The sequence below is a fragment of the Corvus cornix genome, chromosome 4 (genome assembly GCF_000738735.6).
Source record: "Corvus cornix cornix isolate S_Up_H32 chromosome 4, ASM73873v5, whole genome shotgun sequence".
NCBI lineage: Eukaryota > Metazoa > Chordata > Aves > Passeriformes > Corvidae > Corvus > Corvus cornix.
The window spans coordinates 2,844,109-2,916,197 of NC_046334.1; the positions used below are offsets into that span (position 1 = coordinate 2,844,109).

At 43.2% G+C, this 72,089-nt stretch overlaps 1 protein-coding gene, 1 long non-coding RNA gene and 1 other non-coding gene across 6 annotated transcripts; 1 reads left to right on the forward strand and 2 right to left on the reverse strand.

Moving 5' to 3' along the window:
* Nucleotides 1–11,942: 11,942 nt before the first annotated feature.
* C4H17orf58 (chromosome 4 C17orf58 homolog) lies at nt 11,943–19,970 on the reverse strand. 4 transcript variants are annotated; one of them, XM_019290650.3, is made up of 5 exons: nt 19,455–19,970; nt 15,518–16,147; nt 15,332–15,412; nt 13,594–13,785; nt 11,943–13,048 (listed from the first exon to the last, which is right to left on the reverse strand). In XM_019290650.3, the coding sequence occupies exons 2-5, from the start codon at nt 16,044–16,046 to the stop codon at nt 12,861–12,863; spliced, it is 990 nt and encodes a 329-aa protein (XP_019146195.2). In that variant the 5' UTR covers nt 16,047–16,147; nt 19,455–19,970; the 3' UTR covers nt 11,943–12,860. The 4 variants fall into 4 exon arrangements, with proteins under 4 accessions (XP_019146195.2, XP_019146193.2, XP_010405669.2 ...); XM_019290648.2 differs by lacking the exon at nt 19,455–19,970 and adding an exon at nt 17,976–18,333 and having other exon boundaries at nt 13,594–13,782; XM_010407367.3 differs by lacking the exon at nt 19,455–19,970 and adding an exon at nt 17,976–18,333.
* TRNAR-CCG lies at nt 19,857–19,929 on the reverse strand. The gene has a single exon. It is a non-coding gene; the product is annotated as a tRNA-Arg (tRNA).
* Nucleotides 19,971–21,212: 1,242 nt separating the features above from the next.
* LOC120409882 lies at nt 21,213–24,697 on the forward strand. Its single transcript, XR_005601749.1, has 2 exons — nt 21,213–21,980; nt 24,351–24,697. It is a non-coding gene; the product is annotated as an uncharacterized LOC120409882 (long non-coding RNA).
* Nucleotides 24,698–72,089: the final 47,392 nt, after the last annotated feature.

A 72,089-nucleotide genomic window follows, 5' to 3' on the forward strand; every position in this document is an offset into this window, starting at 1 on the left:
GTGCGTGAATTGAAGGAGCGCAAGTCTCAGAAAGGAAGTTCTGCCAAAAAGGAAGTAGCTCCAGTTGCCCATAGCCAAACTGCCAAAAAATTATGGAAAAGATGATGACATGTCCGATCCCCTTGAAGGAACCTCTAAGATGCATGCCCAGGGAAAGAAGGATAACCAGAACTAGAGGGGCCCTGCCTCTAGCCAGGTAGAGGCCAGGGAAAACCGTGTTTTTTGGACTGTGTGGATTTGTCGGCCTGGTACATCAGAACCACAAAAATATGATGCCTTGGTTGACACTGGTGCGCAGTGTACAATAATCCCATTGCAACATGTGGGGGTAGAATCTGTTTCTATTGCTGGTGTAACAGGTGGATCACAAGATTTGACCCTGGTGGAAGCTGAGGTGAGCCTGACTGGAAATGAGTGGAAGAAACATCTCATTGTGACTGGTCCAGAGGCCCCGTGCATTTCGGGCATAGACTTCCTCTGAAGCGGGTATTTCAGAGACCCAAAGGGACTCAAGTGTGCTTTTGGAATAGCTGCTGTGGAGACAGAGGGCATTAAGCAATTGACTACCCTGCCTGGACTATCAGAGCACTCATCTGCAGTAGGCCTTCTGAAAGAGGAAGAACAAAGAGTACCTGTAGGTACAAAAATGCTGCTAGCAAGGATTTTCTTGCTATTCTCTAAGTCCGTAAGAGATTTTTCTCTCTCACAGAAGAGGTAGCAGGGAATGTAAACAACCAAGCCACCTGCAACCTTGAAAAGTCTTGTTTATGGTATAGTAGAAAAATATTTTGACAATGGATGTTTTAGGATTTTAGCCAATCACCCCCAAGGGGTGGCTGGTCCTTTGTCTAATTAGACTATGAAGAAAAAAGTCTATAAAAGAGTTTGTAAAATAATTAAATAAATCAATCTTGCTGCACAGTTCCTGCCTGCTGGATCTTCTCTCCTCCTCCTCCCTATGGCTGCGGGACACGGTGATATACTGTAGGAACCAGGCCTGCGGTAATATTTGGTGCTGCCCAACATGATCTGCACTCTCTGACGTGTCCTGCACGCTGCGAGCCAAGCCGAATTCCTCTAGAGGTACGCTGCTCCCCTTCCCCCCTGGGACCGGGAGGTCCGACAGGACTGAGAAATGGCGAACAGTGGCTCACAAACTGACGCTGTGGTACTGGTCTGGAAAGGTGTGTTTAGCATATTGCACACCTCCATTCCTGAAAACTCAGTTTGGGAATTATTAGACTGGGCTACTTTAAAAGGGATTTCCATGGACAGAGATACTGCCCTGGACTTTGCCTTATGGCAGGAACTTGGCTGTGCTGTCCGACACGAGCTCCCGACTGGGGAGCCGGCAGCGTTAGAATTATACAAAACGTGGCGTTCATTATTTATTCTGCTGACAGACCTTGACTGTGACAGCAGAGCTGGCTCGCCTATTTCGGTGATGAGTGACGGAGGAATGTCCCAGGGGGACCCCAGTGACTGGGCTGCCGGGGAAAATGATGGTGTATTCGGAAAAACACCCCCAGCTCCACAGGCGGAGCCTGCACCGGCTCACCCTGCACAGTCGCAGGACTCCGCGGCCCCCAGGGACCCCGCGCCGCCAGAGGCGGGGGGGTTGGGGCAGCAGGAGGGTGCACAGCCTGCCTTGCCGTTCAGCTCAGCGGCAGCCACGGCTTATCCAGGGCCGCAAATCAGCTTGGCAACTTGGACCCCCAGAGCGGCTCCTAGCCTGGTTGCGTATGCACCTGGATCTAACTTCTTAGCGGGTGTAGCGCCAGGCGTGCCTGCCCCTAGACTGCCTGGGTGTGGTCTGCCGCCCTCCTTGGCGCTGGACTGTTCTGCGCAGTCGCAGAACCGAGCCATAGACCTTTTAATACAGCATCTGCCTTTGCTGACAGTTACTGAACCTATTCCGAAGGATGGAGGACCTGCTCAGCTTGCTAGAGCAGCGGATGCCAGAGCAACCCTGTTGTGTGGAGCGTGCTGAGCCCACGCTGCCCTCACCACCCGCCCCACCCGCGGGAGCCGCGGCTCCGAACCAGGAAACAGTGTGGCCAGCGGTGAACCTGGAAGCAGTGCTGCCGAGGGAAAACCCGGAAGTGGTGGCGGCTGTGGAGATGCGGCCAGGGGCAGCGGCGCCGGGGCGCGGCTGCAGAGCACAGGCCAGCAGCGGCGCCAAGCGTTGCCGGGGAGCGAGAAACAGAAGCGGAAGTGGCGACCGCGCTGAACGCAGCTGCTGTGCGAGAGACAAGCGTGGCGCTGAGAGTGGCTGTAGCCCCAGAGACGGCGGCAGCAGCTTCAGTACCGGTGCGGTTGGGACCGGCCGAGACGGCATCCCGTAAAGAGGCTGCTGTCCAAACTGCAGTGCAGCCAGCTGCAGTCTGTGCTGTCTGTTCTGCCTCTAGCGAGCTTAGGCAAAGTGCCCCTCTCCATCCATTTCTGTTAATTCCCAGCACCTCAGAGTTGCCTTTGCCTGATGATTCCTCGTCAGGCAGTGAGGCAGATGAGGTTCTGGCCCCAGGTCGTCAGGCGGCTGTAGCCACACGGCGAAGAAAAATGCTGTGCCGGTCTCGCCCCTGGACCTTTCAGGACTGCATGGTAACAGTGTGTCCGACCCACTACAGTCGCTTCTTTGAGTCGGTTAAGATGCGAGCATTGGAGGAAGGTGACTGGAGGTTATTAGAAACCCTTGGAATGCCAAATAGATCTGAGGATTCTGGGGGTAACCGGGGAACCGTTACACTACATCCACAGGCTGTGTCAGAAGTTCAGGATGGTAGTGGTTCCCCAAAAGGGGAGATCCAAGCTTTCCCAGTGTATAAGGCTCTCCCAGATTCAGGGGAGCATGACAAGCATGAGGTAATTGCTTGGAAAGTTGCACAGGACCTCCAATCCAAGGTGGCACAATATGGGCTAGGTTCTGCTGAGGTTATGCAGATAATAAGGATGATAAATACAGATTTGCTTTCTCCATTTGATATCAGACACTTAGGTCAAATTCTATTTCAGCCTGTACAATTTACAGTTTTTGAGAAAACCTGGAGAAAGGTGGCCAACAAGGCTGCATTAGTGAATATGCAGCTCCCAGCTGCCGATCCTAGATGGACAGCAGGAATGGATGCTTTGATGGGGACTGGTCCCTTCTCTGATCCCAGTCTACAGGGTACCTTGCCCTCTAGCATCCTGCAGCAAGCTCAACAGGTCGGCATGGCTGCCCTGTTGAAAACCATAGAGATATCTGCACCCAGAAAGCGATATACTGAAATAGTTCAAGGCAAATCAGAGTCATTCTTCTCTTTTGTAGAGAAAGTCGCTGCTTCTCTTGAGAAGCAGGTTGAGGATGACGAGTTAAGACAGTTGTTGTTAAGGCAGTTAGTGAGAGATAACGCAAATGAAGAGTGCAGAAAAATCATAGATGCCTTACCAGGGGATCCTGAGGTAACAGACATGGTTGAAGCCTGCGCTAAGGCGGGATCTGGGAACCAGAAAAGGTCTGCTTTGGCTGCATTCCTGCAGCCTGTTCACGCATCTTCTGGTCGGGAACCAAAGCAACAAAAACAGGCAAAAAACCAGAAGCGGCCTAAGCTGAGCCAAAAAGAAAACGCACCGATCGCCCAGTGCAAGAGGTGTGGCAGGCCGGGGCATTGCTCGGACTATTGTAGATCCCTGACTCATGCCGATGGTTGGCCGTTGTCGGGAAACTTCCGCTGGGGTGCAAGGAGGGGGAATTGCTCTCTGATGCAGTCGCTCCCCCAGAGAGTGGCACAGGTACAGGTACAGGCCTACCCAGCCACCCTAGAGACAGCACCCAGGGATCAGATGGCACCCAGGGATCAGACGGGTTTGACGTCCACACTGCAGCCACAGTCATCTTAGACTCTAGTGGTATTTATAAGGTTCCCTTGGATGCATATGGACCCTTAGCCCAGGGATCCAGGGCGATGCTGGTGGGAAAACCTGACGTTGCCCATCAAGGAATCTTAGTGCACTCAGGAGTTATTGATGCTGACTTTAAAGGTCAGATTTGCGCTATGGTCTCCACGCAAAACCCCCCCGTAACTATTCCTGAAAAGACCTGCCTTGCTAAATTAGTGCCTTTTAAGTCTTGTGTCCCCAGGATAGAACAACAAACTCACAAAGATAACGGCAGTGGATCTACGGGACTTCCACAGGCCTTCTGGACTGCAGACATTTCTGACCAAAGGTCACAGATGACATGTACCCTGGTCCTGCCGAATGCCCATCCACCCCGGATTCAGCTTCGAGGTTTGATTGATACGGGTGCTGATGTAACTGTCATCTCCTTCTCTGTGTGGCCTCCCTCATGGCCTTTAGCCCCAGTGGGATCGGCCATCACAGGATTAGGAGGAACCACACAGAGCTATTTAAGTGAACAGCTTGTGGTGGTGAAGGATTCAGAGGGGCACCCAGCTACGATTAGGCCTTATGTTGCTACCACTTCCCTTAACCTTTGGGGACGGAATGTGTTGGCAGCTTGGGGCGTACAGATTGGGACAAATTTTTAGCAGGGCTCACTGTGCGTAAGGGCACACAGTATCCTACACTGCCTTTGCAGTGGTTGATTAACACACCAATCCAAGTCAGACTCTGCTCAGTTAGTTGAATTAAGGGCTGTTACCATGGCTTTTCAGCGATTCTCACAGGAACCTTTGAATTTGGTTACTGATTCTGCTTATGTAGCAGGTATCACCCAGCGCTTAGATTGTTCACTTCTGAAGGAGCTGAACAATGCGGCTCTGTTTTCACTGTTGCAAACCTTGTGGTCTGCAATTCGGGCTCGAGTGCATCCATATTACATTCTGCACATTTGAAGCCACACCAATTTACCAGGGTTTCTAACAGAAGGCAATGCCAGGGCTGACATGCTGGCCAACTGATGCCTTTTCCTGGTCTTAAAATCAAAGAGTCATACACGGTTAGAAGGGGAAAAGGGATTTTACCTTGGTATTTATTTTAAGGATCCTTAGGTGTACACGTCCAGGTCATATGCATCGAGATGCACCCTGCCGAGGCTATCTCTGAGTCTGTCTCTCTGTGTCTCTGTGTCTCCCCCCCCCCAACACTGGGTATAACATTATAGGTTTTACTAATTAGCATATCTATCAAAGATTCCCCAATGAGAGGCTCAAGTGAGCCCCCCTCCCCAAGGAACCTTCCCCTGGATGGTTCTATCTTGGTTTACAGAATATGTTCTGGAGAGGACCTTGGGGTCTGGGGCACACTGATCCCTAGCTACAAAGCTTCTAAAATGTTTAGTCTCTTAGCTTGACAAACAAGTCCAAGAATGTAGGCAAAAAGCACCAGGAATACAGAAGTTGTAAAAAGGTATAACAGGGGTATAAAAGAAAAGGCAAAAATCTTCATGGCATCAAACCCTGCGTGGATAGGGTCTCAGCCTGACAAAATTGCACAAGCCAAGGCATCACACGGTTTCTTCCATCAAAGTGCACACACCCTGCAGAAGCAGTTTCATTTAACGCCAACTGAAGTGCGCGACATTGTCAGCACTTGTGCTGACTGTCATGGACTCACTGTGCCTTTGCCAGCGGGGGTAAACCCCAGAGAGCTAAAAGCCTTGCAGATTTGGCAAACGGATGTAACTCACATCCCAGAATTTGGTCGGCTGAAATATGTGCACATGTCTATTGACACTTTCTCCTCAGCTATGTGGGCTACTGCTCACACTGGAGAGAAGGGCCGTGATGTCCTTGCCCATTGGAAATTGGCTTTCTCAGTTCTGGGCGTGCCAGCTTCTGTGAAAACCGATAATGGTCCTGCCTACGCCTCGGAGAAGATGCGGCAGTTTTTACACCTATGGGGTGTAGACCATACCTTTGGTATCCCACATTCTCCTACTGGCCAAGCCATTGTCGAACATGCTCATGATACCTTGAAGCGTGTTTTGGACAAACAGAAAAGGAGAATGCATGGAGAAACCCCACAGAGCCGACTAGCAAAAGCTTTGTATACAATTAATCACCTTACAGTACCACAAAATTCAAATAATCCTGTTATTCTGAATCATTTTCTCTCATTGCAGTCTTCAGGCGAGACACAACTGCCCCGGGCAAAAGTCTGGGTACGGAATTTACTCACTAACCAATGGGGAAGGCCGCATGAGCTTATCGTTTGGGGTCGTGGGTATGCTTGCGTTTCCACAGATACTGGGGTATGGTGGCTACCTTCAAATGCGTTCGCCCTGACCTAACGGCACCAGAGGCAGAACAGGCAACCTCCAAATGATGACCAGAACGCCAACCATCCAAATGGCGACCAGAATGTAGATCATCAGCCTAATGACTCTTCTGATGATGACCAGGATATCAACCATCAGGCAGATGGTCCTTGTACAAGCAGAGACTGGGATGGTCCTTCCACAAGCAGAGACTGAACTTTAAATTTCTTGTTATGGAGTCAGATAGTTAAAGCCTTAGGGACATATTTAGAATTAATAACTGATGTAGATTTCTATTTAGGATTAATAGTAGAGTTGTTATCTTATAAAACAAAAAGGGGGAATTGTAGGTACAAAAATGCTGCTAGCAAGGATTTTCTTGCTATTCTCTAAGTCCGTGAGAGATTTTTCTCTCTCACAGAAGAGGTAGCAGGGAATGTAAACAACCAAGCCACCTGCAACCTTGAAAAGTCTTGTTTATGGTATAGTAGAAAAATATTTTGACAATGGATGTTTTAGGATTTTAGCCAATCACCCCCAAGGGGTGGCTGGTTCCTTTGTCCAATTAGACTATGAAGAAAAAAGTCTATAAAAGAGTTTGTAAAATAATTAAATAAATCAATCTTGCTGCACAGTTCCTGCCTGCTGGATCTTCTCTCCTCCTCCTCCCTATGGCTGCGGGACACGGTGATATACCGTAGGAACCAGGCCTGCGGTAATAAGTACCCATTACCACCTCGACAGTGCATCACTGACAGTACTGGACAACTCAAGATGCTATGATTCCCATTCACAAGATGATTCATGAGCTGGAGAGCCAAGGGGTGATCAGCAAAACCCACTCACCCTTCAACAGTCCCATCTGGCCTGTGCGCAAATCTGAAGGAGAGTGGAGATTGACTGTGGACTGTTGTACCTGGAATGAAGTGACTCCACCATTGAGCGTTGCAGTGCCGGACATGTTGGAGCTCCAGTACGAGCCGGAGTCCAAAGCAGTGAAGTGGTGCGCCACTATTCACATCGCGAATGCATTTTTCTCCATTCTTCTGGCAGCAGAGTGCAGGCCTCAGTTTGCCTTCACCTGGAGGGGCGTGCAGTACACCTGGAACCAACTGCCCCAGGGGTGGAAGCACAGTCCCACCATCTGCCATGGACTGATCCAGACTGCACTAGAAAAGGGTGAGGCTCCAGAACATCTGCAGCACATTGACAACATCATTGTGTGGGGGAACACAGCAACAGAAGTATTTGAGAAAGGAGAGAAAATCATCCAGATTCTTCTGGAAGCCGATTTTGCTATCAAGAAGAGGAAAGTCAAGGGACCTGCCCGAGAGATCCAGTTCCTGGGAGTGAAATGGCAAGATGGACGGCATCAGATTCCCACTGAGGTCATCAATAAGATCACAGCAATGCCTCCACCAACCAACAAGAAGGAAATGCAAGCTTTCCTAGATGCCGCAGGCTTTTGGAGGATGCATATTCCTGAGTACAGCCAAATTGTGAGTCCTCTCTACCTGGCTACCCGCAAAAAGAACCATTTCCACTGGGGCCCTGAACAGCAACAAGCCTTTGCCTAGATTAAACAGGAGATCGCTCATGCCCAGTCAGGATAGGACCAGAGGTGAAGAACGTGCTCTACTCTGCAGCCAGGAGCCATGGTCTGTCCTGGAGCCTTTGGCAGAAGGTGTCTGGTGAGACTCGAGGCCAACCACTGGGATTCTGGAGTCGAAGCTACAGAGGGTCCAAAGCCAACTACACTCCGACAGAGAAGGAAACCTTGGCAGCCTATGAAGGAATCCAAGCCACCTCAGAGGTAATCAGCACTGAAGCACAACTCCTCCTGGCACCCTGACTGCTGGTGCTGGGGTGGATGTTCAAAGCAAAGGTTCCCTCTACCCACCACGCCACCAATGCCACATGGAGCAAATGGATTGCTCTCATCACACAGCACGCCCATATCAGAAAACTGAATCGCCCTGGGATTTTGGAAATAATTACAAATTGGCCTGAAGGTGACAACTTTGGTCTCAGTGACAAAGAAGAACAAGAACAAGTGACACATGCTGAAGAAGCTCCACCGTACAACCAACTACCATCAGAAGACACACGCTACGCTCTTTTCACCGATGGTTCTTGTCGCATCGTAGGGATGAAACAAAAGCAGCTGTATGGAGTCCCACATGATGGGTTGCAGAAGCTACTGGAGGAGAAGGTGGATCGAGCCAACTCGCTTAACTGAAAGCCGTTCAACTAGCCCTGGACACTGCTGAAAGAGAGAAGTGGCCAAAGCTCTGCCTCTACACTGATTCATGGGTGGTAGCCAATGCTCTATGGGGATGGCTGGAAAAGTGAGAAAAGGCTAATTGGCAGTGTAGGGGAAAACCTCTGCTGAAGAGCTGCTGAAGAGTGGAAAGACATCGCTGCCCGAGTAAGAAAGCTAGTTGTGAACATCCACTATGTAGATGCTCATGTCCCCAAGAGTAGGGCTAATGAGGAACACCGAAACAACAAGCAGGTAGATCAGGCTGCAAAGATAGAAGTGTCACAGATAGCCTTGGATTGGAAACATAAAGGAGAGTTGTTCCTAGCTCGATGGGCCCATGATGCCTCAGGTCATCAAGGCAGAGATGCCACCTATAGATGGGCACGAGACCAAGGGGTGGATCTAACCATGGACAGTATCTCCCAGGTTATCCATGATTGTGAGACATGCGCTGCAATCAAGCAGGCCAAGCGGGTGAAGCCCCTGTGGTATGGTGGGCGATGGTCCAAATACAAGTATGGAGAGGCCTGGCAGATTGATTACATCACACTGCCTCAAACACACCAAGGCAAGGGCTGTGTGCTCACAATGGTAGAAGCCACCACTGGATGGCTGGAGACCTACCCTGTGCCTCACGCTACTGCCCGGGACACCATCCTGGGCCTTGAAAAGCAAGTCCTTTGGGGGCATGGTACCCTTGAGAGAATTGAATCTGACAATGGGACTCATTTCAAGAATAGCCTTATCAACACCTGGGCTAGGGAATGTAGCATTGAGTGGGTGTACCATATCCCTTACCATTCACCAGCTGCAGGCAAAGGGGAACGGTGCAATGGATTGTTGAAAACCACCTTGAAGGCAGTAGGTGGGGGAACTTTTAAAAATTGGGAGCAGCATCTAGCAAAGGCCACCTAGTTAGTTAATACCCAATGTTCCACCAATAGAGCTGGTCCAGCCCAATCTGAATCCCTGTATACAGTAGACAGAGATAAGGTCCCAGTGGTGCATGTCAGAGGTCTGTTAGGAAAGACAGTTTGGATTAATTCTGCCTCGAATACAGACAAAACCATCTGTGAGGTTGTTTTTGCTCAGGGACCTGGTTGCACATGGTGGGTAATGCAGATAGATGGAACAACACGTTTTGTACTGCAGGGAGATCTGATTGTTGGGTGAAAACCATCTGTAATGTGAAATGCCTGTATACCACTGCTTGCTGAGTGTCACTGTCACTGTTTGTACATAGCTGTATATATGTATGTATTAATGTGTGTGTAGAGTTAGAATACATTAGTTTGGTCATTGAGCCAATGATGTGGCATAAGGGGTGGAATGTCTTGGGGTGACTTTATGATGTGTATCCCATCAACAGCATCAGCCATTCAAAACTACCACCACACCACAGGAACTGATGGCACAACTGATTATGAAAGCCAGAGCAGACCTCTGTACCCTTGCGGGGTGTGATTTCACATTCATTTATTTGCCATTGAAAACTGGTGTCCTGGAGCACTTGCTCCAGACGAATGAACACCTCCAGTTTGCTCTGGACAGCTACCCAGGCAAAATCTCAATTCACAATCCAAACCAGAAATTGTTCAATTCGGCAATTCACTTGGCTCCAAAAGAACTTCAAAGACGAATCCCTTTCAAAGCTCTAACAGTCTTTACAGATGGTTCAGGAAGTTCTGATAAATCTGTGATGACTTGGAAGGACCCCAGAATGCAGATGTGGGAGTCTGATGTCCAGGTAGTGGATGGTTCCCCACAGATTGCAGAACAGCCAGCCATAGTTAGAGCTTTTGAGAGGTTTGATGAACCTGTTAATTTGGTGACAGATTCAGCTTATGTAGTCGGAGTAATTGCCAGAGCAGAACACTCTTTGTTAAAGGAGGTGTCCAACCCTAAATTGTATAGCTTGCTTTCGAAGCTTGTTTGTCTATTCTTCCACCGAAAGCATCCCTTCCACGTGATGCATGTGAGGTCACACACTGATCTCCCTGGGCCTGTTGCCGAAGGGAATTGGAGGGCAGATGCTCTTGCAATGCTGGTACAAGTTCCCAATGTACCAGACACATTTGCTCAAGCAAAGCTGAACCATCAATTTTACCATCAGAATGCTCCAGCCCTTGTGAGAATGTTTAAACTGCCTAGAGACCAGGCAAGGGCAAGTGTGGCAACCTGTCCCAACTGCCAAAGCTACCAGGTGCCATTGTTGGGCTCCAGGGCTAACCCCTGAGGCCTACATAGCTGTGAAATCTGGCAGACAGATGTAACACATCCCTCAATTTGGAAGATCAAAATATGTATACGTCTCTGTGGATACATTTTCCGGAGCTGTCTTCGCACCAGCCCATGCAGGAGAAAAGGCAAAGGATGTTATGAAACATTTTCTTCTTGCTTTTTCTACCCTGGGTGTCCCTGCAGAAATAAAAACTGATAGTCCTGCTCCAGCTCCAGACCTCTCAGCCACTCGGGGCTGTGACAGATGGGGACTTGTTGCTCAGCTGCTGTGGGAACATTTCAGGAAGGGACCTTCCAAGCAAGAAGGGAAAAATAAGAGGACATGGTAACACAGGAAGAGAACATGAAAAAAATGGCTTTTCGGGCTCCCAGAGCAACATCTGCATCCCAGTGTTTTGTGTCAGTTATGGGCACTGAACTCGGGCTTGGGATGTCCTTAGCGCTGGTGTCCTGTGCTTGTCTCTTCCCAGAGACAGTCACAGGGAAATACATGTTGGGTTTGTAACCACATTTCACTGGGTTGGAGCAGGATGACAGGAATGGGGCTTGGCTGCTGCTCTGGGCAGGGGGATGCCTGGAGGAGTTGCTGTTTAGTCCCTGGACTTCCCCTGAAAACAGAAACAAAGAAACTCGAGATGCACATGTAACCCTTCCTCCTCCTGTCCCTTCCAGTCACTCCAAAGCTTTGATTCATTGCCAGAACAATCCTTCTGCCAAATCAAAACCCCCTCAGATTCTCTCAAGGAAAATTCCATCAATCCATGCTGTGCTCCATGCAAAGTTTTTCACATAGCAAAAGTGACACTGTATTTTTTAGGTAGACTCACACTGTGAGTAAATTTCTGTCCTCCAGTGAGAGCCTTTTGGGTCCCAAACACGGGATGTTTGCTCTCGGTATTTGTCTCCATATCAAAAAATACTTGATGCAGCGTGGCCTGTCCCATCCCCTGCTCCGTGGCTTTTCAGTGACACTAAATCAAGCTGCAGAAGTGTGTGATGAGTACACTGTGTAAAACTAGCTTTGTTTCAAAACAGAAAACGCTTCTATAGAAGCCACTGCTTCCTGTGGCAGGTGACATCATATCACTGCGTATGTGGGGTTTTAAGCTATACTGCATTTTTTACATTTCTTAATAGAAATATGTATCAACTCCTCAGCCAACTTGTCGCACAAGGAGATGACTTTGTGTAATATCATTACATAAGCCTTTTGGGTCTTCCAGAACCCATGAGACAGTGAAAGCAGAACCTCGTGCATTTTATTGGTTTCTTTTACAGACTTCTTATCTGCGAATACTGACTGGGAACAACAAACATCTCAATTCCACCACATTAAAGGTACTAAAATAGTGACTTTTTGATTTAAAAAGTAACTTTACCAATGTGCAAGTACAAGCTTGGCAATATTTCTCCTGGGGAATGGCATTCAGTACAGCTCTGGGACGAAATGCCCAGGCACATGCAGTGTGTGCAGCCTGTGCTCATTTCGCATTTCCTGGCACTTTCGCATTCCCTGCGCTGTCGCTTGTAAACCCAACTGGGCATTTGTGTTGTGCAGTTCTTGATTTGCTTTCAGTCAGCAACATACTCAAATCATTACACTCTATTCTGTATGCTTTTTGTGAACATCCAGCTCTGCTGGAAGAATGGTGTAATTTTCAGAAGTACCATGGACATCGTTGAAGAGACAAAAATAATACAAATGGTACTTGGTGGCTTTGGTTTCTCTGAAATCGAATGCATGTGATACTTTAGGCAGAACTGTGAAAACACAGTGAACATCCTGTGTAGATAAAGCTGTGGTATCATCTAATCTGTTCAAGGTGAAGGGTTCAAAGTGCAGTTATTGTGTACTGAGGATGAAGCTGCCAGAATTTTGCATTACAGTTACTACAGATTATTCAGGGCACACTGCAGCAGGGGAAGCTACAATAACCTGTGGCTCTGAAAGCCAATTCATGGCCAGTTAACATTCCCTAGACTGACTTCTGTGCTAAACCTCACCAGGGGTGCCTGCTCGAGGCACCCAGTGTTTGCTAAAGCACAAAAACAGGTGTTGGATCGCAGCCGGTTCCAGACGAGAGCGCTGCCCACGGCCAGGTGTGCTCTAAGTGTGGATCCCGCTGCTCCCACGTCCTGGACGGAGCCCCTGGAGCTTTATGGACACTTGGAGCGTGCTGCCCGCACCCTGAGATCCCTTTTCCTGTTGAATCTCCTGACATAGCTGCTGCTGCTCCCGACCCAGCCATCCCCTGGCCGCAGCCGCCTGCACAGGGCTGGCAGCAGCTTGGCGGGCACCTGCCGGCGCTTGTGGTAGATGTGCCCCATCACGATGTACCTGCTGCCTGCAACAACAAAAACAAAAGAAACGGGGCTGCTGAGCCATGGGGAATGGGGGGTCATTCCGAGGGCACTAGGGCTGGGAATAGAAGTGAAGTTTTGCCTGTGGAAACGTCCTGAACAGGGGGCTTCTACAGTGGCGTCCTGAGCTCTGCTGGGACCTGTGGGTGGTGCTGGCATGGAAATGATGATTTACTGTTGGGGGAAATGCTGGTATTTGATAATCTTGCACTTAGAAGGAAAACTGAACTACTTACAAAGACACCAGCTTAAACTCCTGCTTGTATTGTTTTAGGAATCCTGAAAACTTGTCATCATTTTGGAACTGGACAAAGTTAAGAAAGGGCTATGCTGGTACCTGACTTCTTAATGCAGTTGGTTTTCTTGCGAAAGTTTTGAGAAACTTGGATGGAAAAAGGCCTCCACTTTGAGTAAATACTTTTCTTCCAAATTTTCCCAACAACCCAGGCTAAGCCTAATAAAGTAGGGCAGACTAAGATTGCAGTGCATGCAGAGGAATAGCAGAATGGATTTAGCTGGAATGATTTACCAAGTTTAAGGTCTGGACATGGTTTACTGCAGTTTAAAGTATCCACAACCAGGATGTGAACTCGGAAGAAGGCAGCGTCAGGAGTGACATACAGGTGACTCATCTTGTACAATCCATCACTGTCTACCAAGAGGGTAATCCAGCGAACTCCATTCCCCAGGCTTTCCAGGTTATAAACAATTCCATTCACTGCTGTTTCAAGGGAGAGAGAAAAAAAGGAACAGATTTTACATCATGGCAATTTTCAGGGTATGTGTGAAGGCTGTCATTTAAAATGCTGTAAAGGAAGTGTCAGCAGGAATCCTTTGACTCAGGAGTGGGCAGTAGGAATTGCTTCAAATAATCACATTTGGTAAAGTGATTGCCTTAAGTTTTGCTGCTTTGCAAACCTTGTGCTTTACAGGTCCGAAATGTTTCTTAGTGAAGAAAGTGATGGGTTTAGTAACATTTTCTATCCTGATATATAAAAAGTGGGCATATTTACCTAACAAAGTAAAATTCTCAAATTTAAAACTTCCCAATGAAGTACAAAGTAAATGAAGTACCGAGCTGGTAACTCAATGCTTTGGCTTTTGAAATAAAAGGCCTTTGTCATACCAAGACAAAAGGGCACCAAGCAAGTTGTATTGGGAGCTCAGACAATCACTTCATGCTGTTCTCCCAGTCTCTGGCTCTGGCAAGTGCTGAGCTGAGTGCAGGAATGGGTAAACAGCTCCGTGCTAGTGGGGAAACTGCACCTGGTGTTACACCTGCATCAGGGGGAGAACTCTGATTCAGTCATTTATTCTTTTATCTGCACCGTAAATGTAAAGAAAGGAAAAGCTCTCTGATTGCCACTGTGGAGCCTTGGCTTATCTGTTGCTCAGACTTTTTCCTACCTGTCTTTTCAATTTAGGAGCAGAATAAGGCTGCTGTTGGTTAAGGGCTAAAACACACAGAGGTCGGGTTGCTGTGAAGCCCATGTTGGACAGGAATGCATGAGAGTGGTAAAAACCAAAGCAGGACAGCATTTGTAGAAAGCACTTCCGGAGTTCTCCATTTAGACAAAACAGATGTCTCCTAACGTGTTTATGTTCTACAAATGGAAACATCTGTTACCACTGGGCTTGTATTTTCCTTATCTCTTAAAATACTGTGAGAAAAAGTTGGTATCTGTTTCACAACTTCATAAGCACAAGGCAGGGTTTCAGTCAGAAAATGCTTATCTTTAAACAGTCTGTACAAAAATACCAGGCTGATTCCTGCCACCTTTAGTTACATCAGCGTAGACACAAGGACTAAAGACACTGAATCCTAAGGAACTTCAAGAAGAATCCTCTCTAGAAAGAGGTTTACAGAAATAAGAGTCTTATTTCTGTTTGCTTCGCCATTTTATTTTAATTTCAAACTTCAATCCCCAAAATCAAACTTGTTCTAAACAGTAAGAGATAAATAACACAGCTGCAATGTTTAATCTAAGAGTATCTAAAACAATTGGTCTTTTCAGTTCCATTGACCAGTCCCAAGGATACTCTTCCTCCAGAGGAAACAAAAAAAAGGGCTGTACTAGCCCAAAGTAGGGAAAGTGTAAGGTAAGTATGTTTATGAAGAACTGTGATGGGTCCATTTTGAATATTCGGTAATTATTTAACATACTTACTGTATCTTAATCACAGTATTTTAAAAGCAGAAGTGAAGTATCAGTGACAAGTGGACAGAAGGTGCTCTGTCCCTGTGGGTTGAGGGGGACACCACCTACCAAACTCGCTGGCACAAAAGGCCTCCACTTCATCCTGCTCCTTCCTGCACTCAGTCAGACACACCTTCTCCTTGTCACCATCTACAACAGGAACACAGACTGAGGGACAGCAATGGGCTCTTTGGGGATCTCTCATCCCATTGTGCCCCCCAGCCTTTGGGAAGTTCTGGGCAGCCTGTCCCTTACCTTTCCTGAGCACACCCAGGTACGTCGAGCTGGGTGACCAGCGGTTGGTGACCCAGGAGGGTTTGGGGATCCTTGTGAAGGGGTCAGGGTGTTTATAGGGGATTGCCTTCCCTGGTCGGTTGAAGTGGTGCAGTGTGTTAGGATCATTTGACTCCTTTGTTCCAGAGTCTGGAAAATGATAAACTTCCATCAGGGACATCATCTTTGGATGGGAAGGTGCGGCGTGGAGGGCGTGAGCCCACACGCTGTTGGCAACCTTGGCCAGCCGCCGGTCTGTGTGCTTCCTGTTGGCCTGGCCAGAGTCGGGGGGGGTGGGAGAAGCCCCCTGGGTTGGGGTCTCCAGGGGCAGGACCCCTCCGTGCTGCCAGTGCTGCTTCCTCAGCCCAGTGCTGTTTTCCAGCGAAGGCTCAACATGTTTCTTCTTGTTGGACACGAGGGAGGGGATTCCCGGGGGCTTTGGCTGCTGCAGATGGGTGGGAGGCATTCCCAGGAGCTGGCCTTCCCTGGCATTCCTGCTGGCACTGCCCATGCCCCTGGCTGGCACTTTCACCTGGCCATGAGCAGCAGCTGCTGAACTAAAAACATCTTTGCTAAGAGCCTGGCCGGGTTTCTCAGCATAGGGCAGGGATCCTACAAACAAAAAAGGAGAGAGAAAATCAGCGTTTTAAGTCTTTTATTCCACGTGCTTCAGAATGGGAAGATTTGAGGCTGTACTCTGTAAGTGAGGCCTCCGACAATTAGACAAAAAACTGATAAATAGCTCGACAGATGAACCACAGTAGAGCTCCTCATTCCTCTGTACTCTGACATGGAAGGCCCAGTACAGGGAATGCAGCTGTCTGAGCAAAACAGGAGATTTGCATTTTTACTTTATTATTGTTGCAAAAAAACCCCAACACAAACCCTTTTCTCAAACCCCTGAATCTCCAGGGAGCATCTGAGGAAACAAGGTTCACGTTGCCATTTGGGATGCTTGTTTAAAAGACTGTGACAGCAGAACTATTTGGTTTTCCCATCCATGGGATGCCTCTGGACAATGTCATCCAGACTCTCCAGCAGCTTTGGACACTACTGGAAAAGTCTTTACCCACAGTTTTGGCTCTTTGACTTGTGCACTATGGAGTATATAGTAGCAGTAATTAGGCTAGTGCTGCTGAGTAACAATTATTTCAAGGCTTTGCTTAATTTGAGAGGACAAGAGTTGAGAAAGAAAGGAAGCATCTGGGAATCCAGTGAAAAAATAACTTAATGGCACTGTTCCCGCAAGCTGGGTAGTCACCTACACTTTCATTTATATCTTCACCTTGATCCCTTGAACCTCACAAAGCAAAATGACCAACATTTTCAGCCTGGCAGGAGAGAAATTTCCCCTGGCAGTCCATTTTCCTTTTCCTTTAGCCCTTCCCTGCATGCCTGGAACGAGCCAGCAGAGTTTTCACACGGTTCACCCACACACAGCCTCTGCCTGATGTTCACAGCCATGGTTATTCTGTGTAGGAGGCTGATCCCAGCTCCTTGTGTGAAAAGAGAGATTCGACATACACAGATGAACAGTGTCCTGGTTTATCTCCTATAACTGACTCAAGTGCTGACCTTGCCACTTCTCCCCCTGTGCTCTCACCAGCTGCTGTCATGGGAAAGATTCCTTGATATTTGGGCTGGCCACCCGTAAAGTCCAAAGAATGTCCATAGAGAGAGGGGTGGAAGAAGTCCAAGCTGCAGACAGCAGCAGGCAAGGGGGGTTTGGAGATGGTTCAGTATGAAGCTGTGCCCTCTGAACAGGTGTCTCAGACTTGGGTGTGTAAATGAACTCTCCTACCACTTTATCACGCCTTTCCAGTCACGGATTGTATCAAGAAATAGTTCATTTTTCTCTACTCAATCTGTTCAGGACCTTGAGATTCCTCCTCTTGTACCAGCATATTCCTGTCTGATTGTTGCAGCCTAAGAAATACGACTGCAACATAACCAAATCCCAGTGGAACACATGTAAATGCTATTTCTGTTCTGTCAGTGAGGCACTAAAACCCAAATAAATCCACTCAGGACAGCTTGCTGCAGGCACACAGGGCACACTGAGCATGCTGAAGTCAGTCAGACACCTGGAGTTACAGGTGAAAGGGAAAAAAAGAGAAAGATCATATACAAATCATAAAAACAGCAGATGCAGAAGCAAATCCAACTTCACCTGCCACTGATGGCTGGCAGGACAGAGCACCAGCTCCCTGCCTGCTTCTGCCAGGTGCTCTTAATTCTTCCCAATACTGACAAATTAAATATTGCAATTTACAATCCCATCCTACAAACACGTTGAAATGTTTCTTTCTTGAGCCCTTACTTGCTGAAAAAGCTACAGCCTGGGGGGCTGCTCAGGCAAGAATTTATAGGAATGTCTTTAGCCTCCCCTGATTCCCAAGGCAGACATGTCCCAGCCCCACTCAGAAGGTAACAGACTTACCAGAAGATGAGCTAATGACAAAGCAGAGGAGCCAGAACACTTGGGTTGTCATTTTGAAGTAAAGTTTTTCCAGACTCAAAATGAAGTGGAGTCTTTTATGCCCTTCCCCCAATTCATGCTAATGAGAGGCAGCTTGAGGGGAAACGGGAATCATTCACTGGACAGCCCACTGGAGCAAGACCAAGCTGCTGCCTCCACCAGCCCTGCCTGGGAGGAATGTGCTCCTTTCCATCGGGACACAACCCCCTGGCTGCATCACCTGTGTCCTGGGAATAACACACCCATGTATGGTTTTGGCAGCAGATTTTTATTCTGGGGAGAGTCTTGCCCTCCTATGGCACTCTGTAGAGAAAAATCATAGGGAACAAGTCTGGTTTTCCTGGCTATGGAGAACTGCATTCTGGAGAGGAATTGAAACATTCTGGAACACACCAAACCCCTGGGATGCAGGGTCTGTAAAGGATGTGCATGGCAATGGAACATATCTAGGGATTTCTGGCCACCGCCAGTGATACAGCTGCTAATCTCCTCTTTTATGCTAAGGAACCAGCTTCAGTGATTCTTTTCAGACTGAAAAATGCAGTAGTGACTGTCCAGTCCAAGGGAAAGCTCTGCTGATCCCATACAGCTTTAGTTTTAAATCTCTCTTTGCCAACATGAAGAACTCTGCAAATTTTCACACACACCAAGCCAACCCAGATTTGGATGACTGAATTAAGAAGGCTTATTTCTAAGTGACCTTATTGCTACACAAGATTTCCATTGTGATAGTTTAACTCACCAGCTGCTGCTGGCTGCTGTGGAAGCTGCACATGACTTTAAGGGACAATGAACAACTTAAAAACTCCATAAAGGCACTGAAAGGCTCCTGAAACCCACCCTTGACAGAAAATCCAACCCTCAACAATACCTGTGGCATGGGATTCAGTGTTGCTTAGTTTAAGCAGTTTGTTTTGTCCTACCTTAATTAAGCATTTCAATAGGATTCCTAAAAGCTCAGGGCTTTGTCTCCAGCAGCGATGGCTGAAGATACAGAAAATTCACCAATTAGTGTGGAAAATAAATGACATTTCAACACATCTATTACTCAAGGAATTACATTTCTACTGCAGCACTTATTAATCCTTGTTTTCCTCTGTTGTTTGGAACATTTTAATTCCAGAAGTATCCCAAGATAGCTATTATGGGAATAGGAATGTAAACTGAGGATGAGAGAGAGGAGGGCTCCTACATTTCTTTTGCAACCAGCAGGTACCTGCAGCAAGCAGGAGAAGCTGAAGTGTGAGTGCTTGTGCTGGGGAGGGAGGGAGGGAGGGAGGAAGGAGAAGGAGGATGGATGGATGGATGGATGGATGGATACATACACGTAGCATCCCACAGACCTATATTCCAGGGATTTTTCTGTTGAATTAGCTGGTGGCGTAATTCAACCCTCATTCATGTACGGCTGTGTCTGCACTGTTTCCCCAGGCTCTTTACCTGGACAGGAGCAATCTCCATTAAGAGCACAGCAGTGGTGTTTGCAGTATTCCCAGCATTCCAGCAGCTCCAGGATGCTCGAGCAGCTGAGATGGAAAAGCTTTCCCAGCGGGGCTGGGCAAATGAGGGACCGACAGCACCGTGGCCACGTCCGGGCCCGGGAGTTCTCCCAGCTGGGGCTCTCCCAGAGATCCCGGGAGGGGAGCTGGAGCCACCGAAAGGAAGCCCGCGGGAAGCACGGAGAGGGCGGCAGCCCCAGGCGGGACGCAGTGCCAAGAGCGGGGAAGGGGCCCGGGGGCGGAGGCCAGGCCCGGGCGGCTGCGGGCAAAAGAGTCGCGCAGGTCCTAGGTAGGGCTGGCACCGCGGAGCCACCCGCGGCAGGGCCACAAAATACAAACGGCACGACCCAGATGGGACTCGAACCCACAATCCCCAGCTCCGGAGGCTGATGCCTTATCCATTAGGCCACTGGGTCACCCAAGAGAAACTGCGCGAGCCGCGTAGTAAGAAGCCCGCCCGGCCGACACTGGCCCCGCCCCCCGGAGGCCGTCATGGTCTCCTTGCTAGCGGCGGGAAGGCCCCGCCCCTTCCTTCTCGCACGCCATTGGCCGCGGTGTCCCCAGGCCCCGCCCGCAGCGCGTGCCCACCGCCCCGCCGCGCCCTAGAGCGTGTTCCCGCCCTCGGCGCGAGTGCGTCACAGTCAGCCGTGAGCTTGGGGGGAGTTGGTTGGGGCCGCCTCACTGTCCCGGGGAGCTCCGGCCACCGCCGGCCTCCTGTCCCGCGTCTTTAAACTTCCCCTCACGGGCTCGGCCGTGGTTCCTGTGCTGTGGCCGGTAACTCCATCCAGCCCCGGCGGCTCCACACTCGGCCTTCTCCCCTCAGGGACCTTCCCTCTTCAGGGCTCTGTGAGACCTCACGGCCCTTTTCCCCGCCTCACACACACCCTTCGCTGCCCCATAACCTCAGCCCCTGCTTGGCTGCTGTCCTGCCCCAACTGCCCAGTCTCCCTCCACCTCTCTGTTGCTTCACTGTGCTGGTAAGAGCCTTTGCAGCTGTCACCTCCCTCACAGCCCACATCGCCTGCAGCACCTCGCATGCAGCCCCCTCGGGGGTCTCAGGCACTGCCAGCCCTCTCCCTGCCCTCAACACCCCTCCCTGCACCCGGATTTCACTGCACCAGACTGTGAAATCACTGCCAGCGATTCAATACCCAATGGAATTTCTTCATGCCAACCCTCCAATCCTTCAGGAGAGCAGGTGTTTTACCTCCATTTCTGCTTTTGAACTGCCTTTTTTTTTTCTGTCAAACTAGTCTTGTCTTGTTAAATATCTCCATTTGTTAGTAATGTGCTTTCTCCTCTTCTCTGCTCTTGTTTTTGTGGTTTTTTTTTACAAAGCTCAGCACTGTAAGGCCCAAAACCAGCTGTATGAGATGTCACTGGTAATTCCCCCTCCTCAGCAAACATCCTGGACACCTATGTGCACCTACAGATCAGTATAAGTGGTTTAATGTGATGGCTTAGCACACAGATGTATGGATGTGCATCCCTGATGCTTCTCTGAGTTCTACCTTATAGGTGTCTTGAAATGTTAGAGTTGCTGTCAGAGTCGCTGTCAGAGTCATGTTTTCCCTACAGTTTTATAGTTTGAATTATATCTCCTGGAAGATCAGTGTTCTTTTGTATTCCATCCCTCATGAGCAGGCCAAACCCATTGGAAACAATCCCATGCCTTTCAGGCCATGACACAGGGGCAGGAATCCTTTTCTTTTGTTACTCTGTATGATTTTGTTAAAAGCTGCAATTGTTTATTAAACTATGGAGGTAGACAAGTTATCCTCTGTAGTTGAAGGAGGATACGCTTGCAGAATTAGCCCGTATATCCGGAACAATATGAATTGCCAAAGATGTGCCATTGCAGCCTGTAAAATATGTAGTGCCAAATATGTACCGCTTCCGCTTATGTTATGTAAATAAAGAGATAAAATACCAAATATGGGAGAGAAAAACGGGTCATTCAGAGGACTATGGAGGAAGACTTCTGGCTTCAGCCTCAACGACCACCAGAAGGCAGAAGAAGACCCCCTAGCAACACAACGCACATGCGCAGAGAAACTAGATAACAACCACCTGGAAAGACAGGAAAGCGGAAGAAAAAACCATATATAAAGGACTCTGTACAAGCTAAAAAACGTGGCAGTCGGCGGAGCGGAGACTCCCCTGTCACCCAGCGCTGCTTTTGCTCACATTCTACTTGCTTAATTACTAATAAATTTCATTTATTAAACTAGAGTGCATCCCCCTTATTGTTGCGCACTCTTTACAATTTTGGTGCCGTGACTCGGATGGGAAGATAGCGACCTACCGTCTCTTAGGGAGGCGCCCCGAGGTACTCCTCGGCCCGGGGATCGGTGGTGCGCTTACCCCCACACCGACGAACCTAAATTCTAGAATGGTGAGCAATTGAGAACCGGTCAAATCCCATAAAGTTTAGTGCACTAAAGTCCGGACGAAGACGCAGGACCGCGTGAGTATCGAGCATCGGGATTCCGTCCGGGCGGGATTGGGTTTCCTGAGATATAACGACTGAGAGGGTTCGAAATACTGAACCAAGCGAGTGCGGACCCTTTAGTACTACGTTTCCCGACTCCCGCGAGGGGACCAGGCTAGGAATAAGGGGAGCGAGTGTGTGTGTGTGTGCAGACATCTCAGAAGATGGGGGCGAAGGGCAGCAAGCCTTCGGTCCCATGGGGAGGGTCCCAGCAGGGAGGGCCCCAGTGATACCCCAAAACACCCCCCTAGCATTCATGCTAAATAATTGGAAATACCTCCCTAGTTCACCCGAGAAACACAAAGCCAGAATGATAGAATTCTGTACTAAAATATGGGGAGGAAAGAAAATACAAAAGAACGTGATTTGGCCAGTTTTTGGGTCAGATGAAGATTGGGTGCGACAACAACTTAACCTGTGGGTAAACAGTAAAAGTCCGCTTGACCCAGAAGAAAGTTGCATATGCTGCAATGTGGCTAGAAAAACCCCAGGTAGCTATGTTTCCCTTAAATGAGAGAAAGAAAGAAAGGAAGAAGAGCAGGAAGATGAGCTATTATTGAATCCACCCCCCATATGTGCCCCCGGCACAGGCACTGGAGGCACCGCCACCGCCAATTCCCCTCGATGCACCAATTAATGCAGAGCGAGTGTCCCCCATTACAGTCAGGAGGAGAACTAGAAATCAACGAGAACAAGCTCAGATGTACCCACTAAGAGAGGTACCTATGGGAGGACCCCTACCCGGGATCGGATATGTTACTGTCCCTTTAAATTCAGGAGACTTACGAGAATTCAAGAGAACTGAAATGGGGAGTTTATTAGATGATCCATTAGGAGTAGCTGAAAGGCTAGATCAATTCTTGGGACCCAGTCTCTATACCTGGGGGGAGATGAACTCAATATTAAGCCAGCTGTTTACATCCGAAGAAAAAGAAATGATTAGGAGGGCTGGCATGAGAATATGGGATGCCCGTCATGCCCAAGGACCGCAGGCAGACACTAAATGGCCATTACAGAATCCCAACTGGGATAACCAGAATGCCGAACATAGGGTCCACATGGGGGATCTAAGAACTATAGTGATTCAGGGAATCAGAGAAGCCGTACCCCGTGGCCAGAACATTAATAAAGCTTTCAATGAGAGACAACGGAAGGACGAGAGCCCCACCGAGTGGTTAGAGAGATTAAGAAAAGCCCTACAGTTATACTAGGCCATCAGCGTGGTACCAGTTATCAAATCAGAGGAAACAATGTAGCAGATGAAGAAGCTAAGCGAGTCGCAGGGAATCTCAGTATTTTGTTTACAATGAAAGAGATACCACAAAAAGACGAAAACCTTAGTTTTAACCAAAAAGAAAAAGAAATTGCAAGACATAGGAGCTAAAGAACACAATAAGAAATATATGTTACCAGATGGTCGTGAAATATTGCCTAAAGGAATAGCCACAGATATCCTTACAAAAATCCACCAAAAAACACATTGGGGTACCCAAGCCTTAGTAGATCATTTTGAACAGTTATATGCCTGTATAAGGATTTATAACATTGCAAAATCAATAACCTGGTCTTGTGAGATTTGCCAGAGGGTAAACCGAAGTAAGAGTAAGCAGAAACAATCAGGAGGACGACCTCCAGCATACCGACCCTTTTCACACATACAGGTCGATTTTACAGAGCTACCAAAAAAGGGAAGATATAAATACCTCCTTGTAATAATTGATCACCTCACCCACTATGTTGAAGCTTTTCCTACCGGTAAGGCAACTGCCAATCAGGTAGCAAAAGTGCTGCTCGAGCAGATAATACCTCGATACGGGGTAACTGAAGTGATTGACTCAGATCGCGGACCTCATTTCACATCTAAAATCATTAAAGAAATAGTGGACAATATAGGAATTAGATGGGATTACCATACACCATGGCACCCCCAGAGTTCCGGTAAGGTTGAAAGAATAAATGGAGAAATCAAAGTAATTTTGACAAAACTAATGATAGAAACCAAATTATCTTAGATTAAATGCTTACCAATGGTATTATTAATTCTGAGAACTCGACCAAGAGCTGATTTGGGAATTTCTGCCTATGAAATGGTGTATGGTATGCCCTATCGTATTGAGAAACCCCAGACTAACCTTTTAATTCGAGACTATGCTATAAATGAATATGTTTCACAACTAGCAAAACACTGAGAAGAATTGTGGAAACAAGGACTAGTGGTACAAAGACCTCCACTAGACTTAAAAATTCACAAAATCGAACCTGGAGAATGGGTATTAATCCGGGTATGAAGAGAAGAGACTTTGAAACCCAAATGGGAGGGTCCTTATCTTGTTTTGCTGACTACAGAAACTGCCGTCAGAACAGCTGAGCGCGGCTGGACACACGCAAGCAGAATCAAAGGACCAGTACCACCACCCCAGTGGAAAATCACCAGCCCTCCGGGAGAAAGCAAACTTGTATTAAGAAGAGCGATAAGTACAAAAACTAAATGATAGAAACTGTAGTTGAACCATTTATTAAGTTGCCGTTTGCTGTGCAGTGTGTAATAGGATTTGTGATTGCTTTAGCATTATCAATAGTTTTATATTTTTTATGGAAAATTGTTAAATGTGGAAGAGGAATTTGTATATGAATAATAGAGAACAAACCGAAATATGGAACCTACCACTAGATATTAGAAGGCTAAATCAAAAGACACGTTTAATATTCACACCTATAATTGAGAGACTGCCAAAAGAGATAAAATCCCAGATTCCTCCACCCCCATATACCTTTATTGAGATTCAAACAGTAATCAGCTGAACAATTTCAACTAGCAATTTTGCATTGGGATTTGGAGGTGTGGGGCGCAGCCATCACTGCCCAACTAGAATCACATATTATAAAAAGCCAGTGCAGAGGATACAGAAAAGAGAAGAGATAAACCAGACCAGACCTTGAGCGATTGAAGGTACAGGTTCCCTTCCCTGAACAGGAAACCCCTGCTGCCGAGAAGATGAGACACCTCGTAGCCGGATGCAACCCGGTTGACGAGCGAGGCAGAGGAGGTGACCCGGGGAGGAAAGGTTACCTAATGCTCAAGCGAGGAGAATATTATCAATGGCTCTTCCTCCTTTTCTCTGTCATCCTGAGTAAGCCTGTGAAGCTGGTTGAGGCTGGAAATCCACACCAACCGTTTAAATGGTCCCTAATAAAATGGGAAGATCAAAAAATAATACCCACAGTAATAGGGCCAGGGAATGTTAGTTTTAACTGCCAGCTCTGTGATCTTATAGTAATACAACCCTGCCTAAACAAAAGGGGGTTTTATTTTTGCCCTGCATCTAATCCAGGGAAAAGCTATTGTAATTGGCCCGGGCACTACTACTGTGCGTACTGGGGCTGCGAACTGAAATTCAAAAGTTACAAACAGCTGTAAACGAAGATCTGGAGCGAATAGAACAGTCCATTGAAAACTTAGCTACTTCAATGAAATCACTTTCAGAAGTGGTGTTACAAAATCGAAGGGGATTAGATCTATTATTCCTTAAAGAAGGAGGATTATGTGTTGCACTGAAAGAGGAATGCTGTTCATTCGCAGACCATACCGGAGTCGTACTGGACTCTATGTCCGAACTCCGAAAACGATTAGAACAACGAAAAAAGGAACGGGAAATGAATAAATCATGGTACGAAGGATGGTTCAGTGCCACCCCTTAGTTAACGACTTTGTTGTCTGCCATAGCGGGACCCCTGATAATAATTATTTTAGGACTCATCTTTGGACCATGTATTATTCGATATGTGTTGAGGTTCATAAATGAAAAATTTGATATAACCAAATTGCTAATTTTAACAACCAATGCGAAATACCAAGCTATGTCTGAAAAAGGTGAAAATGAGTACTGTGAATGTGATTCCAAATCACCTGTATACGATTGTTGCTATGCAGAAAATGGAATAAGATTTTGTGATTGTCATAGTAGATGTGAGTGGTGTGGGAAGAAAATAAAGGAGGAGGAGATCGAAATAGTTTAATAAACAATAGAGGTTCAAAAAAAAAAAAAAAGGGGGGAGTTGTTAAAAGCTGCAATTGTTTATTAAACTATGGAGGTAGACAAGTTATCCTCTGTAGTTGAAGAAGGATACGCTTGCAGAATTAGCCCGTATATCCGGAACAATATGAATTGCCAAAGATGTGCCATTGCAGCCTGTAAAATATGTAGTGCCAAATATGTACCGCTTCCGCTTATGTTATGTAAGTAAAGAGATAAAATACCAAATATGGGAGAGAAAAACAGGGGTCATTCAGAGGACTATGGAGGAAGACCTCTGGCTTCAGCCTCAACGACCACCAGAAGGCAGAAGAAGACCCCCTAGCAACACAACGCACATGCGCAGAGAAACTAGATAACAACCACCTGGAAAGACAGGAAAGCGGAAGAAAAAAACCATATATAAAGGACTCTGTACAAGCTAAAAAACGTGGCAGTCGGCGGAGCGGAGACTCCCCTGTCACCCAGCGCTGCTTTTGCTCACATTCTACTTGCTTAATTACTAATAAATTTCATTTATTAAACTAAGAGTGCATTCCCCTTATTGTTGCGCACTCTTTACACCATTACTCTGTGTTACTTCACTGAGCATCAGAACTAAAAGATAAAGCATTGAATTGACAGCAAAGTCATTTCAGCTCACCGACCCCCAGGTAAACATTTATCAGTCTCTAACTTGGTCATCATATCAAAATAATTTCCCTCAAAAAAACCCTCTCAACTTGTTGACTGCTGAACAAATTGAACCAGGAAATAGCTTCTTGTATTTTTAAAGGAATAATTGATTCGGTGGCTCTGTGGTTGCTGGTCAATACAACAGTAATTGGAATCATCATGACTAATGCACAGATCATTTTACAGGCCTTTCTTACTTGCATGAACATCTCCTCAGCTCACCTCCGGTGTGCTAGGCCAGGATGTTTCCCCCACTCTTGGGGGAACTGGTTGTTAAGCTACACATGCAGTTCTTATTAGGCAGAGCAAACAATCCTATGTATGCTTTAGCTTATTAAAAGCATAATTTAGCTTGCTATTAAGGTACTATTTTGAGTGTGTCTGTCTGATTACATGGGCCCTCATAGTGAAAACAAAAATCTCTTTTTTCATCTTGTGTGTATTATCAGTCTCGACTGCCATTTTTATATCAAAAAAGAAGGATTTTCAAAATATTTTCCACCTTCTTCTTATTGCCCTTTTGGAAGTGCCAGCTTGGACCTCTGGCATCTCACTGCTCACTTTTGGAAAACCTGGAAAAACTGGCCAGTGTACTCTGTCCTTGTCAGAAAGAGACATTATCCCACCTCCTGCATAAATCATGTGTTCCTCCTGCATCTTCTGAAACTCTCATATTCATTAGCAGACAAATACTCTGTTCCTCAAGACTTTAATGCATTCCCTTGCCCTCAACTTGTACCTGCAAAGCAATTGTGATTCCAGTTGGGTCACTGTTAAATATGCTATTAATTACTTCAGGAAGACATTAGACCATACTCAGAACAGACTGTAAACATTTTATGTCATTAGGTAATGCACTGAGGCTGTTTTTAATGCCAGAACAGCTCTATTTATATACTGTGTTGCATAATTAGCTACTAATGAGGCTCTAACTAACTTCCACTGCTGTAAGGCCTAGATATCTGTTCCTCTTTCAATGAATTCATTTTTGCTGTCTCATTAACACACTAAAAAACCTGCAAATTGTATTTTAATTAAAAGCTAAACTACCTCTGTCTGGAGACACTAATGAACAGACACACTCCAAGGGAAACACAAGAACCTTGTCAGTCAAGAGGACAAATACCTTGCCAGAAGAGTAGCACAAAAAGATAACACAGCTCACTCTCTTATTTTCAAGGGCAGGCTCTTCTCTACTTTCTCCCTTTTTTTTTTTCCTTAATTTTCTCCTTTTGTATCTTCAGCAAGGCTGCCTGCCCTCAGACTGACAAACTGCAAGCTAGACCCTAAGAAACAGCAAGACTGTCTTAGAATCATGAGGTGTGTGTGTATTTTGAGTCTTCCTGATGCTTGCTACTCCTGTCAAGTCTTCTGTGTCACGTTTTCTCTATAGCTGCAAGTGCTAAAAACACACCAGCATAAACTCATCTAACTACGTGACTTCACAACCATTGCAATAAAATCATGAGCACTGACCACAGTGCTTCATTTCCTGACTTCTGCAGGCACTTCAAGCAATTAATCAAGCAACATTCTCAAATCCATCAAGTCATCAGGTTTGAATATACTGGGCAAGGAACAGCATCCCACTAATCTTATCAACACACACATACAAAGGCAATTGATTGTACAGCGTTCCAGTGGCAGAAACAGAGACTCAGGTTATTTTAAAAGACCTCAAGGCAACATAAAAATAAAATGGAAAATGACACACAGAACTAATGTTCCAAACTGTATTAAAGCACTGTGAAAACATCCATCTGCAAGCAAATAACCCAGGAGCAGGAGAGAATAACTAACAATTAACATCGGAGGTAAGGAAGCAGCACTTTTGAAACAATACAGGCAGTTCTAGAAACATTCAGGAAAAAGTTCCCATAAGCTCCTGCAATTAGTGACAAAAAAGGGACTGTATTATTCTCACTGGAAATTGCTGACAGAAGCTGTATCAGAGAAAGAGCAGAGGAAAGACCATCATGGAAAGATTTCTGGATTAACTGTCTGCTTCCCTTGCAAACATGGCACTCGGAACTTGCCGTTCTGCCTCACTTCTTAGGATAACTGGAAGCTACCCTAGTAAATGACACCAGACCCCTGTACACAGCCAGGAGTTCTGCTTCTTGGTCTTAAATTCGGGTATTTCATTCCCATCTCCTTCATGTGAAGAGTTCCTTAATCTCTTATGAAGGGTTTTCCTAATATTAAACTAAGTGGTGGATATTAGGAATGCTTAGCAGTCTATTCTCCCTGAAGATGAAAATCCAAAGTAAGCCAACTTAATTAAGAATTAATTCCCTTTAAATCACAGCCCAAATTTCTCTCGCTGATCAATTATTTGTGGCATGAGATGATTTACAGGACACAAGGGCAGATTAATTTAGGTGACAAAAGTGATTTCAACTCTCATCAGAGATATTCCGTCCTGTTTTTTAAAAAATTCACCTTTTTAAGATAAGTTTTGGCCTGCTTACAAGTCTCTGTGTTTTGACTTTGATATTTCTTCACACAGAGCCCCAATGCCATTTTCATTCTATTACAACCCCTTCTCTCTTCCTAATTGAAGGGATAATTCTGAAAACTGTGCTTTAAAAGAGTGTATCGCCTCCTTGGAATCTCTGAAAGTCTTCCGAGGCTGCAGGAAAAGTACTGGCTCCTTTTGAACACTTCACACCAGGGCTCTGAATATCAATAAAGTTCCAATGAATTAACACTGTTATTGCCCTTCAGTGGAATAACTCAACCCAAATGCTGGGGGGTTTTTTTCTGGTGAATGAAAGATTGTGCTATCTAAGCAGATGAATACACAAAGATGGCTCCACAATTGCACATTTTAACTTCTGGATACTACTTTTTAAATCTCTTTATTTGAGCTTCTGGATCCTGCAGTCAGAGGCAGGAGCAGCTGTTTACTTAGTATTTTATTAATTCATTTACTAATTACTAATTAATTAGTATTCTACTAATACCTTCCTTTTTTTAAGAATTAAGTCTTTATGACAAAAAGCAAGTAATAAAAACAAAACCTTTTTTCTCACAATCAACTACGAAGGCTGAGCAAATAGAATTAGAGCAGCAAGTACTCTTTAGGAAAAAAACTTTAAAAAGTATTTTAATGTATTCCAGATATCAGTAGAATAGGATATGAGACAGAGAGTAGTCTTCAGCCCAGACTTATGGAGAAGAAAGAGGATCTATGGCTTTACTCTTCGAATATTCTCTTGAATTATGTACCATATTGCACAAATCTGATCTATTACAAAAGCAACAAAACTGCTTTAGGAAGCATTTCCCTCTCTCTTGTTGATGAGGATTATCTGTTTATAAATTACAGGATGAGTAGCTGACACATTTTATCAAGTGCTTCTCGTAAATCCCAAGGAATCTGGTTCAATATACTACCGGATGATGATCTTTAAATGCTCAGGAGAGTTTTCATTTCAAACATATGTGTGTTCTAATGAGTCACAGAAACAATGATGCAAGCAGGATACACTGTGTGTAAGGAAGAGCAGTTCGAAGAGCAACAGCTGCATGAAAGCATGGTTAGAAAAACTAGAAAACATTTGAAATATGGAATAAAATTGGCAATATAAGCTAGGGCTCTGCATCCATATTTAGGTCATCAGTAAGTCTATCCAATGTTGATAAAGGAATACAAATTGTTCTGAAATTAGCTGCAATGCAGCAGTTGAACCACAGTTTTCCACTCTGTGCTCCAGAGACTCTTTGATGTCCATGGATTGCTCTGCGAGTCCATGAAAGGCTTTGCTTATAAAAACAGGCATTATTTGTCAAGAGACCTGAACTTGCTACACAGAACTCTTCAAGGAAACCGACAGTAGGTGGTTGGGATATCCCACCGTCTCCTGTACAGCACTGAACACTGGAATAGCAAATTGCATGGAAAGAACCATTATCAGCAACTACTTTAACAAAGAAGGATGGAGGTGGTATTTTTCACATGAGTAATTCTTAGACTTGTCCCAATGTCATCTGATTATACTTGAAAAATGTCATTAATCAATGGGACTTCTTGTGTGAGTAAGGACAACTCTCCAGAGAAGCTGAAGAATTTAATTCCGTGATAGTTAATTTTAATATACAATGGGAGCATTTCAAATGGCCTATTTACACAATTTTCATCTCCATAAAATAGAAAATGTCACCTCAATGCTAATACAACATTCCTGTAAATTATGCACATTTTTAAAGCTAATGAAGCTGTCATTATCATATTAAAATTTGGCACAGCAGTTATTTTTAAGTTATCATTGTGGCTTTTAAAATACTTTGCAATTAAATTACTTTAATTCATTTGTATTACTTCTAGGCTTGTATGAAAACTATTTTTTTGTCTTGCCTATTAGGATGAATGAGAGTACTATGCTCTACTACACGTTCAATCACATTCAAAAACGTGGCTGCCTTCACTTCCCCCATCAATATGGATTCTTTCAATCCTGGTCTCAGTGAGAGCAGAAACTAAATTCCAGCTGATTTCTCTGGAAGCAGGTCTGAATAATGAATTTATGCTGCCAGTAATAAGGATCAGGAATTACATTTAACATTACGTTTTTCAATCATTTACTATGTGTGGAACAAAATATCACAAATACACTGCTTTTAATTTAATTTAACTAGGCAAAATATAGGTCAGGCCTTAACTAGTACAGAGAGACATCTCTTCATTTGCAGACTGGATCTCTCCCTTTATTTCAGTGCGTATTGTCTGCATTTATAGTGAGGAGTCCACAAACACAGTAACAGTATGTATTGCTGCTGGGCACCATAATGAAAGCAGTAAAAAGTAATCACTTTTTGGTCATTATAATGGTCATTATAATTACACATGTTCACACAATGCCCCATTCCCTGCACATCCCTGCAATGCACTCTTGTTCCCTGTGTCCCAGTACAGACACCATCAAGAATGTGCCCATCCAAGAACCAGGTGGGCCTTTTCCATGACAGAAATATCATCTTCAGATGGCTGAAGATAACACCAGTAATATTGCACTCTGCCATATCAAGACCCCAAAGCCACATTCCTGTTCTGTTTACAACGGGGTAAATCAGCACTAACTGCACAGTTCAGTTCTACCAGCGTGTGAGTCACAATCAAATTTCTCCCACCAGGATTTTACACACAAATTCCTTTTGCTGGAGACAAATTTGGGGAAATATTGTATTCCTCTCACAGGCAAGTGATGGATTAGACAGCCCCAAAAGATGTTCTGGCTCTGTCACGAGGCTGTTGTGCTGTTTGCTTTCAGATTTAGGCAGCTTCTTAGCAAAGACCTCTGAGTGTCATTTGCTGCTACCAACACAGGCAGCTGGAAAAGTCCCCTGAATAATGGGGACCTTTCAGTCACCAGAAAGACTGAAGCAGCAATTCAAGATTAATGTGCAGCTAAGGGAGAAAAAGGCCTGCAATTAATCAGATGCTTCAGTAATTCCTTAAACACTTTTTCTTTGATTCTGCTTTCCTCATGAATATGTAAATGAGACTTAAAAAGACACTTAATAATTTTTTCTATGTAACGAAGATAAAAATTCTGCTGCTAAAATGAGAGACAGTCTTGTAAGGAAATTAAAATGCAGCTGGAAGGTGTGGTGTTATTTGCTATCTGCTGTGTCACCATCTATTTATTAGCATGGCAGCTGCCACTAATCAAACAGAAGAAGAAAGCTGAATAAAAAACATTTGTTGATTTCATCCCGCATCTAATATTTTGATAAGAACTCAGCTAAATCACTGTCCAGTAACTCTGCCTATAAAACAAGACTTATAGAGAGGCTTATGGGAATAACACTAGCTTAGAAAACTGGTAGAAGTGCTTTGCAGGCCTCATTAAACTTAAACAAGATACAAGGTCGTTTACTGCAAATACAACACATTATTTCCCAAGAAGAGGCTGGAGAACTGGAAATCCAGTTCTCCATGACAGTATAAAAACATAAATAGAAATATTACCTTGCAAAATGAGGAGCTGGAACACGCTAAGCTGACAGATGTAAATTCAAACATTCACTGAGATGGCACACTGAAAATGGGGTTTGTTCTCCAACACTAGCAAAGGTCATAACTGAGAGAATCCCTGAGACAAAATCCATAAAGTAACAACTGCCAACTGCTTAGTTGCCTTTGAGGATTTCAAACGGGACCTGCCACAACATCTTAGAACCCCCTTGGTTTCCTGTTATGCCCCCAGAAGAGCAGCAAAGCCCCAAACTCTAGCACAGTGTAAACAGGGGACACTTTACCTCAAACAGCTGCTCTTGTGGCCCCCAGCTGAGTCAGGTTTTGGTGAGAAAGGCCATTTTAGTCAGCAACGAGTCAACAAAAAATCAGCCATGCTAAGGATTGCAGAACCAAGTATCTGGCTCTCTGGCAGGTGTGTTTTGCTAGCCAAACAGTGCCTTCTTGCCTGTGGGCAAGTGGAGAAGCTTGTCCTGTTCCCATTGCTCTGGATGGAACTAAACAGCTCTATCAATGGCTCTGGCTCTGGATTACTCCCATCAAGGAGCTGTATTTTGTTGTACCAGCAGGGCAAACACCTCCTAAGCAGCTCCAGAAAATCACCTGAAGAATACACAGCAACCTAGACCAGGCACTAACTGGCTCTCACAAAGTGCAAGTCCTTACTTTAAACCCTTAAGGAGCTGACCAAATGCCCACACCTCATTAAGAAATTTCTTTAACAAAGATCTAGGATAAGAAGCATATTTCTTCATTATCTTCCAAGAATTTGGAATAAACTGCTCCTGTTTGCCAGGGGGTTAGGACTCCTGCAGGCTACCCCTCCCCACCCTCCCTGTGGTACGAAATATTTTGATTCCCTAGTGGGACATGTAAAATGTAGAACATTCTTGGAGATAAACAAGTGAAAGTACTTCACAGGTTAGGGAAAAAAGAGACACTCATTTCTGCAGGTGATAGAAACTCTCAGAGTGAGAAAGACAATTATTTTTTACAGAGTTTCTCTCTGCAGTTTCAGAATTAGAACAGAAGGAATTTTCCACTGGGGTGTGAGGATGCTCTTCTTATCATATCATTATCTCAAGCTTATTTCCTCATTTGGAAAAGTTACTTTTCTATTACTCTTCGGAAATGGAATTAAGATGAGCAAATATATATTATGAAATCAATTATAGTCTTAATGACATTTTCCAATGGCAGAGCAGAGAACAGCATTATTTTATTTAGCCTGTCTGTATTAACTTATTTGAAGACATGAAATACACTGTAAGAAATAAGCAGGAAGGAAGGAAGGAAGGAAGGAAGGAAGGAAGGCAGGCAGGCATTTTTCTTGCTCCCTAAAAAATTTGTGTATCTCCTAGTAAGAGTAACCCCCGTTTCTCCACAGATGTCTGGTGTGATTTTTGCTATTAATCCTTTTAGGATGAAATCCACACTAGGTGCTACACACATAAACTGATTTGTAGCTGACATTTAGATACTCAGCACCAAAATTACAATCCCCAGTTAGCTCAGTTCATATGAATCCACTAAACAACAGTGACCTGGGGGAAGTGACCCACACATCCAAGGGGATTTAGTACATGCTCCACCTCTCAGAACAAAGTGCAATCCCCTGATGTATACCTCTAATCGATTTTCCTCTGACAGGACACAAATGATAGTAATGGACTCAAGTAAATTCCAGCCCTACTATATTAGAGTGTCCTACATAATTACTCTGAATAACCTTTATTTTACATGCACCAGGTAATTTATGAGAAGTCCTCGTGTATATCCTTCAAGGTATTCAAGTGCTGCTGAGAGGGGCTTCACTTCTTAAATTATGGGAATACGAATAATTTTTTTCTGTCTTCTCAGAGGATCCTTCTTACCACATTAAAACAGACATAAATCTACATTGCTGACTCATCTCTATGGCTTGTACTAATTCAGATTTCATTTACATGCATGAGTGGTCATATATTTTAATAGAGTCTTTTGCAGTAAATACCACCCATGTCAGAAACTTTGTAAAAACAAAAAAACCAAATTAGAACTGGATTTCTATGTATGATTGGGAATGTTAATTCGTCAGGTTAGTACCCATTTACTCAGGAGCCTTTAACTAGTTTTATAGCTACTGCTCTGTGTTTTGAGGGGTCATTGTTGGACAGAGGACTGTAGAATGTTCACTCAAATAAGTTAACCTATGCTGGGACCTTGGAAAGGTCCAGTTGTACATCTGATCCAGCTGTAAATACTGATCAGCCTAATTACACAATGGTTTGGCTCTTAATGACTTACTTCAATCCTCACCTTCTAACTCAGCAATGCTTTTGGGAAGGCTCCAACCAGCTACCACTTCCCAGAGAAAGCAGTCCCTAGTAAGCTCCTTGGCAGAATAGATAATGCTTGGCCAATGATGTCACATTATAACCTGCAGGGGGCAAAAGTGCTGATTTTTCCATCAGAAACACAGTGAAAGAGTCTTTCTCTGAAACCCCTCTGTCCGCCATCCCAAAACCAAACCCACCACAGCAAATGATTAAATGCAGTGCAAAGAGAGGAGAAATGATGCAGGCAGACGCTACTTTCCACAATGGCAGACGTGTTCTTACTGTTTGTTCAATGGTCTTTATAGATGTTGTTTGCTGAACTGGACTTCCACTCTCTTCTGGACTTGTGGTTTCACTGGAAGAGCTACGCCCTGGAGGATGACTGTGTTTATTGAATTGAAAGGTAAGTGGTGAATTGAACTGAATCTGTGTTTAGTCAGCTAATGACATCCTGAGCCTCAAAATAAAGACTTGATACAATATTGGTGAAGGTAAGTTTTCATTAAAATCTTTTTAGAATAAATTCTTTGTCAAATTCAAGCTTTGCACAATTTATAGAACTGCTCTTCTATAAACTGAACCTTTAGCACTTGCTTTAAAATATACCTGTACTACTTTTCTTTTTCACACTGTGAAATCTTGAAAGAAATCATAAACAGATGATCATTCAGCAAAAGTATTGATAACAAATCTGACCTGCCTGAAAGTCTAGGGACAGGTTGCCATGGCCAGCTCTACAGGGTGGCAGAAAAAGAGGCAGTAGCAGAAGAGCCATAAAGGAGGAGCCTCTCCTATCCTAGAAAAATCACAACAGGAGAGGCAGCACCCTGCAGAATGCGCCCTGCCATGAACTGAAGGCATACCTGTGGTTTATCATCCCTCTTTCAAAGGTCTGTTTTGATCTCCACCTGACGTACAGATCTTAAGGAAGGATGGATTTAGCTGCTGCTTTTACAACAGGGGAGATGAATGCAGCAGCTCCACACAGAGACAGATTCGGGGAGTTTTAAGTGTTTGGGGCCTGAGCAGCTGGAAGGGTTTCCTTTCTCCGTGGCTACATTTCCAAGTAGGAAAACCAGAGAAGATGATTCACTTAAGAATAGCTGCTGGCTGGAGAGCCTCCCTTGGAGGTGTACTCAGCAAGGCAGAAGCTGTGAGTACAAATAAGCTCCCGTGTCTCTGTGGGCACTCAGCTTCCAGCTTTTACAACCCATCCGTCCCTTCCAGAAGCGAGCACAATTCTAGGAAATTTGTGTGACAAAAGCCTGCAAGAGAACTCCTGTCTTCTTTCATCTCTCTGTTCTTCTTCCAGCCCTGCTAGATCTTCCCCATCTAATGTAATAATCTAATAATCTATTAACAAACACCTTTTTTTGATATTCCCTCCAGAGAATAGAGTTCTCAGCCTCTGAGACTGGCAGCTGATCTCCAAACCTGCCTTCTGTTAGCTGAGAAAAGGCCAGTCTGATACCTCATCGACCTGGTCAGGCTTCCTGCTGTGAAGAGCATCTCGGTGGAGCAGAGAGGAAAGAGCATCTGAACCTTTTTCCGTGGCAGTGAACTTTGGGCTGGGCAGCGTGAACTGGCCCCAGTGGAACTCAAGAGCAGCCTCAGAGCTGCTCTTAATCTCAGGCAGCTGAGGAAAACGTCCACAAATAAATAAATAAAGCACAAAACGCTTTACACACAGAACTGAGCTAAGGGTCTCAGCACTTACCAAGTAATTCATCCTAGCATTGATTTCTGTGCCTGATCTCCCAGTCTGAAAGCAGCTCCCAGATCTCCCAGCCAGACGTGGAGCCGGGCAGTCCCCGCTGGCTGTAGGAAACGCTCTGAGCCCGCTGCCCCTCTGCCCAGCCCCAAATTCCTAAACCACAGTGCTCATCTGAAATCAGAGCCTACCTCCAGAACAGGTTCTGTGTATCCACTATGAGGGGTAGAATATTTTTGAGAGATGAAGTCTCATTGGCAAAGCCAACTTTTGTATCACTGAGTATTAACTGATTTTCCATAAAACTTCATTTGTTTCCTGTCTAATTCTGCATAGCATGAGCAGTTGTAAACAATCTATTGCAACCACTTCTCTACTTGCTTGCCTGTCATTTTCTCCAGAAATTAAATACAGCAGCGTATCTTTAACGCTTATTATAGAAGAAATTACTTATTCAGACATAAAAATATTTTGAGCCCTGCTGTTATATGTACAATGGTATAACAGATAATCCAAATTCAGACAATAAATGTGATGCTAGAAAACATAGAAATACATATTTTATTGCAAGAAACTTGTGCTCTTCAGATGTACCTTTGATTTAATATCTGTTTGGGCACTGTAGTTTAGCTGATTTAACTTTTAGTCAAGAAGATGAGTAGTAAGGATTTAAACGATATGATTTTCAAACTGGAAATTAGTAATCTGACTGGTTTTCACTTACAACTAGGTAAAAGTACTGAAATAATTTATTAGTATAGCAAACAGTACCTTCATCAATTTATATTTCTTCTTCTTCACTTTTCTTTCTTTCAGTAGATTAACAGAGCTGTATACGTTGATACAGTTCATACTTCTTTGACTGAGCTTTTAGACTGCAGGAAAAGAGGTAACCATTTATAATGTAAATGTGGGGACAAAAATCCTTTCACAAATTAGGATCTCTTCACAGACCCTGACCTGATTTGTTGCTGAAATCAGGCCTTTATCGACTAAGAATACTGTGATCATAAGATGAACTTTTGAGAAGATACCAAAATTCAAGCATGCATATCAAAAAGAATGAATCATGGATTTCTTTCAGAATGGAATTCCTTGGCCTGTTGTGTTCAAATGCACATTTGGGACAGGGAGATAATGGATGAAACATAGAGTGATCACTAGAAAACCTCAATGAAGTAAGAATAGTTTCATATTGGAGGAACACATTTCTAATTTGATATTACTTTCTTAATAACCCAGACTAAATATTACAGACTGCAATGTGGACATCCTCAAATATTTGCCTGTAATATGAACAACAGACCACACACATTGGAGAAGCTGAATCAGTGCAAGGTACTTTTTACTAAAAGCACAGTTGTTAGCCTAGCATTCCCCATGGCTGCAAAGCAGATGTTTTAAAGAAGTTAGTTTAAGTAAGGGTGAGAAGATCCCTTTTGGCAATGGGAGCCCAGTAAGCAGTGCTGGTGGGTAGCACTGTGCACACATTCCTGAGCCCTGCACAGTCAGTGCACTGCCAGCACGGACACCAGCGGAGGGGAAGGAGCCGTGCTCCGTCCTGTCCCAGCGGTGGACGCGTGCACCCACGGGAGCAGAGAAGTGAGACCCAGCAGCCCCAGTGGCATTCATCCAACATTCCAGCACAGTCCCACTCTGCATTCCGTGCCTTTTCATGGGGCTGAGCTGCTGCCCGTGGAAACCCACAGGAGGCACGGCTGATTCCGCCACGAACTGAAATAAATGGTACTCACTCTTTGTCCTGCTAGTGCTGCAAAGCTAATGCAGTCCTACAAAAGGGAGCTGCTTTTGATTTTGGCTGACCAGCACTGGCATCAGCTCAGCTCTCCCTGCAAAACCTTCATGACTGATGAGGCAGAAAGCACAAAAGGCAGCGCTTTGGCTTTCAGACCACAGATGAAGCTTCCAAAGGCTTCTCTTTCTTTTGTTTCTATCAATTAAAAATATATTAAACCAGAGTCTCTGTAAGCAACAGACATGCAAGCACATACCATCTTTATGCTGTATAAAGGCAGAATCACACTCTGAGATGGAGCACTGAAACATAAAACCAGAGTCCCTTCTCACAGTCTGCGTAGTTCAGAGATGTGTTTTAGAGAGCACTCTCCATCCCACTGATGGCATTTCTGACATGGCAGGAACTGCCAAAGCCTGCTTTCCTGCTGCTGCTCCCTCTCTCTGCCGTGTCTGACAGCATTTTTAGGGTTTAACTGACCTAAAAATGGCTTCTGCCCGTTACTGAAAATGCAAAAAAGGGTTCCACTAAAAACAGCACTTAGGGAGAAATTAGGATTAAAGAGCAGCCAGCACTTAAACCATGTAAAACTGAGTGATGTCAAACTGACTGCAATGACAGAGCTCAAGAGCAATCTTATGGATGCTTTCTGCTGTTTCAAGTGAAGCATTAAAACATTTTAATACAAGGCTGTTTAAAATGCATATTCTGTGCCACTCTAACTCAAGCTATGATAGTGGCTTGATAAATTTCCTCTTTCTGACTGGCACATAGCAAAAGATCCCCCACACCTCTGTGTGTTGAGTCCTGTAAATTTAACAGCTTTTTTTTTTTTTTACACCATGCATCCTGTAACATTTTTGTGTTGGAAAACCTGAACTCATAAAATCAGTATCTCTAAAATTTCTGCTCTACCCTGCAGCCAGACTGTAACATGTGGCATGTTTGAAGGCCTAAAATTTGCAGCTTTAAAACGTCTCTGACTGGAATAATTAGGTACCATCTTGTATGCCTGCTACAATGTTTGCCACATAAATTACTTATAAACCACTGTGAGATTCAAACAAGAATGTGACAGGGAAAAATAGGTATTAACTCCTATGAGTAATTTAGGCATGTCAAAACTATAAATTGTTGCCTTACGTTTTTCTTCTTATGATTTGTGACACAAGAGTGGATTACATTTGCACTATTTCCTACTTTGGTTATGATTTTTGTCATTCAAATGAAGGCAGAGCAAGAAAGAATGAAAATAAATTATTATGGCTCGGTGTAAACTATTTGCATGATAGTCTTAAAAAGGAAATAAATAGAAAAGATATATTCTTAAATTTCAATTCTGAGAATTGTAACCTTAATGGAAAAAACTGTGTAAAGTTAACCAATGTGTATCTAGTTCTGGTACAATTACCTAGTTCCCCATGCTGCAACATCTGAGAGTGATGATGACCTTGAAGTTCTAAAAATAATGACTAGAATTTTCACCTTTCTTGTCCATTGTTACAGCTAAGTGCCACTACAATTCATTTACCTGGTGCCATCTTCCTGTCCAGTTATAATTCTTGTCACAGAAATGAAGAATTTGAAACCTTTTCCAGATCATTTTTAACATTCTGCATCTGGTTCTGTTGCTAATTCTATCTCCACATTCATCTACAGGCACGATCTCTGAATACATATGTAAGGTTCACTGAGGCAACCAAATGAAATATGGAATATTAACAAGATGAAACTTCTTTTTCCTTGCTGAACGGTGTGTTACTACATATCACTAGAAGACATCCCAATTCTTATAAATCACACGGTACCGTGCATAAGAAAGGGGAATGACTCAGGAGAAAAGTAAAAATATCATTGGTGTGCTCTTAAAGTAATGTTAGAGTCATTCTTAGATGCCTACAAGTGTGACTGGACTGTGATATATATGTGTATTTCACTAGTTGTGGAAGAGATTCTATCAAGGCACTCTATTTTAACAACAGAATGATGTACTCCAGGTAACTTTGCATCCCAGTTCTGAGCCTTACCCAAAATTCCATCATAAACCCATCATTCCACGAATTCTGTTGTACAAAGGGCCAGCAAACTCCCTGTGCCAGTCACAGAGCCTGTTAAGATTTCCTGAAGTGACTTTTCCTTCAAGTATTGAGAAGTTTCAGAAGGAGGCTCACAGTCTTGCGGTTTGCCAGTGCATTTGTCCTTCAGCTAAATGTCTCTTGCAAAGAGGTTTCTTGCAGGACAGAGCTGCCCCGTGCCCCTCTTTGTCTTGCAGAAGGTCTGAGTCTCTCAAGGCCTAAATCTCTCAAGCGAAGAACTCACAACACACTGCAAGGAAGTACCACAACCCATTTCCCATCCCTTTCCCCTCCAACACACATTATCAGGGTGTGAAACACGCAGCAAACACAAGCTCAAACACCGGGAAATGCGAACTGCGGGCAGCCCGTGCTACTGTAAATACAAATTTCGCTGCCCGGGGCCGAACTGCGGGAGGGGCTTTGTGCCGGGCTCTGCTCAGGGGGCGGCCAAGCTCAGCTAAAGGAGCCGGCAGGCAGCGCTCCTGCCCGGCCCGGCCCTGTGCTCCATGCGTGGCCCTGGCTCCTTCCCTCAGCTATCCCGCCCTGAATGCGGAACCCGCAATGCCGCGGGATTCGCGGCCACTCAGCCACTTAAACAAACAAGGAGGTGCGTATTGACCCTGGGGAAAAACTCCCACAAGCGCCCCTCAGCGTTTTAGCCCAGGACTTTTAAATCGGGACGCCTCTCTGAGAACTGAGCTGCTTCAAGAGATGTTCTCCTCTTTTAGGACGTTTCCCATCTTTTGTGCGGAAGAAGGACTTTTTCAAAAGTGTTCATTTTTGGCTTCATTGGTAACTCTGGTATAAGGGATCTGTGCAATGGCATAATACTTGTCAACAACCCTGTGGGTCCTAAATCCCACACAGTTCTGCAATTTCGAGACTTCATGGACTCATTTCAGTGTTCTCCCACCATCCCCCTTTACAGAGGGGCAAAACACAGAGCATGTAAGAATTCAATCAAACAAAGAGGTGTCATTTGCATCACAAACCAGATTTCACAGATGTTTGTAAAGGTTTCAATATTGTTATTTTTCTACTTAAAATGCTTCTGGTTTTATGTCTAACATGAGCTGTTCCTTCAATGCCACCAATAAACCACAGAAGCATTTGCAGTATCTCTGCTGCATTATGAACTTTTATATGGATGCAGATCCCTCCATCCAGTCACCTACAAACCTGATGCAACAACTGTCTGTCATCTTCCATTTGATCAGAACTCATTCAAAGCAATTTACAAAACTATTTTCTACTTTTACTAGGTAACTGCAGAAGGTAAACAATATGAATTTAACTCTTTTTTTCTAACAGAGATAACATATACTGTTGGACTACAACCCAAAAAAATAGATTTACTGATATTTGACATTCACTTGTAATTCTGTTTCTCTTCTTAGCAAGGATAGAACAGAGAATCATGGGCTGGGAAGTTTGCCTTTCTTTTCCATTCCTATATATAATCTTTGCAGTTTAAACAACAGTGTAGTGCTTAAAAAACACAGCACAGTAGCTGTGGAACATGGTATTGCATCTGGACACCATCCATTTTCAAGAAATGCCATCTATATGACTGAATTTGGATCTAGTCTGGGGAGAAGCCAGGATTTCCAACACTATCAGTTTAGAATTTGGCTATTTTTCTCTTCCTTTGCTTATAAAATCCTGTAGATTTGTGGGAAGAAAAAGCTTTTCTGAGCGTGATGTGTTTATAATCAATGAGATGGTCTAGAGAGATTTGGACTTTCAGACATTTGGATTGAATTTCAGCTGTGTCTCAGCACAGTAATTGATTATCACAAAAATAATTCTACCTTCAGCTCAAGTCTATCAGACCAGACAATTCAAAATGTTTTCAAAAGCCAGGCTATTTTAACTACTTTGCAGAATGCCAGGCTACCAGATGGAGAAAGAAAACCCTAGCAAGAAAATAATGGGATTATTATGTTACTTTAGACCGCGGTAGTTTCTTCATAGATAGAAACATCTGTTGTGTCTATGTGTGTGCATATGTTTAACAAAAAAAAGATGGCATGTCTGTGTGCACGTGTGTACATGTCTGTGTATAGTCTAACAGCTGAAGGCTTTTCAGCTGAGAAAGCTATTTCAGAAAAAAAAAGGGTTTTTTTCACATTCATACAGATTTCGCTGCTGTTCTTATGGAAAAAAAATATATGAAAGAGTGAAAGTAGTTCTGCTACCACATGAATTAATGAAGTCTAGTTTCTTATGAGTTTAGTCTGCTGGTTCCTTATGTCAAAGGCGGTCTGGCTAACATCTTCCCAGCCCCTGGAGAACAAAAAGGGATCTCTCTCAACCAAGAGGCAAAGAGCAGCCAGTGGTACAACAACAGGGTCACACAGCCAGGGAGACAGACAGATGGACTCCCTCCCTTGCTCCATCTCCCCTGCCCTCCCTTTCTTTCCTCCATCTCCTCTGCCATTTCCCATGAGGATTATACAGCTCTAGTTTCCACAGGAAGCCATGCTAGAAAGTCTGTCAAAGCACAAATACCGAGGCTTATCCCGCCCCATGGGAAGCGCGTCACTGCACAGCGAATGAACCGCTGCAAGGCAGCGGGGTGCTTTTATTTTCAGTTCCACAGAGAAAGAATAAACATCACAAGCACCTTTTGTTCTTCTCTCCCCACCACGAGCAACTCCAGAGTGAGAAAATGCATGAGAAGTAGTTCATTTAATGGTGAGAGACATCATTATGATCAAGGGGAAATAAAGCTTTAGAGCTGCAATCCAGGGAGAAACACTTTCCCTTCCTCTTACCGGGACAGCTGCGCTTGTGCTGGCAGCCAGGCCCTGCCAGGGCAGAGACCCTGGCACACACCTTCCTCTGCTCCTACCCTGGGGCAGTGCCCACAGCTGGATTTTGGCAATATCCCAGGATATTGCAGGGACCGCTCCCCTCAGGCAGCCTCGGTGCTGCCTTCCTGTTTGTGAGGTTAAGAGAGTTCAGCTCCACGAGCTTGTGGGGCGTTGTGCCTTTTGCCTTCTGGGTGCCAAGCAGCCTGAATCCAGTTTTTATTTTAGAAGTACAAACGTGGGCTGCAAGTTCAGCTCCTAAGGCTGACACATTGTGAGAAAGGCCTCTTCCACCACAGGTCAAGTAAAGCAATTTGTTCTGTACTGGCTTAGTTTTCAGAATGTTATTTTAAGCCACAGATGCATTGCCAAGATTCCAAGCTCTCCTGATACAGAGGCAAAAAGACCTGAACCTGTGTCAATCAGGCACATGTATCGAATCTCCTGCTTATCTGAAATATCACTCTTATGTAGGACCTTAAATCCTAGCCTCAGCCAAAATTCCAGATGGTAGTTTCCCCTTCATCAGGGTTCTTTCTATTTCTTTATCACAAAATGTGCTTAACTTCATACCCTTTTAAAGTCAGAGTCAGCATATTTCACAGGGTTTAAGTAGCTGCATGTAAGATTTGTAGTTTTTGGAATAGCACAGGTATGTTAGTTCTCCCCAGACTGCTATGCAGTTTATTTCAATTGAGCTGGCATCTATTTTGGGTAGGATTGCAGATTAGTTGACGAGTCTTAATTCCAAATTGAATCTAGCAATGCCAGCTCAAAAATGTAGCTGGTGAGGATTGCTTCACAAAGACTCAAAAATTATATAATGTGTATGGTATTAATCAGCTCCTGACCATCCCAATCCTGGATGAAGCAGGTGATTAAAAAAACCCAAACCACTGGCAACACAAGAAACCAGGCACAACTCTGGTCCAAATTGCATCTCCACAGAGAACACTGAGCCAAAAGTCAGATTCTGCTGGCAGCACCTCAACAGAACTTCAGAACTGATTCCAGTTTAAAGAGATTTTACAGAGACTAGATCACAAAATTAATGATCAGACAGCAATGAACAGAATTACAGATTCTAAACGTACTTTGTTTTATTTGGGGTTGGTGGTGGGGATTTGTTGTTTGGCTTTTTAGGTTTTTGGTTCTTCCTTTTTTGTCTGTATTTGAGAGCTCAGAGGTGCCAACATGGGGGAAAGGAACAACACTGTGGAAACCCTGGAAATGGCACAGCCATTATGAGTGTGACTCAGGACAAATGCTGTCCTCAGGATCAGGCACAGATGCAAAGACCCCTAGAGAGTTAATAATATTGAAATGAGTTCCCTGAATTTCCATTTTTAGCTGCAAAATATAGCAATTTAGTATCAGTGGACACCACTAATATTATTTTGCCTCTTATCTCTGGAAGTCAGTGAAAGAGATGGGAAACAGAACACACATCCCAATCTAATTCCTGCAGTTCAAATAATCACAGGCAATTAGTTATCTGTCTATCATCACAACAAAAAATTTACAGAAAGAATTTCAACAATGTTTCTCCTGACCAGTATTGTTCAGATTATATAGCTATTAAAAGTAAGTTTTACATTAATCTTTTTATGTGTGCTCTCTGGGGAAGTTTAAGAAAAACCATGATGAACAATAACTGGGGTTTAATGAAAATAATAATGCAGATGTAGATTGACCTGATTTTAGTCATACTCTGCATATTTGAGAAGCATTAGAAACAATCAATAGGGTTCAGATATCTAATAGATAAACTCAAATTTCCAGCACTTTCCTGGACACACTAACGAAAAGCTGTTATGGAATACTAAATTAAATAGGCAACAAAAGAGGACTTTTTAATTCCTAAATAATGCAGTATAAAAGTCATAAGAAAAAGTTTTAAATGAGAATAAATTCATTTTAAGGACCATTATTTCTAGTGTTTTGCCATTCACATCCAAATTCTGAAAATAAGAAATAGCAGATGCTTGGAAGCAGGATCTGAAAATAGAATAGCATTTTATTGCAATAGGAGGCTGAAAAGGTACAGATTAGTGCTGAAATAAGAGAAACAACGTATTGCACCTCTTAAATCTACACTCACATCTGCTCTCTTGCTTTCACAAACCAGTTGTTCACATGGAAAATTCTTAAATACATACTCCAGTGTCCCAGTCATTTCTCAAATAGACTTCCTAAGAATTTGGATCCATGTAGACTCTGATTTTGCAACCATAGACCACAGCATCAGAAAGCTCTGCTGGTTTCAACTGGAATCACACGAGTTTAAACATCCCCTTTTGCAAAGAGTATCCAAAGGTATGGGAGGATGCTTTTAAGCAAGAGCTCTAAAACTCAGTATCAAACAGCACATCCAAGTCTTAGTCTGATTAGGAAATGATGCTTGGATCTCTTTTACAACAGTTCTTTCTTCGCCTTCTGCCTCTCTTGTCCTTGTCCTGTACTCAACCACGATTTTCCTCAGCTACTGCTGCATGCTGAAGTGTGCAGAAAGGCAAAATATGTTCCAATGGAATTCCATAAAAAAGCTGTTCCCCTGCATTAAGCCACCAGTATTAACCTTCTCTAATTCTTTTAACGTACTGTTCTTTGATTAAGGATTTTTTATCGTACCATAATATTAAATGCTCCCCATCTGTTCAGGAGAGTAGTGCCATTCTTCAGTGGCATGAATAAACTGAGAAGGATTTGCACTGGAGGCGTCTTTTGGGGCTTTGCTGCAGTGGGCTGATGCTCTCATCACAACCACTGTACAAATATAACCAATTGTATGTGGCAACTGGCAACAGATAAGAGAGTGGCACTGATGGAACCCTCTGGATAATGTCTGAACATGCTGGAATGAGACACACAGTCTGGTCTGTTTCCCAGAAAAATCCTTCCATTAGTGATATTGTGATAATTTCCATGATTAGGAGGATTTCATTTTGTTAAGGCAGTAAAAGCACACCCCCGAGTTTTATTTATTGTCTGCTCTAATTTTGTTGTTTCAGCTTAACACATTTATGTTCCAAGTGTAATAGTGTTTTGAATTCATGCCCAGCTTACATCATAAAAATTCATTTGCTAAGATGGCTTTCTTTTAGTATCGAGTGTCTTCTAAAAGGACAAATATAACTCTGGCATTTTACTTCTCTAATCACGTTACTAAAATATATATAAAAAACCCGTTAGAGATTCATGTGATCTGGTTGTGCAGATATGGTAGAGTTCTTACCACCTAGAACCTTCATTAAAAAAATCCAGATAATGAAGGAGAATAATGACAATTCTCCATAAATCTAGTTTGGTATCTGAAACCACCACCAAAAAAAAAATCTATCACTAAGAAGCAACAAGAAAAAAACCATTATTTTCACAGTACCTCAGGTATTAATTTGAAAGAGAAAAACCTGTTTCATACAGAAATACTGGCACATTATCCTAGCCATTCCTTCAGAGTCAAATGATTTTTGTCATTAAATGCACTTAATATATTCATAACACTCACAGAAAATGTATGTCCATGGATTACAGGACCCAACAATTTAAAGCCTCAAACTCTTCCTCTAAAATAATCATATTCTGTGCATCATCTTGCCTTGAGGGTGGAACTGAAGCTGGTAGTGGCAGTGTCTCCTGGGCACTAAAGCAAACTGCTGAGCCCCCTGCCCCTGTTCCTCCAGCCATACTTTGTAACCTGGCTGTGAAGGCCTTGCTCTGTTCGGGTTAGATCCAGTGGAAGATGAACTGCTACACCAGAACCAGCTTTTCTCCGTAGAGCTGCGGCCCCTGGCTGCCCCGCGGGCTCCCACCGGCCCTTCTGGATGCACAGACCGAGGCCGCAGCCTCCGCCCAGCCACCACTGAACGCCGCTCTCCCCCCTCTCGGCTCGCAGCTCAGTCCTTGTTTACAGACTCTGCCTGAGGCCCCTGCCCCTCCACGGGAGCCAAAATCCAGCTGTTAACAGAAACTCCTCTTGACAGTCTGCAGTGACCTTCTCCTTTCCAGGCTCTGATCCATTACCAGATTTCCACAGCCTCTGACCCGTCAGTCACCCTTAACATTTTTCTCCTTATTCATACTTCTTCTCATGCTTCTGCTAGCCTCACTTCTCTCATCTCACCCTTTGCTTCTTACTCTGCCCATGACCTGGCTGTTCTTTTAACTCTTCCTGTGCAGAACCTGTCTCATTCCCCATCCAGTTTTCACTGAGGTGCCTCATTTGGCTCAATCTCTGACTGATCACCTTTCCCTCTTCACACCAATAGCACCCGTAATAACTTTGTCCGAAGTTTTGCACAAGGATGTCAGTTCTGACAATGCTAATTCAAGGAGTTCATTTTTGATGCTCTAAATGAATCATTAAAGTTAAAATTTGGACACCAAGCTGTTGGTTCAGAGCTGTTCCTGCTTCGGAGCAGAGCGAACAACAAACTTAATACCAAAAAAATCAGATTTCTCTCCCACAGATGATGTTATCTGTAACTCCAAGGAAGATCTTTTGAAATGTTAATAAACTATGAGATTAAGGTGTCTTGAAGACACCAGTGGCCTCATGAATTCCTGCAGTAAACAATGATATAGTAAGGAAATGATACTGTGAATAAAGATGCTGAGTGAAGTCCAGCCTCAAAGGGATCAGAGATGGGGTATAAAGGTGCCCATTTAAAAGGGAAGCTGAAACATTTAGCTTATCTAGCTAAATGTATTATGGCTATCTTAGCATGATTTTTGTAACAGCAGAACCATATTTAGCTAATGCTCCACAAATGGAACTAATTAATCTGTATTTAAAGTATTTTATTTACAATTGATAATTGTCCATTTCCTGCAGATCAGACTAATGAGGCAAGTACTTAATTTTGAAATTATTTTCTAAGCATTTACATAAACTGGCATGGCTACTTGAACTTTATACTCAGGTGCAAGATCTAGACTGCTCTGCATTGATAATAATTTAGAAAGGTGATATGGTAGGTGATGGGGGCAAGCAAGCCTTGACCACACATTGCTGGTAATAGAGGCAGGTAAAGCTAAGTTCTATTTTTACAGTTCCATGGCTACAATCTATCAAAAGTCTGCCCAGACAAAAAGCTAAGTAAACTTTCAGAGAGAAATGGAGAACTAATTTTTCTTTCTACCCTACTATTTACATCGCTGCTCTTCATCTCTGGAATCTGGTGGGACTTTTTTAATCACAGCATACATGCCATTGCTTACTTACTACACCAAACTCTACCCTGGAGTCTTAATATTACAAATAGAACAAAAAATACTAGCTGAGAGTAATTACCTTAGAGCATTTCTAGAAAAAATGGATATAAAGAAGATAGAAAGTGCTCAGGACACTGGTTCTTTAATCACCAAAGTCTCAAGTTCATAGCTGCACAGAACCTGCAGCTGAATCAGTTCTGCTGCACTGAGTGGCTCTAGGGAATGCCATGTTCTGCTCCCACACTTTTGGGGCAAAACCTTGTGATTAATGCATGTAGTTACCTGAATGAGGTGACTGAGTTCCAAGGAGCAGAAAGTATGGGTAAAACCACTTTCTGCCCATTTTTGATATTCCAGGCCAGTATCTCCCTTCTCACTTTTGAAGGAAGGGAGATGCTTTTTTTCCCAAAACTGCTTTCTTTCTGTCCATAAACACAGGGGAAGCAGGAAAGGCTCAGAGAAGGAATTTGAGCCATTCTAACTCCCTGTCAGCACACACCTGATGTTCAAAGCTGTCTTTAGCCCACAGCACCCGTTCACAGAGCTGTGTTTCTCGTCTGGTTGTTAAAGCCTGTGTAAACCTAAGAATCAGATTAACAATGTGCCAAAAGATACATGAAGGCAAATTAATTAAATTTGACTAACCTTGCCTGCTAAAGCTGGTTTGCACTGAAAATGTCTGGCTGGTATTGGTACACATATTTGTAAATTACCTGCACGATTTTTCACCGATACCATCTTCCCTCCCACTGACTACTTCAGAGGACTCCAATTCTTTTTTAATTAGAATTCAGTAAAACCAAAGAGACCAACCTAAAGCTTGTCAATACCATCCCTCCTTTCAGGCAGCACAGTTTTAGACAACACTGATACATCAGCTGTTGTCAGACAGAAACCTCGAATTAAGGTAATTTGTTTAAAGATCACAAACATTTATTTAGAGGCCCTTATTTAATCACAGAGCACTGTCTCAGCAGCTATGAAGCACTTGATGAGTTCTAAACTAGGGTAAAACACCTTTAAAGGAAACACAGCTTAATAAAATTAAGTTTCACCAAAGACTTTTGTAGCAGAAATCAAACACAAACACCCATTTGGTGGGACACAATTGTATGTATGTTTGGTTGGTTTGGGTTTTTTTTTTAGTAATTGAAAAGTCTAATTCATTGAAATCAGGACTGATCTTTCCCTAAAAACCAATGACTCCCATATTGCCTACTACAGAAGATCTGGAATCTCTTCTAAACTGCTTTCAGATACCAGTGCACATTCATCACTGAGTCTTTACTGGTAAAAACATATCAAAATAAAGCCATTTTGAGGAAAAACCAGTTCCCACTCACCCAATCATACATTTTGCTACACTTGCAGCAATTTTTGCAAACCCTTATTGTTCATATCAAGAGCAAACATTTTGATTGATTTTGACTACCACTTGTACAGAGAAAAGTGCTGAAGAATCCTAACACGCTATTTTTGGAAAGTTTAATGTTTTATATTTTAAGCGTATCTGTAAAACTGTAATAAGAACCCTGCAAGATCACAGCTAACAGAAATTAAAGCTGGTATGCTTAGATCTTAAATGTAGGGAGTTTGTTCATTTTATAAGAATTCTATCATTTCATTGCATTATTTTCTAATTCTCCAGCAAACCTTTCCTACAATGCTCATCCTAAGAAAGAAGTTTAATCTACTTGAATGCCTGACAATCTGCCAGAACTCTTCTGCTAAAGCTTTCATTCAGAATTATACTGAAAAGAGAAGCTGAGTAAAAGAGAATAGAACTGTGAATGCTTTGAGGCATTTTCCCAGTATTTCTGTGTTTATCCACATCTTCTATGAGACACAAATCAATGATACAAGTGCAGCTACCTGGTGCTATTGTCCAAATCAGCAGGCTCTAACTTTTGATACTACAGGCAAGAAATGTTTCTCACATCCTTTGCTATTTTGTTGCTTAAAAAAAAAAAAATTCAAGGAGTCATTAAAACTTGTCAGGCTGGCAAGGTATTACAAGAGGAGAGAGAAAACATGCTGTGCACAGCACAGTCTGCTTCTCACAGTCAGAAGTCAGGGTCAGTTGGAGGGAAAAGAACTGTAAGCTCCAAGGAAAGATTTAGGTGGAAGTAAGTTAGGCATTTTATCATTTTTACCCTTTTCTCTACATGCTTTGAGCTTTGGGGGAATGGAGAGGACAGGGAGAAGTGTTTGAAGATGCTGGTTCAGAGTCAATGTAATCAACTTCACAGTTCCTGAGACTTGAAGAACTTACAGGTACCAATTTCAGCTGGGTTGATGGTATGAGCAGAAACTGATAAAAGACAAGGCACTGGAACAAGCAGGTCACATCATTTCACCCTCAGTGAGATGCCAAATGTCAGCCCCATCACTGGAGGCCAGAAGAAATATATGACCACATAGAGTACCCAAAATCCCCCTTTCCTGCTCTCCAGGAATTAGTTCAGTCCCACTGGCCGCAATCTCAGACACCACAGGCAGAGCCGACCTGCAGAGCTCATGGGTTTGCAGCCACTGCTGATTTCAGCTGACAGAGACCCCGCTGTCTTTTGAGCCTCACGGGGCCCTTCTCTCCTCTCTTCCTACCCCTCTGGCAGCTTCTGTTCTTCTCCCGGGAGGTGGAGATTACTTGCACCTTCCAAATCCAGACTCTCCTCGACTGCAGCCTACCATTCACCCTTCTTTAGTAAAGGGAAAGGAAAGTCATCACTCTTTTCTCTCTCATCTTCCTGGCTTAGACCTTTCCTTAGGTCAAAGAGAGGTGGAAATTCTTTGTGTAAAGCAGCACTATCACCCTGATGAGTGAGAGTTGTTTGGGCAGCTTATTTCACAGCTTATTTAACCACCGATAGATCTGAGTCATTCTCCTAACACAACACAACAACACAGAGCCTGAAAAATGCCTGGAGCAACTGGAGCAATTACACAAACACTAATGAGGCAGTACAGCCCAGATCTTACCCAGTGGAGGTGTGGGGACCTGAGAAGCTCCCTGACCTGGAAAGCCTTTCCAGGAGCCAGCCTTTCCAGGAGCCAGCCTTTCCAGGAGCCAGCCTTTCCAGCTCCAGCTGGAGCATGTGCCAAACCACCTCACACTATGTATGGTTTGAAAAGAGCAGCAGGAGACACATGGGAAAAATACGGGCTTTGTAATAACTCTGCTTTATAGACAGAAGAAATAATACTGCTAGTTTCTTCCTGCTGTCCACTAAGACAGCTGAGTTCATAAACAAAAAGTTCATAATCTAACTGTAATAGATTTTGCTTCCTCAGGCAACACAGGGCTATGAAAGTGTTTAAAATGGACTTTTCTCTGTGTAATCAATAAAGCTTTCACAAAGATTGGTTCTGTTCCAAAGACTTTTAGCTGCTTAGGCAGGACTCCCAAACACTAAATAAGCCTTTTATCAATTTCTATTTTGTAACTTTCTCCTACTTCTTTATAATCCCTCCTCAAAGTACACAGAACACAATGGTGAAAGATTTATTTAAATCATAAACTAAAAAAACAATTCCACTCATAATTTGTAGCTCCAATTGTCACTATATGCAACTTCAGTTTTACTGACAGAGAAAGTATTTCTATTTTATAGTGTATTTCATCATATCTGCATTTGAAAACATATATCCAGGCTCAGAACCTCCTAACTGCCATTGGGTGTTTATTGACATTACATGGAATTCCATCAAAAACTGGAGGTTTAAATGGCTAACATAACCAAAATCAGGATAACTGCACTCTTATCAAAATAGATCCATTTACAAAGAATTCTTTTTTTTCTTTTTTTTTGTCTTTATCATACAATTTTATCTGCAATCACATGGCAGAATTTTGACTGGGCATGCCACACCTAAAATTACAAAACCTTAATCTGGGCTTTTGTGTACAGTAACTCTGTAATCAGTTCAGATGGAAATCTATTACCCCTTCTCCCACAGCAGTGTTTACCCTCCCATCACTGACCACAGGCTCTGGCACACGTAATCCAGTGGCTGGGCATTTGTAATAAATAATTAGAAATTTTTTTGCATGTATTTCAGAACAATTCAGCTGAATTTCCATGACTTCCCCAGGCTTCTCTTGTGGTTGCAGAGGTCAAAACTCCACTGTGCTGCATGTCTGTGTACAACAGAACCCAAACCAGCTGTCAAATCCCCCATCCTTGCCCTTTCTCCCAGTCCACATGCACTTTCTGCCCTACTGGAATCAAGCTGAGCACACCACTAGGCAGAGCTTTTGCTCTCAAGAATTCTCCTCCTCTGCCAAAATCATTATCCTGATTTTCACCCAGGGAAAATGGTCCAGTGGAGAATTTAGTGGATGTCTTACCATTCATTCCACAATGCTGAAAACTGCAGAAGTACTGCTCATTACTTTTGCAATGAAAAGTAAGGGAAGCTGGATAGTGCTAGGACTACTTAATGTGTTAATGCAACATTTGGCTTCCCCCATATTCCAGCCATTTTCCCTAACAGAATTACAGCAACAGGAACCCTGAGCGTCCATTTTTATGCAGTATTCGGTCTCATTTCAGGAACTGAAAACTTGTCTGAATGTGAAGGAAAAGTAAGTGCCTTGAGGCTCAATCCTGCAGGTGCTCAGTGCCCACAACTCTCACAGAAATCATCCGCATTCTGAGATTTTGACCTGCTCTCATCCTTCTCTTGACTTCTCTTGCAGAAGCAGATTGCACAGATGAGGCATAAGGAATGAGACCAGATTGTCTGCAGATGGAAGCCACGATGGGATAAATTAGGGAGGGAATTTGAAGTCTAGTAGTTGTTCTCCACTGCTCCCATATGTGGCCACATTTAGCCCATACAAAAACATTCCTGGTGTGGGAATTACTGAGCCCACAGCAGAGCTACTGCAGAATTGCCACACAATGGGAACTGCTCAGCGTGTTTTACAGCTGCACCCAGGCACTAATTCTGTTTTATTCCAGGTAACATGTTTCTTTAACATGGTTAATCTCCAAGTCAATATTAGGCTTTTTTTCATTAGCAGCAGTCAATAACTGGTTATCTCATACTTCTGATCTGATATTTTTAACACCTGAGCACTGTCTCATTACCTTCCCCTGCCAAGCACACACTCTTGATCTACCACTTTGAACTCTGAGGAGCTCAGAAAAGATTGATTTTTTTTTCCTCTCATCTGTGGAGAAACTTCTAAAATTGTATATAATCTGAGCTGAGAGGTAACAGGGACTTGAAGAGCTCTAGCATTTTTTTCCCCTCTGGGAAGATGTGGTCAATGTGGTCACAGGAGAGAGAACAGAAAATGGACTATGGCATCTGTAGAACTCATATATTAAGAAGGCAGAATGTTTGGCAGTGAAAAAGTAAAGTGATCTAGAGCAGTAGTTTCAATTTATTTCAGCTGCTGATTTCCACATCCATTTCCACCCTCAGGAGGTGGTATCTGTAGCTGTGACATCTTGGGAGCACATTTTTGCACTCTACCATGAAGTGCCTACTGTCCCTTCTGTTTCAGATGTCACCACTGCTGTGTTCATCTCCCCTGAATTAAGAGCAGTAGCACTGAGCTTTCCTGTAGTGTGTCAGGGTGATTCAAATGCAGCAGTCGTGGCTGGCTGTATTCGCCATGACAATCAAGGTACCTCAGAGTCGTTAAACGACAAGGAAAAAAATATCTTTGGATTGCTGGGCTGCCACAAAAAAGTCCTGTGATTTTGTGATATTCCCTGCATATTCCCTGCCACAGAGTCATTTTGTCTTAGCCTTCCATTGCCTCATGCCTTTTGTATGTACTCTTTAACAAATATATATTTTTGTTACAGTCCAAAAAATTGCAATGCTAGTGAATACTGAACCCAGAGCAAATACTTATGAGAAATGTGGGCCAAGGAACACTCCTACAAAGACAGACACCGTTATTAGAAGTTAAATCATAAACTGCTTGAGATTCACCTGTAAGATGCTTACACTGAAAAAGGAAAAATGCTACACTTGATTATATTAACAATAACAGTATGTGTCAAACCAGCACAATAATCCTTCTGCTCTGCTCAGCAATGCTCAGGCTTCAGCAGCAGGACTGACTTGATTCAGTTTGAGACATGACATTTTAAAAAGACAAATTGAAAACCAAGCAGATGAGAACAACAAAGATGACAAAATGGCTTAGAAAATATTATTCAGAAGGGTTTATGCTTTGCATTCTTTCCACATGTATAAAGAAACTGGAGCTTGAGATATATCCCTCTAAGAAAGATGGAGTAAGAAAAAATGGTAGTTTCATGGAATGCTAAAATTGCTGTGTTTATCACTTTCTGTTTAATAATTTGGGTGAAGACAAGAAAAATGACTGGGCAGAAAAGTGAGGTTATCTTCCCATTTGTCATGGCACAACATCATATAAAGATGTCATAGCTGTGGAACGTGAAGAGGTGCACACTGAAGGTGCTCTGAATGCAGCAGTATTTTCATGTGTGTGTCCTGTGGGGTAAGTGAGCACCTAGTCACTATTTAATTAGCTACCCTCACTCTGTAGCTGAACAGAGGGCTGAAGAAAAGGCCTTGTACCTCCTGAAAGGGCACCATTTCTTTTCTAGTCATTCCAAGTTCTTCTATAATGTTCAACATTATGATTAGAATGGTACAGGAAATTCATTTCCTTAAAAAAAAAAAAAAAAAAAAAAAAAAGAAGGAAGACAATACTCTTTTGTTCTCCTCCTTCCTTTCCCTAAACATTTTGCAGAAGAAAAATAGAATTAAAAGAAGAAAGGTATCCAATGCTATCAAAATTAGACCCTGAATGGTTCAATCCTGTAGTCAGGAACTGGTGACAGCATGAACAGCCAAGGTCAGTCTTGGTCTCTACGGTCCCAATCCCTGCAGGAAAACCAACTGCAGTGGGGAAGGATGCTAACAGCAACAGCTCACTCAGAAGCTCTACTTCGGGAGAAGGTTTAGTGCCCAGGGCATTTCCAGAGACTTCAGCTACCAAAATCCATATGTTTCTAGTAAATGCCCTAAAATGGGATTTTTCAGAGACAAGTGACTTGATAGGCAAATTTCAGAGAGATGGAAAGAACTCATCCCAGGAAAAGATTGCTCCTCTGATCTCAAGCCTCTGCTCCACCATACAGAGGATATGAGATCATTTGGATTAAATGCTTATGTGATTTTATTAGCATGGGTAATAAGAATTTTTCCCTAATTCAGTTTCAGAAAATGGCTATTTTAGCTGAAATAGCAGGAAAACTTTATCTAAAAGGAGACAGTGGTAGGGGAAGGAGGGAAGGTCACATGCCTTTTGAAGATACAAAGGTACCTGAAAATAAGGGCTCACAGTAAAATGTGATGGGGGACCGTGGCAATAAGGAGCACGAACAAGCCCACCTTTCCTATCTATGGAATACCAATTACCAGATGTAAATATAACCACTCCCAATCTTTTCAAACTTAAAGGCTGAAAGGAAATAGCCTGAACTGAGTGGAAATCTGACTGCAGATGAGAAAGCATTGACCAAAACATTGCAATATTCACTCCTGGTTTATTGGGAGGGCTGCTTGGGGTTTTCTTAGGAATATACTTATGCAAAACTAATTCACTAATTCATGCATTTTGAAATAAATTTTTTGATACTAGACTGTCGTTTAAATTCCAATTTTCATATTATTTATAGGTGAACTTCCATGGAAAAGATGTTTTTGGGAAGAAAATTCTGACCTAATTCTGTAGTCACACACTATCCCCTCCTCACCCAGGTCCCCCCACACTGACACTTGCGTGCTGTTCCCTTGTTCATCTTCGGCTACCAAAGGGGACAAGAACATTATGGGCTGCAAATGCTCAGAGTAACAACAGCAACAGATGCTTATTGCTTCCGAGGAGTCTACTCCCCCAGCACTAAATCAGGTGTTTTAAAATAAACAGATAATAAACCAGGAATACCAGGCCATAGATCTGTCACACCTAAAACAATGTAAGCACCTGGTAATTCCTGCATGTGTATTCAGGGCCGGCACTGTAAACAACCCGACCGTGAATGTTTGGGTTCATGATACCCAAAAGCAGACAAGTAGCTCTAACGCATCACAGAGTTTAATGAATAAATGTCTGACTGCAGGGCCTGAAAAGGAGTCTCAGAAGATGAAAAGCTTAATTTTTGAGTCACTACTCATAAAAGGTTAAATATATATATAGTGAGATAAGCTAAACCAAAAAATTGACAATTACTTGGCAAAATATAAAACCTTTCAGTTGCTGCAAACTTCAGACTTGGGCAATTTCTGCAATTATTTCACTGCTCTTTTTTGAGGACTGCTGCAAACTTTGCCATGTTTAATGATTAGAAACCCACTTCTAATTTTCAGGGTTGATTTATACATAACTAGTTGAAACATAGTTGTTTGTTCTTCTGCCTCTAGTATTCACACTTCTGAGGCATTTTTAATGTCTATATAATACTGTCTGTCTCCCCTGTGTCTAAGCCTGTCCAGCACTTTTCTACTACTAATCTTCACTCCCTTCTATGCCCTCTGCATCTCTCCAGCCCCCTCCTTCCTTTGTGGGGGACTCAGACTGTACATGGCTTCCCAAGTGAGAGCCCATCAATCTTTTCCAATCGTATGAACATTTTTCTGTTGGAATTACCTTGCTGGACGAGCTCTACAACAACATCTGCCTTTTCTTCACTGTCTTGGTGTGCACCTTCTGGTATTTATAGCTGGTCTTTCTCCATCTCTACCATTTCCTCCAGATCTTGTATTCAGTTCTTGATGTAAATTCTTGTTACCTGTCACCAAGAAAATATTGCCTCGTTTAATAAATCCCAGTATTTTACTTTTGAAGATAATTTAGTTCTCTCTGAATGATTTGCTAATTTTCTATTTGATAATGTCCCAGACTTCATTCTCTTTTTATTCCATGTAGATTAAAATACACTTGTGTCTCAGTTTTGAGACAAACATAAGAGAGGACACTATGCCAGGAGTAGTCTCCTCTAAAGAGTTTCAACAACTCCCCTCCACCAACAGAAAATGAATACTAATAGAGGAAAGTGGAAAAAACAAACCAAAAACCCCAAGGCAAGGAAGAAAAGCGAACTGCCAAACACGGAGCCGTCAGAACTCACCCCTCGCCCCGCACACAGAGGAGCACAGACCCAAGAGGTCCCGGGGAGCGGGGCAAATGCTGACGGAGCCCCCCTCGCTGCCCCGTGGCGCGACACGGCGCGGGCTTTCTCTCTGAGGGGAGCGCAGCTCCCACGGAGCAGCTCCAGCAAGAAGCAGGGACCTGGTGGTTCTCTGGCGTCGAGCTCCTCTCCACGGCAGCCACGGCAGGCGGAGAGCCGGGCTGGAAGCTCTCGTTGGGTTTTCTCTCCCCGGCTTGGGGCCGGACCGGGGCGGCCGCGCTCCGCCGGTGCCGCTGCTCCCGCCTCGCTTCACCGCAAGGCACCTGGAGGATTGCCGCTGCAGAGCCTCCGATCCAGGTAAGGGAAAAGCTTTTGCTTGGGTCAGGAAAACCAAGCTGGCCAAGCAAAACCGAACCGTGAGCCCCACTGGGCCGGGAGGCTTCGAAAACGCCCCCCAGAGCTCCCCTGGGCCCGGCCCCCGCCTCCCTCAGGGCCTGGGCCTCAAAGGTCCAGCAGCCATCTTGGGGCGCAAAGCTGAGGATCTCAGGCAATTTCTTTTTTCAGCATCAGGAGGCTTTGGAGCACGATTTCACGGGTTTTCTGAAGCACTGTCTTAAAGATGCTGTGAAATAAAAGCTGCTGTTTTAAACCTGTTTGAGGATTTCATTAATCTCTTCCTGTTTTTATGATCAGCTCGGCAGCAGAACAATTCCCCCATTATCTATAATCCCACACTGTTACAGGAGCATGAGCCTCTTGTGGAGGATAGATCATAAAGACATATTGGCAAAAAGCAGAGTTTGGGTTTCCTTTTACTTTTAAATTTTCCCGAGCTTTGTGTTGAAACTGAATTCTGTCAGACTCCAAGTGAACCGAGTCAAAGTGGTTCAAACAAAAAAAAGAAAATTAACACATGGCTATGATGTAACCTTACAACACAATGAGAATGCCAGTGTACTCCTTCAAATGCATAGGGACCTCAGTGCTTCAGAGCATTTGTGTGATCTTTCCAAAGAGAATATTGCTTTACAAAAAAATCAGAAAAATGATAGCTTTTTAAAGTTCAGATTGAAAAAAAAATTGTATTTCAACTAGATTGAATCAACAGGTGTAGATCTGCTGGAAAAAGAAAATGAAGCTGATTAAGAAAAATAAGCAATGTTTACACATATTTGTTGTTTTAATATATTCACCCATCATGAAGCTGATTAAGCATAAGTTGATTCTGTATTTCAGATATGGTCTCAAGATGATAAAAAATCTCTACTGTCCTTCTGTTATTCTCAGAGCTCTGCTCAGAGGGATCCATGTGACATCCAGCCAGAATAGCCAAACACAGTAGCCCCAGGTGTTTAGTAAGTCACCTTTGCTGCCCACAACCCAGAGGAAGAAATATATTCCCTTGAGACTGGGAGAATTCGACATAAAAACTTCCTAACTTAACCTGCCTGCACATGATTTCTAGAAAACTAAGAGAATAACTTGTAATGTTAAATTACTGATTCTGATAGCATGTTCCTTGCACCAAATACATGTTTGAAAAGAGCCTTCGTAAGAACATATTTTTAAAAGATAAAAGACTAAAAGATACATACACCACATATTGAAATATCACATGTATTCAAAGGCCAATAAAACAAAGTGTTTAAAAAGCCTAAAGTAATCCCATACTTTTAATGCACAGGCACCTTCTTTGGGCTATACTAGAATATGGTTTTAATGAATACCTGGAATAAGCAGTTGTCTTGTACTTTCAGGGCTCAGAATTTTAACTACTGAACTTTTCTTTGTTTTAGAAGTCTGAAATCACACACGTCTCCCACTCATAGCTGCCTGAGGATTAATATAAAAATTGACTTCAATCATTTGCATGCTGATTTTTTTCCCAAAAACATATTAGGAACTAAAACCAGAACTGTGTTGATGGTACAAATTACCCAGGATTCCAGTCCTGAACAAAAGCACCTCCTGTGGCTCGTGTAAAGGAATTTAGAAGATAATTGCTATCCTATTTCTCACTGTACATTGAACTTTCAACTTCTTGAACATAATCAGCCTGATTATGCTTGAGCATTCAGTTGGGTAGACAATTAACTGCTTAAAAACAATCTGACCCAAATATTGCACACTGGTATAGCCACAGATTGCAAACACTATCAAATAACGCAATTTTCCATCAATTTAATTTCTCTTCTGCAAAAAACCACCATAGGCTGCTTAAAATTATTTCAACTAAACAGAACAAAAAGCACAAACAACGGCAAAATAAAACCCTCAAACTGTTTGAAACACCCAGAAAGTTTCAGCAGTGTATGGTGAAGAGAAAAAGGGCTGAGGAATATTCAGCTGAACGGATGGCGTTAGAACACATGGAACTGTAGACATACATTTCAGGTACTTGATGCGAGACTTCAAAACTCCACTGCTCAGAGGCATGTCTGTAAAGTGAAGGTCCAGATTTTCCTGCAGTTAACCCAGCCTGAAATACTGTAGAATGTCATCTACAATAGTTTTTCAGGCTTGCTTGTCTGCTGAAGTCATAATTTAAGGAATGGACAATGATCCTGTATCGTGAGCCTTGTGTTATGAACGAGGAGGAAGAAAGACCTAGTAAAAGTATTACAAGTCTTAAGGAAGGATGTGTCTCCTCATATATCCAGTTTCCCTTCCTTTATGCTATCCTTTAGCAATGAGTTATGATGAAAAAGCAGTTAAATATTCAATTTTATATGAGGAATAAAGTCTTAGAGAGATTAACAGACTTATCTGTTGATGGCACAGTAAACATTTTAGTAACATCACTGCAATAATTCAGATCTTTTTGACTGCTTCCTTTTAACTTCATTTAACCTTTCTGAACATCCACTTCCCCGCTCTATTCCTACTTGAATATACAATGAAGTCTGTAGGTTTCCTGTTTTTGAGTAGGGTTCATATTATTTCCTTAATTTTTAAATGGAAAAGTAACATTTCAACAAAGTAACAATTACAACACATTTGCAGAATATCTTGCTTTGGGTTTTGGGCTTTGTTTCTTTCTTTGTATGGCTTTTTTGGGGGAGGAGTGTTTGTTTCTAAAAGGCAACCTTCTCTAATGGTCGCTTTGACTTCCATAACACATACAGGGGGAAAAAAAAAAGAAAAACCTGTCTAGAAATAAGGCTGGCATCCTGCTGCACAAGAGAGCAAGGCCTTGTTTTCTAGCTATCCAGGCACGCTGTAGTTGGAATGCCTCCCGATCATTTAGAGCATCTAGATAGAAAAGCATACAAAGCCAGATGCCCAGGATGACAGGAATTTTACAGGCAACCAGCTGGGAAATTGTTTTCAAAGTCAGGTAGGAAAAAAGTGAAGTTTTTCAGCCTGCTAAGGCATAAGGGCTACAGTGATAAGATTAATAACTGGCCTCACTAGATTTTAACTTCTCTGGGTCAGTCTAAGACAAGATCTCTTTCCCTCTATGCCAAATGTCCTTTTCCTGGAGTTGGGAAGGAGAATGATGTTTTTTGCTTTGTGTCTGATACCTTTGGTCCCAAATGAAGAGTACTTTTCAGCATGAAGCTGTCAGCAACTAATGGGAAATTGAAGATCCTGCATTAATTGAAGCAGATCATCCCAGTTCTTTCACAAGTCAGACTAGCAATCTGAGAAGCTTTATCATTAAAATTCACAGAAAATCAATTAAGAGAGGCCTAAAGCAGACTGGAGTTCCCACAGGGCCTCTTTGCATTACCTCAAAAGGTAACGAATGTCAAGGGACAGAAGATGTCAGTCCCAGCTCTGTTTGCCTGGGAAAAGTTCATTAAAGAAATTAAAGACTCACACTAAGGAGTGGAGGACCAAGGTAATGTGATTTTGTTAGCCAGTTGGTTCAATATTGAATCATATAAATCAGAGATAAAAATACAAAATGAACACAATGGAAACTTTATCTTAATAATAACTAATTATACTCTGCGTGGATAAACTTCTTAAAATAAACCTCTTCATCTGTTGCAAAAGCAAGGCACCAGTTACAAGAATGGACTTTGTTAATTTTCATAAATCAATTTTAGAGGAGCAAGTGAGACAGGTAAACTGTAACTGGAGCAAGATTTAGCCACCTCATAGTCAGAGGCATTGTTGTGCTAAAGCAGCGGTGAAAAAGCAGATGCTGACCTTGGTACTTACTAGGCATGGAAAGAAGTCACTTTGTCTAGCTGTCCACAGGACTTTGATGCAGAGAACATCTGTTGTTCTCTTGAGACACGGTTGGTTTGGTCCACGTAAGAAATTGTGATGGGAGCTGTGAAAGATTTTCCTGTCCATGTGTTGGGGTAAAAAGAAGGAGTCATGCTTCTGTCCTGCTGGAACCTCTTTGAAAGGGCTAAGTAGTGCTGCTGGCTGCAGGAAAATCAAAAACCACCAGTAATTTGCTAGGGTTTGTAAGCTACGTGAGGAACATGGAAACAATGAATCAGAAATAATGCTGCTGTATTAAAGGACTTGTTGAGATAGCATGAAATTGTGCCAAAGCGCATGTCCTTGTGCGTGAGAGACACTTAACATTTCCCTTCTCAGTGTAAGAAATTAAATTCTCTCACAGAAAAAGTAGTTCATCATTAGATCTCATGAAAGCATCCAGGAAAAGCAAGTGTTCTGAAAACCTTAACTACTCTGCTAATGATTTTTTTGAGATAGATGTGCTCTCATCCCAAATTGACATCACCATAACAATGGGCTGTAAGAGCCACAAGCATATATGGAGAGTTAAGTGCTGAACTGGCCATTCATGCATGCCCCAGCACGGCAACATGAAGCTGCAGTAATTGCATGGCCACATTAGATGGCTGAGTGTTCTTTCACAGTTCTGAAGAAAAAAAGTTAGTAAGCATTACAAACACAGGTACCAATTAGTATAATCAGGCATATTGTCCCACAGGCTCAATTTAATCTTTTTCCTAGCAGTGCAGCAATAACTGTTTTTCCTAACATAATTATGTTACGTTCAGTAGAGCATTTCCATCTACATTTGCTACCTTAGATATATGCCAGCACTAGCATTCAGCCTAAGATGAAAGTGCAAAGTGGATTTAAAAAACTGCCGAGACATTTTAATGAAGTAAATTAAATAAGACCATTTTTTCTATCTCAGTGATTCCATCTGACAAGAAGGAAAAGGGGAACAGCAGAAAGCAGGTGAGTTGGTGCAGTCCTGGGTAAGGATCAAAATGAAGTGTGGTGGTTACATACCCACCAGTATGGGAAAAGCAGGCAGGACAGAGAAATCATCTCTGAAATTAAGATGGAAGTTTAGCTTCTTCCTTTTCTGTTAAGATTTATTATTGGGTTGTCTAACAGGTTTTCAGACTGTTTTATTTTACAAACCTTACTTAGATCCATATTAACCAGCTGAGTCTCTGCTGCCGTCAAAATTGAGGGAAGTAACACTTTTTTAGCGCTGCTTAGAAACAGAGGAGATAAAACTAAAATATGCAGTCCCAATGAGCAAAGGAATTATGTCCTATCCACCTTCAATAAGTCACAAAGACTAGAATCTCTTTAGAGCATGTCATTTACTTTTAGCCTTGCGCAGTGAGCCCTCAGCTCATCATGGATCAAAAGATGCCTCACTAAATTACAAGAAAAATGTCTGCATTCTGTTTAGTTGCAATCCTGTTAGTCATAACAAATCTTGGGCGCATCAGCTGAGCTACAGGAAAGTCATACGCAACAGCAACACCCTTTTTAGAGGCTATTCCTGTACCTTATCTAATAATTGCTCTGTGACTGTAGAAGACTTTCCCCCCCTCACACCTCTAGCAACAAATCTACTAATCTTCCAAATCCTTATTAAATTCCAGATCCCTCTGCCTCTTAACACTCCTGCTTAAAACCGTAGGGCTGCCCACAGGACAAAAGTCCAGTCTCAGAAACTGCTTTTCCTCACAGAAACCCCTTACACATCTTAGACTGGTGCTCTGGAACTGCAAAACTCGTCGGGAGCACCATTATACTTAGAATTAGGGAAACAATTCCTTCTGCTGTGTTAGGTTTGAAACAGTTCAAGGTATAGGAATTATTTATTGTTCATCCTCCTGGAATGTCCCTGTCCTTCAGAGCTCCAGCCCTACTGTGCAAAGCATTTCATGGAGCCAAACAGAAATGACTGCTGTCCCAAAATAAGAGTCTATGAGGAATTCCTTCACGCCTTGAGAAAATTAAGGAGCATTCACTGTTGGGCTGTAGGGTACAAATTCAGATGAAAAATTTTCCAGGATGATCTCCCTCCTCTTTATGTTCTAACACAACTACAAACAAGCAAAATGAGAGATTTTTTAAGGAAGACGGGATGTTTAAAAGCAAATCTCTAAACTAAGCCTGGGCTGCTTGTTCAGCAGTTAAACACAGAAATGAAGACACTCTTCGCTACCTAGTTCATGCTAAAAGATTTCTAAACTCTACAAAATTAAGAAATTAAACAGAGAGCAATATAACCGTATTTTAATTAATTTAAAGGTATGTAAGAACACATGATAGCAATTGGAAAAAAACCTACTGAAACCGTAAATGCATTTTGCCTCAGGATAGAAACAAAAGGTAATTATTTAAAAACTAGGAAAAAAATCCGATCAGAATCATAAAACAATATGGGCCATGTACTGTTTTTATCACCAAGAATTCCCCATATAAAAGCATGGAGAAAACCATAATTCAGAAGCGGGAAAACAGAGTGACTGTAAAAGTGAAATGGAATTCTGACAAATGATACTGTATAGGGTATGGGTTCACAGACAACAAAACAAAACACCCCAGAACTAGCAAACTAGAATAGTGCATATTCCAGCTGAAGCACAGGTGTTACTGTATATTCATCTTGTAAACTGGCACACTTACTTGCCAAGGCTGCTGAACTTCTTCTTTTACTTCTTAAACCCCAAAACCTCCCAGTCCTTGCACAGGAATCACTTAATCAAATGAAGACAGACCAAAAAATGTTATTTTCACGGTTTACAATAACATCAAGTTACGTGCCTAAGATACACCATTTTAAAATATAAATAACAAGCCAGCAAGTGTGTAAAACTGGTATTTGAAGAAGTGATAAAAAGACAGGAAACTGAAGCCCAAGGTTAATAGAAAACCCCATGATTAATATAACACAAATGCAGATGGTCAAGAACATACCTAATTATCTCAGTTTTGGGATATAACAAACTTGCATTATTAAAGCAAAAATGATTTCTAACAAAAATCATGTTTTCCAGAATTATATATTACTTGTGGTGGCCACTCATGATCTCTCCATATTATTTCAGAAGTTCAGTTGGCACTAACCTGTCTTTCTGAGTACAAGCAGGGAGGACGTATCTGTTCTTATTTTTTAAGTACAAGTTCCGAATAATATGCAGTTCTGTAACTTAATTAGAAACCATTCATCTTTCAATATTTTAAATAAAAGCTAGAAAAGAACCTGTTTTGACACCAACTGTCCTTAGTAGCAACATTTCACAGCACACAATCTGAAAAGGTTAACCTGCCAGGCAATAAAATAAAACATTAAATAAAAATTAAAGTGAGGGCAAGGAAAAACATCTTTAGGTGAAATAGTCTTCTGCAAAACCCAAGTGATATTAAGATTCATCCTGTGAACAACACATTCCTCAGCTATGAGAGAAAATATAATTCTTAAGAATCTGTTCACTACATTAAAGATAGAAAATCAACTACAAATCAGGTGTTAGCTTGTTCAGTACTCAGACATCATCATTATTACCACAGTATTAGCATAACAATCAAATAAACGCATTCCAGATAAGCATTTAAATTCATTTACTAGTGTCAGCCATGCTCTGCTTTGATTCTGTCAATACATCCTGCTGCAAAAAGGTTAAACTGTGTTTTGAACATCATGTAAAGTAAGCTCTTTGTCTCGTGGCTCACCACAGACCTCTGAACAGGAGGCAAAGATCTATACCAGTTCGCCTTTCAGAACTTCTAATACATCTATTACCTTTCTGGGGGCAGCTTCAGAAAATGGGGGAAAAGCCATTCCAAAGAACAGTACCAAGGAGATCACACAGGACTATGGACCTTTTCCAGGCATGAAATTCTTAATGGATTATGTGAAATAACACACAAGCAATTCCTGTCCACAGAAAAGATTTAAAATGTTTTTGCTTCAAGGACAATCACTGTATGTTTAAAACTTCTGGTGCTGAAACTGCATTAGGTCCTCGACATGGAGTAATCAATGTCCCCGCAATCTAAACTGTGAAATTACTACCTCTCCAAGGAGAAAATTTTCAGGATTTCCAACTCATCTAAAAACCTCAGTAAAAGTAAACCAGCAAAATTTTCCTGAGATGACATTTTGTTCTGTTACTCTTCAAATACTTAGGAAAACATACTTGCATTCACTAGGAGAGCTGTTAATGAAAATCTGGAGTAAAACCTATGAGAAATGGCAGTGTGCTGGTCCACAGCAGGCACAATCAAATGCTCCTTGGAGTGGCCTAAAAATTGAGCAGCACTCAACTGGCACAGCCTACAGGTGAGGGACCAACAAGGCAGGGCCAGCCTTCTCAGACACGGGCAAGGACAAGAGAGAGCAGATGCCAGCAAGGGTCTGTAGCTGCACCAAGGGAGGTTTGGGTGGGACATTAGGAAGCACTTTGGCCCAAAAAGGGGCATGAGATACTGGAACTGGCTGCCCCGGGGCACGCTGGTGGAGTCACCATTGGGGGAGATGTTCAAGGAAAGCCTGGGCGTGGCACTCAGGGCTCTGGTCTGCTTGCCATGGTGGGCATGGCTCACATATGGGACTCGATGACCTCACAGGCCTCTTGTAAGCCAGTGCATTCCGTGATTCTGTGACATCACAGCCTCTGAGGACAGCACGATGGCTGGCAACTGTCCCCAGCCATTGCCGTGCCCAGAGCCTGAGCAAAACTCCGCACGGAGCAGCATCCAGAGCCTGTGTGGTGGTGGCAGCTCATCGTGCAGAGCACCATGGCTGGCCAGGCCTACTCCTGGCTCCTGCAGTTTTACCTGCTGCTGATGCTGGCCCGTCCCCTCGACCCTTCCAGCCCTGCTGGGAGGGACATGGGCACCTCGGGTCTGCTTCCTGAGGAGCTGCAGCTGCAGCACATGGACCCTGAGCCAACCCCGTTGGTGGACATGGTACTGGTTTCCTGGACATGCTTGCTGGTGGAGCTGCTGACCTCGGGCATTGTCCTGGGATGCTGCCTTGGCAGAAGGCTCCGGAGATGCTGGAGAGAGGTGAGGGAGGGGGGTCAGGCAGGCAGGACAGGGTGGACCCCGAGGGTGCAGCGCCTCTTGGGCAGCTCTTTGGCCAAGGCCCCGCGGCAGAGGGGGGCTGAGCCCCGGGGACAGCACCAGGCAGAGGTGGCCGGAGCTCTTCTTCCTGCAGCCTCTGCCCGGGGCAGCCCAGCCAGGCCCGAGTCTCTCGCGCAGAGGCCAAAGGCAGCCCGAGAGGCCTCAGCCCGCTCCGCCCCTTCCTTTGGGATCCCTGTGCTTTGCCTTGCAGGAGAAGCGCCAGAGCCCCTCGGCCCGTGCCAGGCCGGGCTGCTGCCGGGGGCGCGGCTGCCCCAGGAAGCTGATCCAGCTGCTGAGGCGCAACCGTGCCATGCTGCAGCTGTGCCTGTGCTACTGCTCTCTGGAGAGGTGCAGAGCCAAGAGAGCAGCAAAGGGGGGCATCTGGAAGAGGAGGAGACTCCAAGCCTCCCCTCAGCGCTGACTCCAGCTCCAGCGCGGCACTCTGCGTGCAGAGCATTGCGGGGGATGTGTGACCACTGCCCAGCCCGGGCACAGCGATATCCCCCATCTTAGGCATTAGAGAAACCCCCATTCTTAGTTGTAGGATTCCCCGCCACCTTTCCCGCAAGAAGTTCAAGTTTCCCTTAGTGTTCCGGTTCCAAAGGTTGAACTTTTTTGGCATAAGATTCTCACCCTATAGTCTTCTAGTCATCCCCAGCTGTAAATTTTGGGAGGAGTCAAGTGAATAAAGTCCACATTTTCTACACATTGCTGTGTCATTTCCTTGATATTCCATCTGAGAGGGGACACAGCGAGTGATGGGTGTGCATGGGAGCTCCAGACTGCCTCGAATGGAGAGCCTGAGTGCACCAGCAGGATTTGCAAGAGTGTGGAGGGCAACTGGAAAGAAGATGGTGGGCAACATTCTCCTGCCTCCATCTTCCAAAGAAGCTTGGATTCGATCCCTGTCTACACTCTGCCAGGGGCCCTGCAAAGGCTCCAGGAGGTGTCTGAGTGGCCCCAGAAAGTGCTTGCAGGACCCTGGGCCACCAGGGAAGGAGCTGGATCGTCCCTGGAGTGCTGTGAAAGATACCCAGAGGGACCACCTCTGGGGCCCAAGCAAGGGCTGCATTCAGGCAGGCAAATGCATGCAGGGGCTCCCTGGGCTATGCCAGCCATTGGTCCGGCGAGGTTCAGTCCTGTTTCGTATCTTTCTGGGTTTTTTCTACTTTTTTCTATTTATTTCTTTGTATTTGTCCTGTTGACCCTCAAGATGGGAATCAGAATTCATTTACCTTCAACACAAAACGTGAGTTGTTGTTTTTAGGAATTAACCATGTGTACTTCCTGCTTAAATGACTTCTCTCTGACTTATTCTGCATCTGGCTCCTTTAGAGCACCATCAAACACCTTTGTTAAAATACAGATCCCTCAGTGGAAGCAGGACAATCTTGCTATTTCCTGAAGAATGTTAACTTTGATGGCTTACCCAGTTTTACATACCCAGTAGGGAAAAAACCTACAGATCAGCTTTACAATTTCAAAAGCTAGTTCCTCAGCTCTTACTCACCAGTTTCATTATTGGCGGCATTCAGCAGTGATACCAAAGAAGCACAGAAAACAAATGGAAGAAGAAATGTGAATCAGCAGCAGCGGACACCACCTACCAAAATACATTTTAAATCTAGTTCTAGGGTCGCTAAGAGCAAGTTCAAGTGTGTAAATGGAGGCATTCACACAGAAGTACTACCAGTTGGTAGTTCTGGCATTTCCTCTGAGTTACCTCTTCATTTTTTTTATCTTTCACTGAAATAAGAGAAAAAAAACAAACAAATGTGACCTTTCAGGCAGAGAAAAGATGAGGTTGGTCTTTAAGAAAGCATTTTATTCTGCCTGTATAATAACCTGTTGGGAAAAATATGAGCTTTTAGCAAAATGTCACCGTGCTGTTGCAGTTGTTCTGCTACTGTGATGAATAACAGGCACGTCTGTAAGGCTCCTGCAGTTCACCTTGTGCGAGGGTCATTGACCACGTATCACTGTAGGGATCACTGGGAATAATGACAGTGCAAAATATGGAGGGAGCTGGATAAATATATACTTGCCATTTCCTTAGCAAAAAAACCCCCTCAAAACAAAGCTATAAAAATAGTTTGCCTCTGAATTAGGAGAATTTAAATTAACTATTTTATAGTCTGCTTTTGGTTCAGCATTCATCAATCTGAATTTGAATACGCATAGGGTACGTACTTAAAGGTAGCCGAAGCTTAAAAATAAATTTACTTGCACATAACCTATACTGAAACACAAAAAAACTAGTGTTTTGATTTAAATCTGCTTGGTATTTACTTCATTCAGCCTTATACTCATTAGATGATTAAATACATGGGGAAATATATTCTTTGTTTCATTAAGAATGTATTATTAATTAGGAAGGCATAGCTTTATTAGAGTCACTGCTGATACCAACATTACTTGGATAAGTTCAGTGTCCTCACACAAGAACATTATAACAGCAGCAATGTTCAACAGAGCCTCAAAAATAAAGATGTACTTCGAAGTTTTTCAGATATCCTACAGTTGCTAAGGCATCTCCAGAAAGAGGAGTAAACTGAAAATAGCACAGGAAATTTTACACCCATTTCTCTTTTGTTTTCTTAACTTTCTTGTGGGTAACAGAAAACTCCTGACAAAGGGAATGAAATGTAGTTTTTACACCTGAGTCATGAGTCATCCCCTCAGTTTCAAGCTGATCCAATGCTTAGTGGAATCCTGGTAAGGGTCAAGTCATCAATATGAAATTTAACTTGTATTCACAAAAGTAGGTATTTTTTCTCCATTCTCCTCCCTCCCCAAAATGTATTAACACCAAGTAAGAAAGTTTTCATTTGCAAGATAATTATTACGAAATTATACTTGGACATAATAAGTTCACTACAAGATCCAGAGAAAGGAGAGAAGAATCAGAGGTTATCAAACTCACTATAAAATCTGGCTCATGCTTTCCCCAAAAACCTCATTTAATTTGCCCAGGATTTATAAAACAAATTCACATAATAACATTTCACATATTCTTATGTTAAATACTATAATTTCTGTCTGAAATATTCATAATTATTATGCTTTTCAGAGGTGAATTACAAAGTCTTCTGCACCCATCTTCCCAAAATCTGATTCTAAGTGCTTGCAAGTCTATTCCCTTTGGAAGCAAAAGCAGCCCCAGGTGTCTCAGGATCAATAGAAACTAAATGACAAAGCTTGACAAAGTATATTAAATTGTCAATAAAGTCAATAAATATTTTCCACTGTAAAGATAGATCACCAGCTTATGAATTTCGCTAGTGCAGGTTTAGTGAAGAAAAAATAGGTCTTTACTGCCAAATCAGTTATGAGCTGTTCTACTCTATTGCCAGTATGATGTGAGTATAAACACCATATTCTTCATAGTATCATCCATGAAGCATTCTACTTTAAAACTGAGTCTGCTTTTGAGTTTGATGAAACAAATGAAAATTCTCTATTAAAACACAGTGATGGCATCATGGTCACTCTTTGCAATGAAAAGCTAAGAACTAACAGTAGATTCTTGATCAGATCTCCAAGGTTGAGTGTGCGTGGTTATTGTGATGGCCTGGCCCTTGCTGGCAGCCAAACTTCCACCCATCATTGGCTCATCCACTCCTCTCAGGAGGACAGGGGAGAAAATAAGAAAAGTAGGAACTAGAAAGCTCAGGCTGAGGTCAGGGAGGTGACTGATGAAACAGACTTAACTTGGAAAATCTTATTTATCAGCAATTAAAATTAATATTTAATTATATTATTATTCATTATTATTATTAGATAGTCAGAGACAGCCAACCTGACCTCAAGTATGCTGAAGCATTGGGCCAGGCAATGCACATCTTCTCAGGAGCTAATTTTGCCATCTTTCTCGAATGAATTTACCCGCACAGAGTTCCACACTGCAATTGCTAGGCTGCCAATAGAAAATATCTCTGGCTAAAAGTCAAACCCCAATACATAAACCATATTAAAGGAAGAACGAAACCTACACCATTTGATTGACCTTCAATGCCCTGAGAAGATTTAAGAATTTCGCAAGGTTAAAGAGTTGCCAAAATACAAAGCAAAGGACTGATTTTTATGGATGAAATTTTAAATAGGCCTATAATATTGGACTTCTCAGATTGCACATGAAAGAAGGGAAAAAAACCCCATCCCAACCTTCAAATGCAATTTCAGATCCTTCTTTGAAAGTCTGGTTTAAAAAGAGGGGAATGGCTACAATCTCCCCCTCACCTAGAGATTTTAATGGATTAAAACCATTTCAAGTCTGTGAAAAAAGCCCTATCACAGTCCCAGTCAACATTTTCTTTCATTTTTTATTCTCATTACTACTTCAGAGCAGTCTAAATAACAGCAAATAAGGAAATTAAAGTTGCAATCCAAACGCTAACCCTCTGAAGTCCCCTTTTGCCTTCAAGCAACTGTATGAAACAGAAACTTTATGCCTAATACTCTCCAATACATTTAAGTCATTTATTTGCATATCACTTGGATGCTAAAGCTGTAACTTGCATTTTATTAGCAGATGGGCCTGATTCTTGCCTTCCCCTCATACAGATTAGCAATGTTGACCCTGACTTTCTGGATGGCTCATGCTTAGTTGATAAAAATCTTGGCTTTTCTCTCTGTAACACTGCTCTTCCTAAATCCCACCTAAGGTACTAAGCAGCCACACACCCTCTGAAATTTGCATTGTTGATATCTGCCTCTCAACGAGGATGCTTTGCAAAAACAATTAGGATCAAATGTTGCTTGTGTCTGCTGCAAAGTGGAGCTCTCTGGGTTTTTTACTCCTATTTTTAGAACATTCTGTTTCTAATGCCATGGCAGCTGTGTACAAATATAGAGAAACACCTTGAAGCATTGATAAACAGACGCAACAGAAAACAAAAGCTGTCGCATTTCCTGTGGCCATTTGTGGGTGAAATTGCATGTGTAAAAATACTGCAATTATGTAATACAGTGATATGTACATGTTTCAAAGTAAATATATTAAAAGCAGATTATGCGGCATATGTTTGTTACCCACAAGTCAGAGAAAGATTTATTTGATTGCC

Coding starts and splice junctions, on each gene's coding strand:
- C4H17orf58 (XM_010407367.3), bottom strand. CDS start 18,027: ATGACAACCCAAGTGTTCTGGCTCCTCTGCTTTGTCATTAGCTCATCT. Junction 16,148..17,975: donor TGTCATTAGCTCATCTTCTG/GTAAGTCTGTTA, acceptor TTTTGTTTGTAG/GATCCCTGCCCTATGCTGAG. Junction 13,049..13,593: donor ATGTCCAGACCTTAAACTTG/GTAAATCATTCC, acceptor TTGTTGTTGCAG/GCAGCAGGTACATCGTGATG.